This window comes from Hemitrygon akajei, unplaced genomic scaffold, assembly GCF_048418815.1.
Source record: "Hemitrygon akajei unplaced genomic scaffold, sHemAka1.3 Scf000045, whole genome shotgun sequence".
In the NCBI taxonomy this organism is placed as follows: Eukaryota; Metazoa; Chordata; class Chondrichthyes; order Myliobatiformes; family Dasyatidae; genus Hemitrygon; species Hemitrygon akajei.
The window spans coordinates 7,297,901-7,360,834 of NW_027331931.1; the positions used below are offsets into that span (position 1 = coordinate 7,297,901).

Below are 62,934 nucleotides of genomic sequence, written 5' to 3' on the forward strand. Positions count from 1 at the left end.
TGGGTGGGTGGGAAAGGGGTAAATTACGTTGTGAATGAGGGTGGATCTGGTCCACTGGATCAGACAGCTCAGCTCTCGTGTCCTTTCAGCAGGCCACAATTCCCTCTTCATCTTAATTACTGACTAATCTTCCTTTTCACAATGAGTTTGTTACAGAGACTCAGGGTCTGCAAACAGATGATTGGTAGGAAGTAGAGGGTGAGAGGCTTTTTCTTGAACTCGAGTCCCGAACTTAGTGACGTTCCCTGGGGTTACGCCCATTGCTACTCCTCAACTATGTCAATAATCTGGTTGAGAAAGTACAGGGTATGGGTAGAGAGTTTGCAGCAAGTTCAAACAATTACTCTTTTTGAAAGTCAGTCAGTATAAACACTCCCCTCTCATTCCCTCTCCCCACTCAGAACTGACCAAAAGTTACTTCAGGAGATGCAAGATCTTCAACTGCGTAACCACTGTGAGGGAATGGGAGTGATTTCAAAGGGCTGGGCTGCTGGAAGCACATTACCAGACCTGGAGTGATTGTAACTGGTCTGACAGAGGCATAACTGTTACTTCTGGGAACATTCAGTCTCACTCCCAACTATTTCCTACCTTCCTTTGTATAGGTATGTAATGTCTAAAGGACCAGTGTTTGAGTAAATGAGACTCACCAAACTTTCTCCTGACTGAATCACTGGAATCTCCGAGTCAGATGAGTCCTCTCCAGTTGATGCTCTCAATCCTCGGGCTGGTTCACTTGTTGCTGTTCCCTTGTCTTTAGTCGTGGTTTTAGTCCAGTTGGGGTTTTTCTTCAAAGAAATCTCTCACCGCAGGTCTAACTTTAACATGAAAGATAATGAAGCACATTATCAATAAAAAGGAGGACCAAACTTTTCTACTAAATGTTACTAAGAACAAAACTGACTGATATTTAAACTTTGAAGGCAGATATAATTATCTCAGTGAACAACCTTTTATTGACCCTCACACATCACAAAATGATATGGGATAAGAAGGAGCCATCATTCAGTCATGGTAAGACATAAGACGCAGGAACAGAAGTAGGTGATTTCATGCATCTGGTCTGCCCCACCACTCAAACATGGCTGAGATTTATTCCAACACCATATTCCTGTCTTCTTTCTGTAAACCTGAAGTGACTTAGCAATCATGAATATATTAATCTATTTCATGAATACACTCAATGACGGCCTGAACCTACCTCTGCGGCAACAAATACTACAGATCAGACATCTTTTGGCCATTTTGTTTCTCATCTCAGTTTTAATGGGAAGCATTTTTTTTCTGAGATTGTACTGTAAGATTACAGATGCTCCATCTAATAGAAACATCCTCTCCATGTCCACTGTATCCAGGCTTTTCAGCATTCGGTCGGTTTACTTAACCACACTTCCCCCGGCCCCCCACCACCCCCATCGTCCCTCTGAACTCCATTGAGCACACGTCCAGAACCATCAAATGCTCCTCATACATAAAGCCGATTATTCCTGAGATTATTCTTGTAAACCTTCTTAGCAATAACTGTACTGAACACATTTCCTGGAATAACAGACAAATTGGTACCAGGTTAATTCACAGGGAAACGTTGTGCTTTCTTCACTGTTGTACCAGCACAGATAAGTCATTTCCATTTCCAGGTTAAATCAGGTCCATTTCAGGAAATATAAACCAGTCCAGGGTGAATGTAATAAAAAGAAATTACATTCTGGAATTACCAGAAACTCTCAGCAGGTAAGGAACAGCTGTGGGGAGAGGAACAAACTTTACAATTCAGGTTAATAATGTTTCGTCAGAGTGACTTCAAACGTTTACAGTTTTTAGTGCAGATCTCCAGCAAGTTGAAATTCTGCTTGATTTCCACCGAGTGACAGACAGGTGACAGTAAGGCGGGGGGGGGGGGGGGGATTTCCAAACACAGATTGAACACCAAAACTCACGAGTCTATTTCTACTGTTGTGAACACGGATCAGCACATTTACTCATAGCCTCTCCCTGTGAGGATGGACTGGTAACCCATCTTCTCCTCAGTAGCAGTCTTTGCTTCTAAAGGAACTCCAGAAAAAATCAAACATCTGATCCCAGACCAGGAATACTCTCTCAACACCTCATAAGTCCAGGCAGCTCGATCACCGGGTCCTTTTTACCTGGATCAGAAACTGTGATATCCAGTTCCCAAACTCACAGGGTCAAACAGCTGAACCTGTCATTTAACAGCCCTGACTGTCTCACACATCGTCCCCCCCTCCCATCTCACAATCCCGGATTTCCCCACAACCAATGTCCAGCTGCTCGAAATTTCTGCTTCATTGCAGAAGGACGACCATCCAGCCCCAGCTGTAGAAGCAGTAACCAAAGTCAAAGCCAAAACACCAACAGTTCCATATGCCGGGAATGCCGATCAGAGGATTAGAGCCCAAGCACCAACTCTCCCAGTACTCTTTGCTGCCAGTAAAATGCTGCAGTGTGTCAGCCCGTCACTGTTCATAAACTAGCACCTCCACACCAATACACAACACAACTGGTACCTGATGTTACTCTGGCATTCCAGCTAACAAAGAATGATTCTAGAAGTGACTCAGCGAGGCCAAAGGTTCAAAAGAACACTTCACAATGAAGACAAGGGTTGGAGGAAAAATTGCTGATGTATAATATTGAGGTGTGGGATAAAGGGTGGACAGAAGTTGACCCAGATGGTTGATGTATATCACTGAGGCGGTCGGGGGGTTAGGGATAGGAGACTGGGCAGAGGTTGAACAAGATGGGCAGGGATGAGCAGATGGAACCAGGTGGGAGAAGGGATCAAGGACAATCACTGATGGTCCTCCAGCAACACACAGATACTGAATTAATAGTACATACTACTGTATAAAAGATTCTAAAATGACAAAGTTAGAGCAAACAATAAGAACGTTGCCATATATACTTTGACGCTCACCAATTTTTATATCAACACACCATAGAAAATTCCCCATCCAGATACTTCACGCGTTGCATGGTAACTCCTCTGCCCGTGACTGTGAGGAACTGCAGAGACCTTTGGATCCAGATCAGCACATCACAGAAACCATTCTTCCCCCTAGACTTCCCAGTCCCTCGGTAAAGCAGGCAGTGAAATCAAAGATCCCCACAACGTGGGACGTTCTCCTTTCTCACCCACCCCAGTTCGGGAGAAGACACAACAGCCATAAAGCTCCAGGACAAATGTGAGGAGCCTCAGGAAACGAGGCGAGTTGGGGAAAGTTAACGCGACTCAGGGGCCAAGATCAGATTTCTCCAGCACAACATGGTGGAAACATCACCACCCATCCAGGAACTTTCAACACACCACGTGATCTTGCGTCGCAAAGCCGAGGGCGGGTCAGATCTGCGGCTCACAGCCTCACGTGACCTGTTGGCGGGAGTACCACTTCAATTCTGCGGAAATAGACTGCCTGGGCTCCTGGTTTGTATCATTCAATGCAGATTAAGTGAAGTCGACACATTTTTGACGAGGCCATATAACTGGGTACTAAAGGAGTAATTGGCCCTCAGTTCGGGGCTCACGACCAACATCGGATCTCCCCGCTCGGGATCGGTCTCAATACTCACCGATGGGAAAGTGATATTTGCCGGCCCGTAGAGAGTGATCCCGACCCCGGCTCCTCCCAGTGGCCACATATGTTAATTCCATGTCCCATTCCCATTCTGATATGTCTGTCAATGGCCTCCTCTACTGTAAAGATGAATCCACACTCAGGTTGGAGGAACAACACCTTATATACCGGCTGGGTAGCCTCCAACCTGATGGCATGAACATTGATTTCTCTAACTTCCGTTAATGCCCCTCCTCCCCTTCTTACCCCATCCCCGACATACTTAGATGTTTGTTCTTTTTTTCTCTCTCTGCCCATCACCCTGCCTGTTCCCCATCTCCTTCTGGTGCTCCCCTCCCCCTTTCTTTCTCCTGAGCCCTCCCGTCCCATGATCCTTTCCCTTCTCCAGCTCTGTATCACTTTCGCCAATCACCTTTCCAGCTCTTGGCTTCATCCCATCCCCTCCGGCCTTCTATCATTTCGCATTCCCCCCTCCCCTCACTACTTTCAAATCTCTTAGTATCTCTTCTTTCAATTAGTCCTGAAGAAGGGTCTCGGCCGGAATCGTCGACAGTGCTTCTCCTTATAGATGTTGCCTGGCCTGCTGTGTTCTACCAGCATTTTGTGTGTATTGTTTGAATTTCCAACATCTGCAGATTACGTCGTGTTTGCTCTTGGAAATGTTGAATTTTGTTCCTCAGTCAAATAGTTGACTCACTTTGGGGACAAGTGTGCTCCAAGCACCGGTCCCTACAACACCCACTGGGACATCCCTCAGTGAGCAAATCTGTAACTGTCCCTCACACGTAATGAAACCTGATATGGTAAGAGTCATCGTCCAGTCATGGAAATACACAAGACAAAGGAACAGAATTAAGAAATTCGGTTCATCGAGTCTGCTCCACCACTCAACCATGGCTGATATTTATTTCAACACCATATTCCCACCTTTTCAATTTTGTAACGTTTAAGCTAAGATTGTAATGGCTGCCTTTACAATTCCTTGTGCTGCATTCAACAAATTCTCTGGTATTTCCTGGTAACAAAAAAAGATTTCAGAAATAACTCAGTAAGGCAAAATATTTCACAATGAAGACAACGGTAGGAGAAAGATAGTTGATGAATAATCATTGGTGGGATACAGGCCGGACAGAGGTTGAACAAGATGGTTGATATATATCATTGAGATGGTGGTATACAGGCCGGACAGAGGTTGAACAAGATGGTTGATATTTCACATTGAGATGGTGAGATAAAGGCTGGACAGAGGTTGACCAAGATGGTTGATATATATCATTGAGGTGGTGGGATACAGGCTGGACAGAGGATGAACAAGATGGTTGATATTTCTCATTGATGTGGTGGGATACAGGCTGGACAGAGATTGAACAAGATGGTTGATATTTCTCATTGAGGTGGTGGGATACAGGCCGGGCAGAGGTTGAACCAGATCGGCAGGGAATGAGCAAATGGAGCCAGATGGGAGAATGGGATGAAGGGCGATCTCTGATGTTCCTCCCGCAATACACAGACCCTGAAATAATAGTACGCACGAGTAGATATCAGATTCCAATATAACAAAGCCAGAACAAACAATAAGTACTTTGGTATATGTCCTTTTCTACTCTACACACTTTATCAATGCACCGCAGAAAATATCCCATCCCGATTCTTCACATATTCGTATGGCTACTGCTCTTCCTTTGACTGAATGAAATAGCGGAGAACTGTGGACACAGCTGAGCACATCATAGAAACCAACCTCCCCTCCATGGAGTCTGTCTACACTTCTCACTACCACAGTAAAGCAAACAACATAATGAAAGATCCTCACAACCTTGGACATTCTCATTTCTAATGCCCCATAGGGGCGAAGAGAAAATAAAACAGAAACATTCCACCAGGCTCAAGGACGGTGTCCATTCTGCTGTTAGAAGCGAACAGCGTGTTGAGTGGACTCCTGAACTCGCAGTCTAAATCGATGTGACCTTGCACCACATATCTACCTGCACTGCACTTTCTCTGTAACCAGAATGCTTTATTTTACCTCAATGTACTGCTGCAATGTATTGATCTGTGTGGACAATAACGGAGACACGAATTTCACTCAACCTCTGTACATGGAAAACAAAACAAAGATTCCCCATTTCAATCGTGTGGAAATATTAGACAGCCTGGGTTGCTTCTTTGGAAATTCCGGAGGGAGTGTGCACAATTCAGAGAAACTCAGACAAATGAAAAAAATACTTAATTCTCGCATTAATAGGGCCAGATATCGGGAAACACTGTCAGCATGTCGGCAAGTCGTAGTCATGGAAAGAAGATGGATGTAAACTTCCCAGCACCCCGGGAGGACGTGAGAGATCTGGATCTCACTGTCCTGTCTGAACGGGGGAAAGATGAACTTCTCATACACGTGGAGCAGTGTCCCGAGGGGCGATTACTCTGTTTAACCCTCGGGTCTGCAAGAACACAACAGGCCGAACGGCCGCTTCCAGCGAGCTGGAAATATGTAAAGCAATTATCGACCCCAGGCGTCGATCCAGGTGAAGTTTGGATCCGATACCAGGCCGGGTGATGGAGGTAAAGTTCACCAGGTACATCTTAATGGATGGGTTCAGTCTCCGCATCACCACCTCATCCCACTCCTGGGACCAGAACACCAGGGGCTGAGCGGCGGCTCATCCCAGGCGGTTCGGTGTGAAGGTCCCATAACCCGGACCGACCACGACAGGTTGTGTCCAGGAAGCGGGACGAGGCCGCCAGTTCAAGGAAGTTGACGGGACTCTCTGCCCAACATCAGGTTTCCCTCCCCCGGGATCGGCTTCAGTACTCACCGATGTGAAATTGTCAGTTGCGTTCAACCCCTAGTGACCGGCCTCAATACTCACCAATGAGAACTTGATCAATTTGTCCCGGAGACAAATCGGTCCACCCGCTCCCAGCAGACGATCCGCTTCAACAGAGAACGGAAAGAAAACCCCGCCCATCCGGAGTCTGTGAGAGCGGGGGCGGGGCCTCGGAAGCGAAAACCTCAGATACTGCAGATCTGCGTTTGGAATGGGAGCTAGAACCTGGGTCACGTGACGAGTGGAGGGTCTCCCACCTGAACCGGTGATTCAGCTCCTCGCCCCTCATACGCTGCCCGAACTACCTGCCGCATCTTACACCAGCTACATTTTTGATTTTTCCTGCTGTATCTTCCCGTCCTCATCTCTCCACCTCCCGGTTCTCAGAGTTACGGGTTCGATTCATATCCCGGTCCGATCCACAATTCTCAGCCGATTTGTGTAGGTTTCATTGAAGTCGCTTCTATATTTATAAACACTAATTTTTACTCACATTCCTCCGGAGCCTCACTGGACAGGAACACGGAAACATCAAGTGAGAAACGGCAGCACCAAAACCGTCAGCAAGATGGCGGCTGCTCTCCCATCTCAGCCACGTATTTCTATCCAATTCTTACTTCCTCGATCCCGTTCGGTCTCCACGCATCTGCTGTCCTCCGTCACTATTTCCACCTTCCCACTTCCCAGTCACCTGGATTCACTGACACCCCAGTTCCTGCCCCGTCCCCACCCCTCACCTCTTTTCTCTGACTATTTCCCGTCCATTCTGAGTCCAGAGGGAGGGTCTCGGCCCGAAATGTTGACGGTCCATTTCCCTCCACAGATGCCGCCCGACCCACTTAGTTCCTCTGGCGGTTTGTTTTTTGGTCTATATAATCCGTGTTAGTATGGGGAGAGGGATTTTACTCCAAATACTCTGCAGATGCTGGGGTCAAAGAAACACGCACAACAAGCTGGAGGAACTCAGCAGGTCGGGAGGCAGACGTGGAAACGAGCAGTCAACGTTTCGGGCCGAGACCCTTCGGCAGGATTGAGGGGGAGGAGGCAGAGGCCCTATAAAGAAGGTTGGGGAAGGGTGGGAAGGAGATGGCTGGTAGGTGCCAGTTGAAAAAATAGTAAAGGGAAAGATCAAGGGGTGGGGATGGGGAAGCAGAGAGGTGATAGGCAGGAAACGTAATGAAGGTAAAGCACTATGTGTAGTAGAAGAAGGCAGAACGATGAGAGAGGTGATAGGCAGCTAGGGGAGGAGGCAGAGTGAAACTGGGATGGAGCCACATGCAAAAATGTTATTCCCTATTCCCAGTTCCTCGGTCTCCGCTGCATCTGCTCCCAGGATGAGGTTTTCCGTTCCAGGACATCTCTAATTTCCTCTTTATTTAAGAATCGTGGTTTCCCTTCTGCCGTCATCAATGATGCCCTCACCCGCACGTCCTCCATTTTCCGCACTTCGGCCCTCACCCCATCCTCCTGTCACCACAACAGGGACCGAGTTCCCCTTGTCCTCACCTACCACCCCACCAGCCTCCGGATCCAGCACATTATCCTCAACAATTTCCGCCACCTTCATAGAAACAGAGAAACTACAGATCTCCCACCTGATACTTATCCCTGCAAGCGTAAGTGCTACACCTGTCCCTACACCTTCTCTCTTACCACCATTCAGGGTCCAAAACAGTCTTTCCAGGTGATGCAACACTTCACTGGTGAGTCTGTTGGGGTCATCGATTGCACCCGGTGCTCCCGGTGCGGCTCCTCCACATCGGCGAGACCCGACGCAGATTGGGGGATCGCTTCTTCGAGACAGGATCTCCCGGTTGCCACTCACTTCAACTTTGCTTCACATTCCCATTCGGACACGTCCATACATGGCCTCTTCTACCGCCATGATGAAGCCAAAAATCAGGCTGGAGGAGCAAAACCTCATATACCGACTGGGTAGTCTCCAGCCCCTTGGCATGAACGTTGAATCCAAAGCAACACACACAAAATGCTGGAGGATCTCAGCACAACAGGCAGTATGTATGGAAAAGAGTAAACTGTCGACATTTTGGACAACTAGCCTTTTTCATTCCCGAGGACGAGGGGAAGTGATCTGAATGAAAAGGTCGGGATGGAGAAAGAGGGGGAGGTGCAAGGTGATTGGTGAAGTCAAGTGATGGACAGGTTAAGGGCTGGAGAATAAAGAATCGGAGAGTTGTCAATAGGAGAAAGGCAAGGAGTGGACCCGGTGGGAACTAATAGGGTGGTCAGCAGAAATGGAAGTTCAGAGTGGGGAATAGAGAAATGGGTGGGGGTCGGAATTTGTTTACTGGAAGGAGAATTCAATATTCATACAGTCAGGTTGGAGGGTACCCAGATGGAATACAAAGTGTTGCTCCTCCACCCTGAGGGCGGTCTCATCTAGGCACAAGAGGAGGCCATTGATCGAGACGTCGGAATGGGAATCAGAATTAAAATGTTTGGCCACTGCGAAGTCCCCCTTGTGGCAGATGATAGAGAGATTCTCGACATAACGGTCTCCCAATTGATGGCGGGTCTCACCAATGTGAAGGAGGCTGCATCAGGAGCACCGGACACAATAGATGACCCCAGCAGATTCGCAGGTGAAGTGTTGCCTCACCTGGAAGGACTGCTTTGTGTCTGAATGGAGGTGAGGGAGGAGGTGTACGGGTAGGTGTAGCCCTTAGGCCGTATGCAGGGATAAGTATCTGGAGGAAGATTAATGAGGAGGGATGAATGAACAAGGGGATTGTGGAGGGAGTGATCCCTGTTGACCCCTGTTTGTGACATCCTAAACAGATTTGCATGAATGCAATCCCTACATTCATTAGCTATCTTTTTATTGCAACATAAACATCATATATTCCATGCAGTGAATGCTCATAGCATCCGGGCCTCCACAACAGCTCCTGAGGCCACTGAGGGGCAGTGACCAGAGAGTGATAACAATGTTCAACACTCTGCAGCTCTGCTGGGCTGTTACCCTGGTGATGGAGGAAGTGGCTGAGCAGAACTAACTAAAAATAGGAAATAAGGAACAACCTCACACGCTTTGAGTTTCATTGTGACAAAGATGAATACTGAGCTATCAGCCATTTTGTAATGTGGAAGCTCAAATTCTAATGGCAGTTTTAACCCTGTCTAGAGGTGCCTCCAGTAAATCTGTCGGTACTTTCATCTCTACAGAAATTCAAGCAGTGCAGAAGGTATTCCAAAATCAAAACACATTGTTGGATGCGGCCTGCCTGTTCCAAATGTCAACTATAGGATATTTACAAAGGACATCACACAATGCATTGTGGTGTTTATCGTTAAGTGTCCTTCTTTGTTCAATTAAGTGGTTAAAAATTACATTATATTCCTGTGTCTGCGAATAAACTATAACTACGATCAATCCCCGGCATTGATATAGGTGATATTCAGAACCTGCTCCCGGACAGAAGGATGGAAGAGAAGGTCCCCAGATACAACTGAATATATTGCGATTGTGATCTCAGATCCTGTACTCCGATCCTGTTGAAAAGATCGTGTCCATATCACTCTATCCACTCCTCTGGATTTCATTGACATTTCTAGTTCCAGAGTCACAACCCCTCTATTGAGAACAGCCTCAGAGACACCAACCTTCCCTCATACTTAAAACTTTTCATTCCAGAATCTCTCTTGTGAGATTTGTAAACAACTGTAATGAGCACATTTCTACGCATAACAGACAAGTTGGTGGCAGAATAATTTACTGCGGGAAGCTGTGTTTTCTGTGCACAGATACTGTGCAACTTAATGTGAAAAAGACTGAGGAGCTGAGGAGGGCTAAGGCACCGGTGACCCCTGTTTCCATCCAAAGGGTCTGCGTGGACATGGTGGAGGATTACCAATACCTGAGGATACGAATTGGCAATACACTGGACTGGTCAAAGAACACTGAGGCTGTCTACAAGAAGGGTCAGAGCTGTCTCTATTTCCTGAGGAGACTGAGGTCCTTTAACATCTGCCGGACGATGCTGAGGATGTTCGACGAGTCTGTGGTGGCCAGTGTTATCATGTTTGCTGTTGTGTGCTGGGGCAGCAGGCTGAGGGTAGCAGACACCAACGGAATCAACAAACTCATTCGTAAGGCCAGTGTTGTTGTTGGGGGTGGAACTGGACTCTCTGACAGTGGTGTCTGAAAAGAGGATGCTGTCCAAGTTGCATGCCATCTTGGACAATGTCTCCCATCCACTCTATAATGTACTGGTTAGGCACAGGAGTACATTCAGCCAGAGACTCATTCCACCGAGATGTAACACGGAGCGTCATAGGATGTCATTCCTACCTGTGGCCATCAAACTTTACAACTCCTCCCTCGGAGTGTCAGAAACCCTTAGCCAATAGGCTGGTCCTGGACTAATTTCCACTTGACATTATTAACATTATTATTTAATTATTTATGGCTTTATATTGCTATATTTCTAGACTACTCTTGGTTGGTGCGACTGCAACGAAACCCATTTTTCCTCGGGATCAATAAAGTATATCTGTCTGTCTGTCTGTCTGTCTGTTTCCTTACTGCCTTTTTAACAGTCACAAAATATCTCCCAATGTTCAATGTGCCTATCTATGCATGGAGTCGAAAGAGATGGGAGAGATTTGCAACAAATTCTCTGTGCCTGTGTTTCCTTGGGAGACAGGAAGAGGCAGTAGAAATGACGAAAGCCAGTCAAGCCGTGGATTGTGCAAGGATTACACAACAGGTGCTTGCTGTCTTGAGGTGAATTAGGATGGATAAATCCCCACGAATAAGGCAGAGGCTGCAGGAGCCCTGTCGGACACGGATGTTGCTGGTATTTAAGGAGTAGAGTCACAGGGTAGGATGAACAGGTTCGAAATTGTTTCCCTGAAGCAGAGGAGAATGTGGGGAGATGCTAGCAGGGGTTCCCAGTCTTTTATTTGTCATAGACACCTACCAGTGACGGGAGGGTCTGTGTACCCCCGGTTTGGAAAACCTGCTAGAGGTATACAAAACTAAGATGGTAGAAATAGGATGAATGCCGGTAGGCTTTTGTCCGCTATGTCCGGTGTGGTGATGGGTTTGGGGCAAAAAGTGAAATATTTAAGGGGAATCGGAGTAGGAATTATTTCACTCAGAGGGTGGCATGAATGCGGATGCAGGTTTCAAATGCAGTATATAGGAGAAGTTTGTATGGATGAGGGAGGTATTGGGGGATATGGTCTGGGTGCATGTGGATGGGTCCAGGCAGAGAATGGCACAGACTAGATGGGCCGAAATGCCTGTTTCTGTGCTGTAAGAGAATGGATTACATTGTGCGTTCTACGCAAGTCTATTTCCCAGGAGCCTTAAAGCATTTCAAAGCAATGTTCGAAAACGCAGCAAACACAAGAAACACTCTGGAGATAAAGGATATCTGTGGAGAGGAACAAAGTTAATGCTTCAGCTCCAGCCCCCTGTGTCGGAATGGCTTCAAGCAATTTCTGACCTGATTTCAGGTCTCTGATAACTCGAGTGTTCCTTTAATTTCCAGCTGCTCACAAACAGGCGACAGGTGAGAATACTGAACCCGAGGTAGATAACCAACGATGCAATCAGTACACAGCTCGTTCCAGGTGCTCACTAGCTCTGTGTATTGAGATTTCCTCTCTGGTCTCTCTGATCTCTCTGCTCCATTGAATCTGTGCCCTTTGGGGTTGGACTCACCAACCCTGGGGAACAATCCTTGGTATATTTGACTGGCATCAACGGCATTGCAGACTACGTTAGGGAAAATAGCTCTGACTGTAGCAGTGAAGCCCTCACAGCGCCTCCCCCCCGTGCTCTAAACAATGCTTCGAGGCAAACAACACAAACCAGCCACGAAAGCTACACCTTCCTACGTTTGAACGGATTTCAACCGGTACATTTAATGTCAGGGAATTGTATACGATATTTATCCTGAAACTATTTTCTTCCCGCAAACATCCATCAAAACAGAGGAGTGCCCTAAGGAATGAATGACAGTTAGATGTTAGCACCCCAAAGCCGCCCCCCAAGCTCCCCCTCCCATGCATGAGCAGCAGCAAAGCAGCAACGTCACCCCCCCAACAGCAAAAAAAGCATCGGCAACCCCCACCGAACACTCAAGCGTGCAGCAAAGCATCAATAAAAACACAGATTTGCAGTACCCCAAAGACAAATTTTACCTGGTAATTCGACATACCACAGGCTTCCCCCGCTCACTTCTCTCTCTCCTCTCTCTCTCTCTCTCTCTCTCTCTCTCTCTCTCACTCTCTCTCTCTCTCTCTCTCTCTCTCTCTCTCTCTCTCTCTCTCTCTCTCTCTCTCTCTCTCTCTCTCTCTCTCTCTCTCTCTCTCTCTCTCTCTCTCTCTCTCTCTCTCTCTCTCTCTCCCCCTCTCCGCCTCCCTTCCTCCCTCTCTCCCGTTCTGTCTCTCTGTCTCACTCTCTCTCCCCCACCTAATTAGGGAGAAAGAGGTGAGAGCCACTCTCTGTAACAACAATGAAAGGACCCTGCAGAGATCCAACCCCTGTGAGGCTGCCGGGCCGGTAAACATCCCAGGACGAGTGCTCCGGCCGTGTGCACACCAGCTCACTGATGGCTTCACGGCCATTGTTAACACTTCATTTATGCAGGCTTCAAATCAGCCAGCGTCATCTCTGCACCAGGAACTCTACACCTTCAGAATGAAACAACTACCACCCGGTGGAACTGCCGCCAATCATCACAAAGAGCGTGAAACGGCCGGTAATGGCACATATCAAAAACTCCAATCCTGCCACACTGGTTACTCACCCAATGTGAGTCTTACTGACAGAACCGCTCTGTAACAAACTCCAACTCTACCATCTAAATACAGCCCTGTGCAACTGGGTGTTGGACTACGGACTCAACCGGCTTCAGAAAGTCAGAATATACAACTGCTCCTCATTTTTGTACCTGCATGAGATCCACAGCAACAATTATTTCGTTCCCTTTTACAACAGTTCACTGGATTGACATTAAACAATCCTGAATCTTGAACCTTGGGGGAAATACTACGACCAACCACATTATCTATACACCCTCCTGATTTTATAAACTCCTGCAATGTTACCCCCATTCTCCTGTGGAATAAAGATCCAGATCGGCCAACCACTCCCTATAACTCGGCACTCTAGTCCAGGCATCATCGTAACCAAACTCGTCTGCGCCCTGATAATGGCTTTCCTACGATAGTATGAAAAGAAAACACGTATTTTCCGATGGCAACCCGAGTGAATCTGCAGATGCTGGAAATAAATAAAAACACAAAATGTTGGCAGAACTCAATAGGCAAGACAGCATCTATGGGAGGAGGTAGTGACGACGTTTCGGGCCGAAACCCTTCATCAACCCTACTGAAGATGAAGAGAACTCCTGATGAAGGGTTTCGGCCCGAAACGCCGTCACTACCTCCTCCCATAGATGCTGTCTGGCCTGCTGAGTTCTGCCAACATTTTGTGTTTTTACGTAATTTTCGATGTAGTCTTACCAACAATTTATATAACTATAATATAATGTCCATAATCGAGAACTCAATGCCCTAACTGATGAAGGCCGGCATGATTAAAGCCTTCTTTTTCAACCCCGGTACTGCACATCCACTTTCAGTGAACTGTACACTTGTACTCCCAGATCGCTCTGTTCCACAACACTCCATGACCTCCCATTCACTATACCAGTCCCACCCTGGTTTGACTGCCAAAAGTCACCATCTCTCACTTGTCCAAGTCGAAACCATTTGCCATTTCTCAGCCCATCTCTATAACTGACTCAAGGGCCCCTTGAAATTATTTGTAACCTGTTGCAATATGAAAAAAGACTCGCAAATTTAGTATCAAACTTGCTAACGGTGCCAGGTATTCATGCCAAATCAATGGCATGAATAATGAAATACAGAGGTCCCAATACTGACACGCACATCCCACTCGTCACAGGCCTCCATTCGCTAAATCCAATTTCAGTCATCTCCCTCTGCTTCCTGTCATTGAACCCGGCGTGAATCCACCTCGCAAGCTCCCCGCGAATCCCACGTGACCTAACCTTCCAGATGAGCTGCCACGCAGGATCGTGTTAGAGGCTTCACCAAAGTCCGCTTAGACAAAATCTCTGCCCTACGTCATCTATCTCCATCGTTACCATTTCGGACATCTCCAGAATATTTGAGAGGTATGATGCGCCACTGGGAATTGCAGTCGGTATTTACCCCATAACCACTGTCTAACCACCCGAGACCTCAGCTTCACTGCAGACTGATGAAATTCCAATCCGTGCTGTGGAATTACCATCCCGGATTGAAGTCCATATACTGTGAGTTGCATATTCATAGAGACTTCATCCCTACATTATAGCCCAGTCACAGTTGCTTTGTTGCCGGCGATTTGCCGTTGTGTTCCTCCCCTTTTCGATTCACAAATTAAGGTGAGAGGGGATCCTAAGGACCTTCTGCCTGCGCCGTTGTTCAGGCTGGTTTACCGGGCTGTAGATTGTGAGAAGATACGGATACACTTCAGCTTGTCTCAGCGGCTAAACTATCTTTGATCACTGTCTTCTTGCACTGTGGGATCTTGCCCAGCACAGTTGGCTACGATGTTCCCTCAGGGTAGCAGAAACACAATGTAAAATTATAAAATAGAAAATGCTCGGAACTCAGAGCCTTGCTTCAGAGTTTGGTAAATTGATCGGGAAGATCCTGAGAGACAGGATTCACGGACATTTAGATAGTAATAATATGATAAGGAATAGTCAGCTTGGGTTAGTCAAAGGCAGGTCGTGCCTTACGAACCTGATTAAATTTTTTGAGGATGTGACTAAACACATTGATGAAGGAAGAGCAGTAGATGTAGTGTACATGCATTTGAGCAAGGCATTTGATAAGGTACCCCATGCAAGGCTTATTAAGCAAGTAAAGAGGCATGGGATCTAATAGGAGATTGCTTTGTGGATCCAGAACTTGCTTGCCAATAGAAGGCAAAGAGTGGTTATAGATGGGTCACATTCTGCATGGAGGACGGTGACCAGTGCTGCGCTTCAAGGATCTGTTCTGGCACAACTTCTCTTCGTAGTTGTTGTAAATGACCCGGATAAGGAAGTGAAGGGATGGGTTAGTAAATTTGCTGAATACACAAAGTTTGGTGTGTTGTGGATAGTGTGGAGGGCTGTCGGAGGTTACAGCGGGACATTGATAGGATTCAAAACTGGGCTGAGTAGTGACAGATGGAGTTCAACCAAGATAATTGTGAGGTGGTTCACATTGTTAGGTCAAATATAATGGAAGAATATAGTATTAATGGCAAGAGTCTTGGCAGTGTGGTGGATCAGAGGGATCTTGGGATCCGAGTCCATAGGACACTCAAAGCTGCTGCGCAGGTTGACTCTGTGGTTCAGAAGGCGTACGGTGTATTGACCTTCATCAATCGTGGGATTGAGTTCAAGACCCAAGAGGTAATGTTACAGCTTTATAGGATCCTACTGTACTGTGCTCACTTCTGGTCGCCTATCTGCAGGAAAGATGTGGAAAACATAGAAAGGGTGCAAAAGAGATTTACAAGGATTTTTCTGGATTGAGAGCAACCCTTGTGGGAATAGGTTTGGTGAACTTGGTCTTTTCTTCTTGAAACGGAAGATGACAGGTGACCTGAGAGAGGTGTATTAGATGATGAGAGGGATTGATCGTGTGGATTGTCAGAGGCTTTTTCTCAGGGCAGAGTTTTAAAATACTTGGAAGTAGGTACAGAGGCGATGTCAGGGCTCAGTTTCTATTACGCAGACAGTGGTGAGTGCGAGGAATGGGCTGCCGGCGGCGGTGGTGGAGGCGGATACAGTACGGTCTTTTAAGAGACTTCTGGATAGTAATGTGACGCTTAGAAGAATAGAGGGCTGATGGGTAACCCTAGGAAATCTGTAAAGTAAGTTCATGTTTGGGACAGCACTGTTGCCGAAGGGTCTGTGCACTTTGCTCTAGGTTCTCTATGTTTCTATGCTTCTGTGTTCTCAGTTCATTCCATACAGTCAGTGCTCACAGCATCCATTCCTCCCACTATCACACTGTTGCATTTACTCCCAAGGCCACTCTCCCTGCCCTGAGCGGCGGTGACCACAAAGCGATAAAAATGTGGAACTCTTCTTGCAGCTCTGGTGGGCTGTTACCCTGGAAACAGAGGAAGTGGCTCACCAAAAATAACCGAAAAGGGAATTAACAAGCTCAACATCGTATGCTGTGAGTTTAGTTATGACAAAATTTAACACTGCAGCCATTTTGAAATGAAAAATCTAAAAATTGTGAAGTCTGCCTTTAACGTGCTACATTCAATTAATCGTCTAGTAGCTCTGGCTAACAAAAATGATCAATACTTAGCGATCAATAATATATTAACAACTGCCGTGAATACACCTAGTGACAGCCTCGATCACCATCTGTTGCAACAAACTCCACAGATCGACAAATAAAGGGGAACATAAATCATTGTTGCTCTGGATCTCATGCAGGAACAAAAATCACAAGGAGATAAATATCAGCATTATATAAAAACATCTCATAGCTTAAAACATTGGTGATATGTCCATAAACTGACGTTAGGGACAGGAGTATCTGTACATATGGTGAGTGCCAGGAAATGTTAAACTCGTGGTAATGAGGGTGTGGTGGGGTGAGTTTGTGGGTTGGGGTGTACCCGGCCTTGAGCCCTTCTCTCTCTATGTCATCTCATTGATATGTGATGGACCCCACAACTGTCGTGTCTTTGGCGAACTTGACAATGTGATTCCCCGGGTGTTTGGCCGTGCGGTCATGTGTGAACAGAGTGTACAGCAATGGGCTCAGCACACAGCCTGTGTTGAGGATGATTGGGAGTGAGGAGCAGTTGTACATCCTGACTTTCTAAAGCCGGTTGTTTCAACAGTCCAACACCCAGTTGCACAGGGCTGTATTTACATGGTACTGCAAATCTGTAATTTTATTGATGCATTGCTGCACGCCAAAGTGTTCGGTGGGGGTTCCAGATCTTTTTTGTTTGGTGGGGGGGTTGTTGCTTTGGTTATTCGGAGACACAAGAATTTAACGGAATTTTTAACCATTTAATTGAACAAAGAAGGGCACTTAACGATAATCACCACAATGTATTGTGTGATGTCCTTTGTAAATATCCTATAGTTGACATTTGAAACAGACAGGCCGCATCCAACAATGTGTTTTGATTTTGGACCAGCTTCTGCACTGCTGGAAGTTCTGTAGAGATGAAACTACCAACAGATTTACTGGAGGCATCTTATGACAGGGTTAAAACAGCCATTAGAATTTCAGCTCCACATTAGAAAATGGCTGAGAGCTCAGTATTCATCTTTGTCATAACGAAACTCAGAGTATGCGAGGATGTTCCTTATTTCCTATTTTTAGTTAGTTCTGCTCAGCCACTTCCTCCATCACCAGGGTAACAGCCCAGCAGAGCTACCGAGTGTTGAACATATTTATCACTTTCTGGTCACTGCCCCTCAGTGGCCTCAGGAGCTGATGTGGAGGCCCGGATGCCGTGAGCATCCACTGTATGGAATATATGATGTTTATGTTGCAATAAAAAAGATAACTAATAAATGTAGGGAATGCATTTATGCAAATCTGTTTATGATGTCACAAACAGGGGTCAACAGGGATCACTCCCTCCACAATCCCCTTGTTCATTCATCCCTCCTCACTAATCTTCCACCAGATACTTATCCCTGCATACGGCCTAAGTGATAGACCTACCCGTACACCCCCTCCCTCATCTCCATTCAGACACAAAACAGTCCTTCCAGGTGAGGCAACACTTCACCTGGGAATCGGCTGGGGTCATCTATTGCGTCCAGTGCTCCCGATGCGGCCTCCTTCACACTGGTGAGACCCGCAAAAAATTGGGAGGTCGTTTTGTCGAGCATCTCTGTATCATCTGCCACAAGGGGGACTTTGCAGTGGCCAAACATGTTAATTCTGATTCCCATTGTGCCAAGATGAGACCGGCCTCAGGGTGGAGGAACAACACTTTATATTCCATCTGGGTACCCTCCAACCTGTTTGTATGAATACTGAATTCTCCTTCCAGTAAACAGATCAGTGCACCCACTTCTCTATTCCCCACTCTGAACTTTCATTTCTGCTGACCACCCTATTAATTCCCACCGGGTCCCCTCCTCCCTTTCTCCTATTGACAATTCTCCGATTCTTTATTCTCCAGCCCTTAACCTGGCCATAACGACTTCACCAATCACCTTCCACCTCCCCTCTTTCTCCGTCCCGACCTTTTCATTCAAATCACTTCCCCTCCTCCTCAGGAATGAAAAAGGCTGGTGTTCCAAAATGTCGACTGTTTACTCTTTTCCATACACACTGCCTGTTGTGCTGAGATCCTCCAGCATTTTGTGCGTGTTGCTTTGGATTGAACGTTCATGCCAAGGGGCTGGAGACTACCCAGTCGGTATATGAGGTGTTGCTCCTCCAGCCTGAGTTTGGCCTCATCGTGGCGGTAGAGGAAGCTATGCATGAGCATGTCCGAATGGGAATGTGAAGCAGAGTTGAAGTGAGTGGGAACCGGGAGATCCTGTCTCGAAGAAGCGATCCCCCAATCTGCGTCGGGTCTCGCCGATGTGGAGGAGCCGCACCGGGAGCACCGGGTGCAATAGATGACCCCAACTGACTCACCAGTGAAGTGTTGCCTCAACTGGAAGGACTGTTTGGGGCCCTGAATGGTGGTAAGAGAGGAGGTGTAGGGACAGGTGTAGCACTTACGCTTGCAAGGATAAGTACCAGGTGGGAGATCTGTGGGGAGGAACGTGGGGACCAGGCAGTTGCGGGGGGAACGATCCCTGCGAAAAGTAGAGAGAGGTAGAGAGGGAAAGATGTGCTTAGTTGTGGGATCCTGTTGAAAGTGGTGGAAGTTGCGGAGTATAATATACTGGATCCGGAGGCTGGTGGGGTGGTATGTCAGGACAAAGGGAAATCGGTCCCTGTTGTGGTGAAGGGAGGATGGGGTGAGGGCCGAACTGCGGGAAATGGAGGAGGTGCGGGTGAGAGCATCATTGATGACGGCAGAAGGGAAACCACGATTCTTAAATAAAGAGGAAATTAGAGATGTCCTGGAATGGAAAGCCTCATCCTGGGAGCAGATGCAGCGGAGACCGAGGAACTGGGAACAGGGAAAAACATTTCTGCATGTGGCTCCATCCCAGTTTCACTCTGCCTCCTCCTCCAGCTGCCTATCACCTCTCTCATCGTTCTGCCTTCTTCTACTACACATAGTGCTTTACCTTCTTTACCTTTCCTGCCTATCACCTCTCTGCTTCCCCATCCCCACCCCTTGATCTTTCCCTTTACTACTTTTTCACCTGGCACCTACCAGCCATCTCCTTCCCACCCTTCCCCCGCCTTCTTTATAGGGCCCCTGCCTTCTTCATACGGGGTATGAATCGAACCCGTAACTCTGAGAACCGGGAGGTGGAGAGATGGGGACGGGAAGATACAGCAGGAAAAATAAAAGATGTAGCTAGTGTAAAATGCGGCAGGTAGGTCGGACAGCGTGTGAGGGGCGAGGAGCTGAATCACCGGTTCAGGTGGGAGTCCCTCCACCTGTCACGTGATCCAGATTCTCACTCCCATTTCAAACGCAGATCTGCAGTATCTCAGGTTTTCGCTTCCGAGGCCCCGCCCCCGCTCTCACAGTCTCCGGATGGGCGGGGTTTTCTTTCCGTTCTCTGTTGAAGCGGATCGTCTGCTGAGAGCGGATGGTCCGATCGCTGTCTCCGGGGCAAATTGATCACGTTCTCATCGGTGAGTATTGAGGCCGGTCACTAGGGGTGAACGCGACCGACAATTTCACATCGGTGAGTACTGAAGCCGATCCCGGGGGAGGGGAACCTGATGCTGGGCAGAGAGTCCCGTCAACTTCCCTGAACTGGCGGCCTCGTCCCGCTTCCTGGACACAACCTGTTGTGGTCGGTCCGGGTTATGGGACCTTTACACCGAACCGCCTGAGGTGAGCCGCCGCTCAGTCCCTGGTGTTCTGGTCCCAGGAGCAGGATGAGGTGGTGATGCCGAGACTGAACCCATCCATTAAGATGTACCTGGGGAACTTTACCTCCATCACCCGGCCCGGTATCGGATCCAAACTTCACCTGGATCGACGCCTGGGGTCGATAATTGTTTTACATATTTCCAGCACACTGGAAGCGGGCGTTCGGCCTGCTGTGTTCTTGCAGACACGAGGGTTAAACAGAGTAATCGCACCCTCGGGAGACTCCACCACGTGTATGAGTAGTTCCATCTTTCCCCGTTCAGACAGGACAGTGAGATCCAGATCTCTCACGTCCTCTCGGGGGACTGGGAAGTTTATTTCCACCTTCTTTCCATTGCTACGACTTATAAAAATACTGACAGCGTTTCCCGATATCTGGCCCTATTAATGCGAGAATTAACTATTTTTTTCATTTACCTGAGTTTCTCTGAATTGTGCTCATTCCCTCCGGAATTTCCAAAGTAGCAACCCAGGCTGTTTAATATTTCCACACGATTGAAATGGGGAATCTTCATTTTGTTTTCCATGTACAGAGGTTGAGTGAAGATCGTGTCTCCGGTATTCTCCACACAAATCAATAAATTTCAGCAGTACATTGAGGTGAAACAAATCATTCTGGTTACAGAGAAAGTGCAGTGCAGGTAGATATGTGGTGTAAGGTCACATCGATTTAGACTGTGAAGTCAGGAGTCCACTCGTCACGCTGTTCGCTTCTAACAGCAGAATGGACACCGGTCCTTGAGCCCGGTGGCATGTTTCTGTTTTATTTTTATTTTCGCCCCTATGGGGCATTAGATATGAGAATGTTCAGGGTTATAGGGATCTTTCATTATGTTGTTTCATTTACTGTGGTAGTGAGAAGTGTAGACAGACTCCATGGAGGGGAGGTTGGTTTCTATGATGTGCTCAGCTGAGTCCACAGTTCTCCGCTATTTCATTCAGTTATAGGAAGCGCAGTAGCCATACGAATATGTGAAGGATCGGGATGGGATACTTTCTGCGGTGCATTGATAAAGTGTGTAGAGTAGAAAAGGGCATATACTGAATTTCTTATTGTTTGTTTTGGCTTTGTTATATTGGAATCTGTTATCTACTCGTGAGTACTATTATTTCAGGGTCTGTGTATTGCGGGAGGAACATCAGAGATCGCCCTTGATCCCATTCTCCCATCTGGGTCCATTTGCTCATCCCCTGCCCATCTTGTTCAACCTCTGTTCGGCCTGAATGCCACCGCCTCAATGATATATATCAACCATCTTGTTCAACCTCTGTCCAACCTGTATCCCACTCGCTCAATGATATATATCAACCATCTTGTTCAACCTCGGTCCGGCCTGTATCCCACCACCTCAATGATATATATCAACCATCTTGTTCAACCTCGGTCCGGCCCGTATCCCACCACCTCAATGATATATATAAAACGTCTTGTTCAACCTCTGTCCAGCCTGCATCCCACCACATCAATGATATATATCAACCATCTTGTTCAACCTCGGTCCGGCCTGTATCCCACCACCTCAATGATATATATCAACCATCTTGTTCAAGCTCGGTCCGGCCTGTATCCCACCACCTCAATGATATATATCAACCATCTTGTTCAACCTCGGTCCGGCCCGTATCCCACCACCTCAATGATATATATAAACCGTCTTGTTCAACCTCTGTCCAGCCTGTATCCCACCACATCAATGATATATATCAACCATCTTGTTCAACCTCGGTCCGGCCTGTATCCCACCACCTCAATGATATATATCAACCATCTTGTTCAAGCTCGGTCCGGCCTGTATCCCACCACCTCAATGATATATATAAACCGTCTTGTTCAACCTCTGTCCAGCCTGTATCCCACCACCTCAATGATATATATAAACCATCTTGTTCAACCTTTGTCCAGTCTGTATTTCACCAATGATTATTCATCAACAATCTTTCTCCTGCCGTTGTCTTCATTGTGAAGTATTTTGCCTTCCTGAGTTATTTCTGAAATCAGCTTTTTTTTTGTTACCAGAAAATGCCAAATAATTTGTTGAATGCAGCACAAGGAAGGGTAAAGGCAGCCATTACAATTTTAGCTTAAACGTTATGAAATGGAAAAGGTGGGAATATGGTGTTGAAATAAATGCGGAATGATAGAAGACCGGAGGGGATGGGATGAAGCTAAGAGCTGGAAAGGTGATTGGCGAAAGTGATACAGAGCTGGAGAAGGGAAAAGATCATGGGATGGGAGGGCTCAGGAGAAAGAAAGGGGGAGGGAGAGCACCAGAAGGAGATGGGGAACAGGCAGGGTGATGGGCAGAGAGAGAAAAAAAGAACAAACATCTAAGTATGTCAGTGATGTGGTAAGAAGGGGAGGAGGGGCATTAACAGAAGTTAGAGAAATCAATGTTCATGCCATCAGGTTGGAGGCTACCCAGCCGGTAAAAAAGGTGTTGTTCCTCCAACCTGAGTGTGGATTCATCTTTACAGTAGAGGAGGCCATGGACAGACATATCAGAATGGGAATGGGACATGGAATTAAAATGTGTGGCCATTGGGAGGAGCCGGGGTCGGGATCACTCTCTGCGGGCCGAAGATATCACATTCCCATCGGTGAGTATTGAGACCGATCCCGAGCGGAGAGATCTGATGTTGGTCGTGAGCCCCGAACTGAGGGCCAATTACTCATTTAGTAACCAGTTATATGGCCTCGTCAAAATTGTGTCTACTTCACTTAATCTGCATTGAATGATCCAAACCAGGAGCCCAGGCCGTCTATTTCCGCAGAATTGAAATGGTACTCCCGCCAACAGGTCACGTGAGGCTGTGTGCCGCAGATCTGACCCGCCCCCGCTTTGTGACGCAAGATCACGTGGTGTGTTGAAAGTTCCCGGATGGGTGGTGACGCTTTCTCCGTGTTGTGTTCGGGAAATCTGATGCTGGCCCCTGAATGCCGTTAACTTCCCCCAACTCACCTCGCTTCCTGAGGCTACTCGCATTTGTCCTTGAGCTTTATGGCTGTTGTGTCTTCACCCGGATTGGGGTGGGTGAGAAAGGTGAACGTCCCAGTTTGTGGGCATCTTTGATTTAAATGCCTGCTTTACCGAGGGACTAGGAAGTCTAGGGGGCAGAATGGTTTCTGTGATGTGCTGATCTGTATCAAAAAGTCTCTGCAGTTTCTCACAGTCACTGGCAGAGGAGTTACCATGCAAAGTCGTGAAGTATCTGGATGGGGAATTTTCTATGGTGTGTTGATATGGTGAGCATCAAAGTATATCTGGCAAAGTTCTTATTGTTTGCTCTAACTTTGTCATTTTAGAATCTTTCATGCAGTAGTATATACTATTAATTCAGTATCAGTGTATTGCTGGAGGACCATCAGTGATTGTCCTTGATTCCTTCACCCACCTGGTTCCATCTGCTCATCCCTGCCCATCTTGTTCAACCTCTGCCCAGTCTCCTAACCTACACTGCGCCCGCTTCAGTGATATACATCAACCATCTGGGTCAACTTCTGTCCAACCTGTATCCTACACCTCAATGTAATACATTAGCAAACTTTCTTCTAACCCTTGTCTTCATTTTGAAGTGTTCTTTTGCACCTTTGGCCTCAGTGAGTCATTTCCAGAGTCGGTTATTGTTAGCTGGAATGCCGGAGGGTCATCAGGTACCAGTCCTGTTGTGCATTCGTGTGGAGGTGCTAGTTTATGAACAGTGACGGACTGACACACTGCGGCATTTTACTGGCAGCAAAGAGTACTGGGAGAGTTGATGCTTGGGCTATAATCCTGTGATCGGTATTCCAGGCATATGGAACTGTTGATGATTTAGCTTTGACATTGGATTGTGCTTCTACAGATGGGGCTGGATAGTCGTCCTTCTGCAATAAAGCAGTAATTTCGAGCAGCTGGACATTGGTTGTGTGGAAATCCAGGATTGTCAGATGGGAGGAGGGGGACGATGTGTGAGACTCTCAGGGTTGTTAAATGACAGGTTCAGCTGTTTGACATTGTGAGTTTGGGAACTGGATATCACAGTTTTTGATCCAGGTAAAAAGGACCCGGGGATCGAGCTGCTTGGGCTTATGAGGTGTTGAGAGAGTATTCCTGGTCTGGGATCAGATTTTTTTTTCTGGAGTCCCTTTGGAAGCAAAGCCTGCTGCTGAGGAGAAGGTGGGTTACCAGTCCATCCTCACAGAGAGAGGCTATGAGTGAATGTGCTGATCCGTGTTTACAACAGTAGAAATAGACTCGTGAGTTTTGGTGTTCAAACTGTGTTTGGAGATCCCCCCCCCCCCCCCCCCCCCACTGTCACTTGCCTGTCACTCGGTGGAAATCAGGCAGAATTTCACGTTGCTGGAGATCTGCAAGAAAAACTGTAAACGTTTGAAATCATTCTGATGAATCGTTATTACCCTGAATTGTAAAGTTTGTTCCTCTCCCCACAGTTGTTCCTTACCTGCTGAGCATTTCTGGTAATTCGAGATTCTTTTTATTACATTCACCGTGGAATGGTTTATATTTTCCGAAATGGACCTGATTTAACCTGGAAATGGAAATGACTCGTTCTGTGATAAGAGAACAGTAAAGAAAGCTCAACTTTTCCCTGTCAATTATCCTTGTACCAATTTGTCTGTTATTCCAGGAAATGTGTTCAGTGCAGTTATTGCTAAGAAGGTTTACAAGAATAAACTCAGGGATGATCAGCTTTATGTATGAGGAGCATTTGATGTTTCTGGACCTGTGCTCAATGGAGTTCAGAGGGTCGATGGTGGTGGTGGGGTGGGGGTGGTTACGTAAACCTACTGAATGCTGAAAAGTCTGGATACAGTGGACATAGAGAGGATGTTTCCATTAGTCGGAGTGTCTGTAATCTTACAGCACAATCTCAGAATAAAAATGCTTCCCTTTAAAACTGAGATGAGAAAAAGAATGTCCAAAAGATGTCTGATCTGTAGAATCTGTTGCCGCAGAGGTAGGTTGAGGCTGCCATTGAGTGTATTTATGACATAGATTAATATATTCATGATTGCTAAGTCAGTTCAGGGTTACAGAAGGAAGGCAGGAATATGGTGTTAAAATAAATCTCAGCCATGTTTCAGTGGTGGGGCAGACCAGATGGATCGAATCAAATAATTCTGTTCCTGTGTCTTATGTCTTAACATGACCGAATGATGGGTCCTTCTTATCCCATATCATTTTGTGACGTGTGAGGGTCAATAGAAGATTGTTCACTGAAATCATTATATCTGCCTTCAAAGTTTAAATATCAGTCAGTTTTGTTCTTAGTAACATTTAGTAGAAAAGTTTGGTCCTCCTTTTTATTGCTATTGTGCTTCATTATCTTTCATGTTAAAGTCAGACCTGAGGTGAGAGGTTGATTGGAAGAAAACCCCCAACTGGAAACAAACCACAGATGAAGACGAGGGAACAGCAACAAGTGAACCAGCCCGAGGATTAAGAGCATGAACTGGAGAGGACTCATCTGAATCGGAGATTCCAGGATTCAGTCGGGAGAAAGTTTGGTGAGTCTCATTTACTCAAACACTTCAGACACTACATACCTGTACAAAGGAAGGGAGGAAATAGTTGGAGTGAGACTGAATGTGCCCAGAAGTAACGGTTATGCCTCTGTTAGACCCAGTTCCAATCACTCCAGGTCTGGTAATATGCTCCGAGCAGCACAGCCGTTTAAAACCAGTCCCTCTCACTCACAGTATTTACTCAGTTCAAGATCTTGCATCTCCTGAAGTAGCTTTTGGTCAGTTCTGAGTGGGGAGAGGGAAAGAGAGGGGAGTGTTTATACTGACTGTCTTTCAAAAAGAGTAATTGTTTGAACTTACTGCAAACTCTCTACCCATACCCTGTACTTTCTCAGCTAAGTTATTGACATAGATGACGAGTAGCAATGGGCATAGCCCCAGGAAATGTCATTAAGCTCAGGACTCGAGCTCAAGAAACAGCCTCTTACCCTCTGCTTCCATCTGTTTGCAGACCCTGGGGCTCTGTAACAAACTCAATATTAACAGGAAGATTAGTCAGTGATTAAGATGATGAGAGAATTGTGGCCTCCTGAAAGGACACGCGAGCTGAGCTGTCCGATTCATTGGACCAGATCCACCCTCGTTGACAACGTAATTTACCCCTTGCCTATCCACCTAGGTCATGTTACTTCCGATCACCCACAGTACCCCAACAACCCTCCGTCCGACCAGTGGCCCCACACCCTTCTGACCATTCACCGCACACCGACACATAGACAGGCCCCCTTTACCCATGTCTGTAGTGAGATGCTGAAGATGTTCTATAGGTCAGTTGTGGAGAGCGCCCTCTTCTTTGTGGTGGCGTGTTGGGGACGCAGCATTACGAAGAGGGACGCCTCACGTCTTAATAAGCTGGTAAGGAAGGCGGGCTCTGTCGTGGGCAAAGTACTGGAGAGTATAACATCGGTAGCAGAGCGAAGGGCGCTGAGTAGGCTACGGTCAATTATGGAAAACCCTGAACATCCTCAACATAGCACCCTCCAGAGACAGAGAAGCAGTTTCAGCGACAGGTTGCTATCGATGCAATGCTCCTCAGACAGGATGAAGAGGTCAATACTCCCCAATGCCATTCGGCTTTACAATTCAACCGCCAGGAGTAAGATATGTTAAAGTGCCGGGGTTAGGACTCAATGTATTTAAGTAAACTACTTAAGAACTTTTTAAAAGCTATTATTAATGCTTTTTGAGAGGGTGATTTTAGATGCATATCATATTTTTACTGAGTTAAGGATTGTATGTAATTAGTTTTGCTACAATAAGTGTATGGGACATTGGAAAAAATGTTGAATTTCCCCATGGGGATGAATAAAGTATCTATCTATCTATCTATCCACCCTCCCAGCTTGGGGAATCAGAGCAAACTGATCCGGTGATCCTGACTCAGTGCATAACTAAATCCAGGGATGCAAGACTGGAGAGCCCGGAGCGTCCAGCTGTCCGGCTCGGTCCCGTCCCTTTCCCACCGCAACCCGCCCTCGATTTACACAAACCCGAGCTCAACCCCTTCCTCACATCATCTGAACAGAAAACACCCCAGCATTAGCTGCGGTTGATATCGTGCTGCGACTTGCAGTAGGTCCCCTCATACGGTCAAACTCCCCGCTGTCCGAAATGGAGACCAGAACCGTACGTGGTCAAACTCCCCGCCGTCGAAAATGGAGACCAGAACCGTACGTGGTCAAAGTCCCCGCTGTGAGAAATGGAGACTCGAACCGTACGTGGTCAAACTCCCCGCTGTCAGAAATGGAGACCGGAACCGTACGAGGTCAAACTCTCCGCTGTCGGAAATGGAGACTGGAACCGTATGTGGTCAGACTCCCCGCTATCAGAAATGGAGACTGGAACCTATGTGGTCAGACTCCCCGCTGTCAGAAATGGAGACCGGAACCGTACACGGTCAAACTCCCCGCTGTCGGAAATGGAGACCCGAATCGCACGTGGTCAAACTCCCCGCTGTCGGAAATGGAGACCAGAACCGTACACGGTCAAACTCCCCGCTGACCGATATGGTGACCCAAACCGTACGCGGTCAAACTCCCCGCTGTCAGAAATGATGACCTGAACTGTACGCGGTCAAACCCCCGGCGTGGAAACGTAATCGCACGGTGGATTTGTTCGGTGACTTGTGGACATACGTGATTAACGACCCTGCAACTAGGGACTGAATAAATATTTAGTCTAACAATTCTAATCAGAAACACTATCTCCTCGCCTTTCTCTCTCACCCCTGGCTACTTACCACTTCTCCCTCACCACTCCCTCCTCCCAGTACCTCTTCATCATCCAGCCCTCTACCCCAGCCCTTACTTCTTTCTCCCTCTCGCCCTCACCATCTCGCCTCTCCCTCACCCCTTCTTTATCATCACCCCTCTCAATCATCCTTGGTTCCTCATCGCCTTTCTCCCTCTCCCCCTTCTCTACTCCTCTGTTACACCCCTATTCGACCAGTCTCCCACTCTCTATCACCCTTTCCTCGCTTTCTACTCTCACCACTGTCTCTACTCCTCTATTAACAAATTGTACTCCTCTCTCGTCTCTCTTCATCTCTTCACTCTCTCATGCCTCTTTTAATTTCTCTCACACTCTCTCCCCTCTATCCATCTGTTTCTCTTACTCTTCCATTCTCTCTCCTATCCCACAATCCCTGTCCCTACCCCATCACCTGTCATCCCACTCCCAATCTCAGTCACCCTCTGTCTTCCCCTCTCCATCTCATCCTCTCTCATGCACCCTCTCACCTCACTCAAACTCGTCTTTCTCACTCACTCACCTCTGCCTGTCTTTAACCTTCTCCATTTTTAACCCTCTCCCTCGCTATCTCTTTCCCAATGTCCTACCCTCTCCCCCTCGCTCTCCCAAGCAATCTCCCTGTTGGCATCCGTATCCCACACGGTCTTCTCCTCTCTCTCACCCTCTAAATGCACCACCCGTCCTAAGCGATCCCCCTCTTCGCTCTCTCTCACTCTCTCTCAACACACCCCTGTTCCCCTCTCCCTTACTCCCTCTCTCTCTCTCTCTCTCCTTCCCTCTCGTCACACCCCCTGCGCTCTCCACCTCATCCCATACTGTACATACATCAACAATACTGAAATGCCAAGTGCCGTTTGTAACTGGGATCTTTCTGGGTTTCAGATCCTCATTAATGGTCTTTGTATATGAGGATCAGCAGGATCCTGGGGTCCGAGTCCATAAGGCACTCAGAGCAGCTACGCAGGTTGACTGTAGTTAAGAAGACATACAACGCATTAGCTTTCATCAGTCATGGGATTCAGTTTAAGAGCCGAGAGTTAATGTTGCAGCCATATAGGACCCTGGTCAGACCCCACTTGGAGTACTGTTTTCACTTCTGGTCGCCTCACTACAAGAAGGATGTGGAAACCCTAGAAATGGTGCAGAGGAGATTTACAACGATGTTGCCTGGATTGGAGAGCAGGCCTTATGAGAATTGGTTGAGTGAACTCCGCCTTTTCTCCTTGGAGCGACCGAGGAGGAGAGGTGACCTGATAGAGGTATACAAGATAATGAGAGGCATTGATCGAGTGGATAGTTAGAGGCTTTTTCGCAGGGCTGAAATGGCTAGCACGAGAGGGCATAGTTTTAAGGAGCTTGTAAGTAGGTACAGAGGAGATGTCGGGGTAGTTTTTTTTTACGCAAGTGGTGTGCGTGGAATGGGCTGTCGATGGCGCTGATGGAGTTGGAAACGATAGGGTCTTTTTAAGATACTCCTAAATGGCTATATCCGTAGAACCAAAGAACACTACAACACAGTAACAGGCCTTTTGTCCTTTCTTGGCTGTGCCGAATCATTTTTCTGCCTAGTCCCACTGACCTGCAACTGGACCATTTCCCTCCATACCCTTCTCATCCATGTACCTGTCCAAGTTTTTCTTAAATGTTATAAGTGAACCTGCATTCACCACTTCATCTGGCAGCTCATTCCACACACCCAGCACTCTCTTTCTGAAGAAGCCCCCCCCCCCATGTTCGCTTTAAACTTTTCCCCGTTCACCCTTTAAACATGACCTCTGTTTTTCTTTCTCCCCTGGCCTCAGTGGAAAAAGCCTGCTTGCATTCACTCTATCTATACCCACCATAATTTTATACACCTCTATCAAATCACCCCTCATTCTCCTACGCTGCAGGGAATAAAGTCCTAACCTATTCAACCTTTCTCGGTAACTCAGTTTCTCAAGTCCCAGCAACATCCTTGGAAAAGTTCTCTGCATTCTTTCAACCTTATTAATATCCTTCCTGTAACTAGGTGACCAAAACTGCACACAATACTCCAATTTTGGTCTCACCAATTTCGTATACAACCTCACCATTACATTCCAACTCTTATACTCAATACTTTGATTCATAAAGGCGTATGTACCAGAAGCTCTCTTTACAACCCTATCTACTTGTGATGCAACTTTTAGGGAATTATGAATCTGTACTTCCAGATCCCTCTGTTCTACTGCACTCCTCAGTGTCCTACCATTTACCTTGTATGTTCTACCTTGGTTTGACCTTCCGAAGTGCAATACCTCACACTTCTCCGCATTAAACTCCATCTGCCATTTTTGCAGCCCATTCCTGCAACCCTCTGCAAGCTTTCAAAACCTTCCTCACTGTTCTCTGCACCTCCAATCTTTGTATCATCAGCAAATTTACTGATCCAATTTGCCACATTATCATCCAGATCATTGATATAGATGGCAAAGAACAATGGACCCAGCACTGATCCCTGTGGCACACCACTAGTCACAGGCCTCCACTCAGAGAAGCAATCCTCCACTACCACTCTCTGGCTTCTTCCATTGAGCCAATATCTAAACCAATTTACTACCTCTCCATGTATACTTAGCGACTGAATCTTCCTAACTAACCTCCCATGTGGGACTTTGTCAAAGGCCTTACTGAAGTCCATGTAGACAACATCCACTGCCTTCCCTTCATCCACTTTCCTGGTAACTTCCTCGATAAACTCTAATAGATGGGTTAAACATGATCTACCATGCACCTAGCCATATTGACTTTTCCTAATAAGTCCCTGTCTATCCAAATACTTGTACACCCTATCTCTTAGTACTCCTTCCAATAATGTACCTACTACTGATGTCAAACTTACCGGCCTATAATTTCCCGTCTTACATTTTGACCCACTTTTAAACAACGGAACTACAAGAGCTATCCTCTGGCACCTGGCCCGTAGATATCGACATTATAAATAGTTCTGCCAGGGCCCCTGCAATTTCAACACTAGTTTCCTTCAAAGTCCGAGTGAATATCCTGTCAGGTCCAGGGGATTTATCTACTCTGATTTGCCTCAAGAAAGCAAGCACCTCCTGCTCTTCAATCTGTATGTTCCATGACCTTCCGACTTGTTTGCCTTGTTTCCATAGACTCCATTCCAGTTTCCTCAATAAATACAGATGCAAAAAAAAAAACATTTAATATCTCTCCCATTTCTTTTTGTTCCATACATAGCCGACGACTCTGATCTTCCGGGGACCAATTTTATCCCTTACTATCCCTTTGCTCTTAACATACCTTTAGAAGCTCTTAGGATTATACTTCACCCTGACTGCCAAAGCAACCTCATGTCTTATTTTAGCCCTCCTGATTTCTTTCTTAAGTATTTTCTTACTCTTTTTATACTCCTCAAGCATCTTATTTCCTCCCTGTTGCCTATACATGTTATACATCTCTCTCTTCTTCTTTATCAGAGTTCCAATATCCCTCGAGAACCAAGGTTCCTTTTTGTTATTCCTTTTGCCTTTAACCCAAACAGGAGCAAAAAGAATCTGCACTCTCAAAATTTCTGCTTTGAAGGCCACCCACTTACCAATCAGATCTGTGCCAGAGAACAACTTGTCCCAATCTACGCATTTTAGATCCTTTCTTATCTCTTCAAATTTGGCTTTATTTTCCAGTTTATAACTTCATCCCGAGGACCAGGTCTACCTTTATCAATGATCAAGTTGAAACTAATGATGTTATGATCACTGGAACCAAAGTGTTCCCCTACACACACTTCCGTCACCTGCCCTAACTCATTTCCTAATAGGAGATCTAATATTACATCCTCCCTGGTTGGTATATCTATATATTGTTTTAGAAAACATTGCTGAACACATTTCACAAACTCTAACCCATCTAGACCTTTAACAGCATGGGAGTCCCAATCAATGTGTGGGACTCTCTACTTCTTATTTGTTCTCTTGCATTTCTTATGCTCCATAAGAAACTGCCTGCCTATCCCTGTTATGCAAATCTATTCATTTTGTGCTTCGCCAGGGTCGCAATATCTCTTGAAATCCAAGTTTCCCTACAGTTTCTATCTTTACCTTTTAATCTGACAATCACATACCCGCTTTGTACTTTCAAGATTTTAATTTGAAGGTCTTCCATTTACCAAGCACACCTTTGTCATAAAGCAGCCTGTCCCAGTCCACAGTTGCAAGATCCTAGTGTCATTATTCTAGGTGTTGATCCATGCCTTGAACACATCCACCTTTCCTACGCTGCACCTTGTACTGTAATATTCAGGGTTCAGCATATTCACTGCACCATGCTCAACGTTTTCATTCCTGACTTTGTCTGAGGACTGAACAACAACTGTCTCCACAACCTCTCCACTCTCTGTTCTGTTATTCAGGCTCCCATTCCCCCCTGCAATTTAGTTTACCCCCACTTACCCCACCTCCCAGCATACAGCTCTATCACCCCTTTGGCTTTCCTCTCCCAGATCAATAAAAAGGACGTTCAGACCATGTACAGGCAGATAGGAATAAATGGGGCACTTATGAACTACATGAAATTCAAGTGAACACTTATGAAAGAAATAAAAGAAGGCATGAGGTTGTCCCAGCAGACAAGGTGAAGGAGAATCCTCAGGGATTCTGCAGATATGTTGTGAGCAAAAAGTTTGCAAGGGAAGAATTATTCCTCTGAAAAATCAGAATGGTAATCCATATGAGGAGATAAAATAGATGTGGGAGAGTTTTTCCGCATCCGGATTTACACAGGAGATGGACAAAGAGTCTGTAGAAGTGAGGCAAAGCTGCATGAACTTCATGGACCCTGTACAGATTACAGAGGTGGAGGCGTTTGCTGTCTTAAGGCAAATTAGTGTGGATCAATCCCCAGGGCCTGACAGGGTGTTCCCTGTGACCCTGCGGAAGACAAGTGCAGAAATTGTGGCGGCCCAAGCACAGATATTTAAATCATCCTTAGTGACAGGTGAGGTACTGGAGGATTGGAGGACAGCCGATGTTGTTCTGCTGTTCAAGAAAGACTCTAAAAGTAATCTATGAAATTGTACATTGGTGAGCTTGACATCAGTAGTGGGAAAGTTATAGGAAAGTATATGCAGGAACCGGATAAAAGTTTTTGGATAGATGTGGACTGATTAAAGATAGACAGCATGGCTTTGTGCATGGTAGGTCATGTCTAACCAATCTTATAGAGTCTCTCGAGGAAGTTATCAGGAAAGTAGATGAAGGCAAGGCAGTAGATGTTGTCTACATGGACGTTAGCAAGGCACTTGACAAAGTCTCATATAGGAGGTTGGTCAAGAAGGTTCAGTTACTCAGCATTCAAGATGAGATAGTAAATTGGATGAGACACTGGCTTTGGGAGAAGCCAGAGTGTGGTAGCAGATGGTTGCCTTTCTGACCAGAGGCCAGGGACTAGTGGTGAGCCATAGGGATCAGTGCTGAATCTGATGTTGCTTGTCATCTATATCAAGAATCTTGATAATGGTGTGTTTGACTGGATCAGCAGATTTGTAGATGACACCAAGATTGGTGGTGTAGTGGACAGTGAGGAAGACTATCATGGCTTGCAGTGCGAACTGGACCAACTGGGAAAATGGTCTGAGAAATGGAAAATGGAATTTAATGCAGACCAGTGTGAGTTGTTGCACTTTGGTATGACCTACCAAGGGAGCTCTCTCACAGTGACTTGTCAGGCACGGAAGAGTTTTGTAGAAGAAGGAGACCTGGGAATACAAGTTCTTAATTCACTGAAACTGGTATCATAGTTAGATAGTAATGGAAAAAAATTCCGCCCATTGGCCTTCATGAACCAAAGTACTGAAAACAATAAATGGATGTTATGTTGACTTGTAGAAGACATTGGTGAGGCCTAATTTGGAGTACTGTGTGCAGTTTTGTTCACGTACCTGCATGAAAGATGTAAAAGAGGTTGAAAGAGTTCAGAGAAAATTCACAAGGATGTTGCCAGGTCTAGAAGACTTGGGTTATTAGGAAAGATTGAACAGGTCAGGACTTTATTCCTTGGAATGTAGAAGAATTGAGAGAAGATTTGATGGAGTTGTACCAAAATTATGAGGGTTATACATGGGGTAAATGGAAGATTTTTCATTTTTCAAAAATAGCTTTTCCCACTGAGATTGGGTGGAACGAGAACCAGAGGCCATGGATTAAGGGTGAAAGGTGAAACATTAAGGTGAACATGAGGGGATACTTCTTCAAACAGACGATCATCCAGGTGTGCAATGAGCAGACAACCTAACTGGTGCATGCGTGCTCAATTTCAACATTTAAGAGGACCGTATAGGTACCTGGATGGTAGGGGTATGGGAGTAGAGAGCTTAAATAGATGCATACAAACTAGATGGAACAAAGGGCCTGTTTCTGTGTTGTACCTTTCTATGACTCTGTGACAAGAACATGAAATAATACTATTATTCATTTAATTCATTTTATCAGCTGTGCAGACCAACCATTCATCCGGGCAGGAAATCTTCAGATGGCTTTAAAACTGTTGGAACTTTAAATTGACAGCAGGTAAAAGAAAATCCCAGCTGCATGTCAAAAAAGTCTAATTACGGGAAAGTGTTTCAGTTACTGTGGCGCCAGGAACCCATGCAGCTCAGTGGGAAATTGGGATAATACCAATTGAGAGAGTCAGACTTAGCCACGTCATGAATTGGAGATGGCAGAAATGCCCCATTCTTATAGAGACAGGAAGGACATCAGACAGTCTGATGGTCATTCCAGATACCAGCACTGTGCCCAGTCAGGAGATGATTTCTCTGTCCAACTTGGGCTGATCCTCACTGTAACAGTGTGATGTCAGATCATACCTTGGCAACTAAAGTGATCTCATTTGAAATGTTGTTCTACACCCATTGATGGATTTTGTAAATCTTTTTACAGGTTAAAAACGAGAAGAATTTGTCTCCAGAAATCTCAAACACGGCACGCCAATTTTGCTGTCTCTATCTAGATATTTATAAAGTGGTGTCGACCGTCCTTCCTGCTCAGACTGTGGGGAGGGATTCATTCGGTCATCTGACCAACTGGCACGCCCGTCATTTTCCAAGGGAGAAAGACCGTTCACCTGCTCACTCAGTGGGAATGGATTCACTCGGTCACCTCAATTGAAGCTACATCAGCAAATTCACACTGGGCAAGGGCATTCACCTGCTCTGTGTGTGAGAGGGGATTTAGTGGGTCATCCCACCTGTGGACACACCAGTCAGTTTCCATTGGGCAGAGGCTGGTCATCTGCTGAATTTTTGGGGAAGGATTTACTCGGTCATCTCACCTAATGGCTCTCCAGCGAGTTCACTCTGGAGAGCAGCCGTTCACCTGCTCGGTCTGTGGGAAGGTATTCACTAAATCAACTCCCCTACTGAGACATCAGTCAACTGACGCTGGCGAGCGGCCATTCACCTGCTTAGACTGTGGGAAGGGATTGACTTTGTCATCACACCTACTGACACACCAGTCAGTTCACACTGGGGAGAAGCCGTTCATCTGCTCAGTCTGTGGGAAGGAATTCACTCAGTCATCCAAACTAGAGAGTCATCAGCGAGTTCACACTGGGGAGAAGCCGTTCACCTGCTCGGACTGTGGGAAGAGATTCACTCATTCATCCACCCTAGTGAGTCATCAGCGAGTTCACACTGGGGAGAGGCCATTCACCTGCTCGGCTTGTGGGAAGGGATTCACTCAGTCATCCAACCTACAGCGTCATCAGCGAGTTCACACTGGTGCAAGGCCGTTTATCTGCTCAGACTGTGGGAAGAGATTCACTCTTTCATACAAACTGCAGAGACATCAGCGAGTTCACACTGGGGAAAAGCCGTTCACCTGCTCAGACTGTGGGAAGAGATTCACTCAGTCATCCAACCTACAGCGTCATCACCGAGTTCACACTAGGGAGAAGCCGTTCACCTGCTCAGAATGTGGGAAGGGATTCACACAACCATCCCAACTACTGAGTCATCAGCGAGTTCACACTGGGGAGAAGCCGTTCACCTGCTCAGAATGTGGGAAGGGATTCACTCACTCATCCCATCTACAGAGACACCAGCGAGTTCACACTGGGGAGAAGCCGTTCACCTGCTCCATCTGTGGGAAGGGATTCAATCGCTCATCCACCCTAAAGATTCATCAGCGAGTACACACTGGAGAGAGGCCGTTCACCTGCTCAGAATGTGGGAAGCGATTCACTCTGTCATGCAACCTACAGACACACCAACGAGTTCACACTGGCGAGAAGCCGTTCACTTGCTCCGTCTGTGGGAAGAGATTCACTAAGTCATCCAACTTACTGGTACATCATCGAGCTCACACTGGTGAGAAGCCGTTCACCTGCTCAGACTGTGGGAAGGGATTCACTCACTCATCCCATCTACAGAGACACCAGCGAATTCACACTGGGGAGAAGCCGTTCACCTGCTCAGAATGTGGGAAGAGATACACTGAGTCATCCCACCTACAGAGTCATCAGCGAGTTCACACTGGGGAGAAGCCGTTCACCTGCTCAGTCTGTGGGAAGAGATTCACTGAGTCATCCAACCTACAGCGTCATCAGCGAGTTCACACTGGGGAGAAGCCGTTCACCTGTTCAGTCTGTCGGAAGAGATTCACTGAGTCATCCCGCCTAAAGAGTCATCTGCGAGTTCACACTAGGGAGAAGCCGTTCACCTGCTCAGTCTGTGGGAGGAGATTCACTCAGTCATCCCGCCTACAGAGACATCTGCGAGTTCACACTGGGAAGAAGCCATTCACCTGCTCAGAATGTGGGAAGGGATTCACTCAGTCATCCCACCTGCAGAGACATCAGCGAGTTCACACCGGGGAGAGGCCATTCACTTGCTCGGACTGTGGGAAGGGATTCACTCAGTCATCCACCCTACAGAGACATCAGCGAGTTCACACTGGGTTGAGGCCATTTACCTGCTCAGAATGTGGGAAGAGTTTCAGTGAGTCATCGCACCTACAGAGTCATCAGCGAGTTCACACTGGGGAGAAGCCGTTCACCTGCTCAGAATGTGGGAAGAGATTCACTCAGACATCCCACCTACAGAGACATCAGCGAGTTCACACTGGGGAGAGGCCATTCACCTGCTCAGTCTGTGGGAAGGGATTCATTCAGTCATCCAGCCTTCAGAGTCATCAGCGAGTTCACACTGGGGAGAGGCCGTTCAGCTGCTAAGAAAATGGGAACGGATTCATTCAGTCATCCCAACTACTGGCACATCAGTCTGTTCACAATGGGGAGTAGTCGTTGTTAAGTATCCCTAGGTTTCGTTTGCGGTGGACTGTTATTTTGTGTGTGTGAGAGAGAGAGAGAGAGGAGAGAGAGAGAGAGAGAGAGAGAGAGAGAGAGAGAGAGAGAGAGAGAGAGAGAGAGAGAGAGAGAGAGAGAGAGAGAGAGAGAGAGAGAGAGAGAGAGAGAGAGAGAGAGAGAGAGAGAGAGAGAGAGAGAGAGAGAGAGAGAGAGAGAGATTAAGAAGGCGAATCAGTCTGACTCGCAGCTTGTTTAAGTCACTCGCAGTTTGTTTAGTTTTAACCGAGGACACAGACACTCAGAGTCAGACAGAAACGAAGGAGGAGAAATGGAACAGCTGAAACAAAGGAACTAGTCGCCAGGGGTCACTATTTGTGACTTTCCTATGCCCACAAAGGTGGGTTAATTATCAATTCATCATAAAGAATGTATGGTGGTCACCTCGTTTGATCCATAGGAGTGGATCTGATTTGGGGTATACTGTGAAGACCACTGATGTGTTAACCCTTGCCTGGGTGTGGTGTGGTAATTCACTTGAAGACAATACCTCTTGTAACAAGTCACTTTCGGTGATAATGTTTATGTGGATTTGGAACGACGGATAAAATCTACAGCGACTGTTCTCTCGTTTTACCACCGTGGAACCTGTGGAATTCGGCATAATTGCCTTCTCTCGACATTTAGCCTGGATTACAAACATCTCTCTCATCACCTATTCCGTGAATGAACTGAACTTTCATACTTTACCATCTCAAGACTCCCAGCCTCGATTCCCCTAATCTCAATAGTTTGGGAGTTGCATTTACACACATATATACACATTACTCTGTTAACTTTTGTTTATCTTGCTCAGGTTTCTATATAATAAGTAGATACTAATAAAGAGAGTGGTTTTTACATAAAAACCAGACTCCAGTGTGAACTCTATTTCTGCTGGTTTGTTTCTAAAGCGTTATGGTTCGTAATAAAATTGGGGACTGCATCCGAAATATGAACACATTTAGGGCGTATTGATTGATTTATTATCAATTCCATTGGGGAAATCCCATTTGATTTATTTGTGTGTGGAAAATCAGCAGCAGATGCTGATAGGATTGTGGAAGCGCCAACCTCTGAGGTATTAGAGGACGCCAGAAGGATTGAGTTGTTGTGCCTTGCTAGAAGGTTAAAACTTACTTAGGTGAAATCGACAATAAGGAGGGCACAGATGCAGACTGTAATAGCTGCACATTATGTATCTGAGCGTGTGTTTAAAGTGGAGGATTTGGAGGTGTTTCCTGAAAGTAAACCTCGTGATCTTGAGCTCCCGTAGAAATTTGAAAAATTGAAGATGGAAGCTACAGTAAGACAGAGGCAATTTGAGGGTAGAGAGGCAGAAAAACAGAGCGAGGAAGCAGAAAGACAGAGGCTGCTCGAGCTGGAAAGGATAGAAAGATTGCAGGAAAGGTACTCTGGTGATAAGTTTGAGGCCAGTCGGGAAGTTAAATTGGTACCTGCGTTTGACTAGGCAGAGGTTGTTAGATACTTTTAGCGTTTTGAGAAGGTTGCTCAGAGTTTAAAGTGGCCAAAAGAAGGTGGGCCTATTCTCATTTCATTCATTTTTCAATCTTTTTATTGATTTTCCAATAAAAAATACAAATCAGATGAGGTTTTAGCAAACAGATAATACGAAAGATGTATAAACAGCAAAACAAATATATATTGTGAAAATCAGAAGTTTTTTTTTTACTGTCATGTAACCCCATGGTCCTGAAAAACGTTGTCTCATTTTCACTATGTACTGTGCCAGCAGTTATGGTCGAAATGACAATAACAGTGACTTGACTTGAAGTAGAATGTTACGCTGTTATAAATATAATCAAGAAACCTCAACTCCTCTTAACAAATCAAAAAAAAAAGATCGGCCTATTCTCTTGCAAAGTGTAATTAAGGGGAAGGCTTAGCCAGCCTATTCTGCTTTGACAGTTGATGAAACAGCTGATTATGACATCGTGAAACAGGCTGTGCTCAAAGCTTACGAGTTGGTCCCAGAATCATACAGGCAAAAGTTTAGAAGTTTGAGGAAATCTGTGAACCAGACTTATATGGAATTTGCTTAAGAGAAGTTTGTGTGTATTACCCACTGGTGCACATGTAAAAATGTGAATGATGATTTTAACAGCTTGAAAAAGTTGGTTTTAATTGAAGAATTCAAAAGGGGTGTCCCTGATGACATAAAGATGTATTTAGATGAAAACGATGCTGCCACTTTACAGGAGTCTGCTAGATTAGCAGATGAGTTTGCATTAACTCATAAGGTTAAGTTTATCCCAAATAAAAGTTTCCAAAAGAGTAGCAGGGATAACCAGGGTAAACCAGAAATTAAAGCTGGGACTAGTGACAAGAGTAAGGATGAAGGGAAACAGTTGAAGGAGAAATATTTTGGTCTTACTTGTTACTATTGTAAGAAAGCTGGTCATATGATGGCTAATTGTTTTGACCTGAAGAAGAAAAAGGAAGAGGAGGCAGTCCCAAATACCTGTGATCAGTATATTGAAGCACCTATAAACCCACAGGATGCTGAACATTCTGTTGAGTCTCAGTTAAGGACTGAGAGGTCTGACCGAGTTAAGAAGGGATTCGATCATTTTATGTCAGATGGGTTTGTATTAGTAAAGGAAGGGTCAATCCCTGGTACCAGTGAAGATTCTTCGAGCTACTGAGGCTTCTCAGTCACTTATATTAGAGAGCGTTCTAAAGTTTGGTGATGAGACTGACACTGGTGAGGTAAATCTTACTAAAGGCATTGGGGGCGGTGTGGTTTCCATGCCGTTGTGCAAGGTAACTTTACAGTCAGCGTTGGTTTTGGGACCTGTTAAAATCGGATTATGCTCCAGTTTACCGGTGGGAGATGTTACGTTGCTGTTAGGGAATGGCCTGGCAGATGGTAAAGTTGTTCCTGCAGTGCTGTTGACAACTAAGCCAACCACTGACGACCCACAGATGGATTTTAACATTTATCCTTCCTGCGCAGTAACTCAATGTATGGCTAAAAAGTCTGCCGACGCAGACGGTTCTGTGCAGCATGATTCTGATACCTATGATAGCCAAAATCGGGATTCCGGTTATGATGACCTGTCAGGGACTTTCTGCCTTCATTGTTTCATCAGGATTCAGGTAGTGAGACTGATGAGATAGACTTCTCCCTGTCCAGGAAGGAGTTTATAGCAGAACAGAACCAAGACCCCAAGCTTTAAAAGAAACAGCTCTCTCAGATGATGAGATTAAGAAAGTGCCAGTAGGGTATTATCTCGAGGATGGAGTGTTAATGAGGAAGTGGAGGCCACCTGCTATACCAGTGAGTGAGGAATGGGCAATTGTTCACCAAGTTGTAGTTCCTAAAGTTTATAGGGCTGAAATTTTAACTTTGGCCCACAGTATACCCTTACGTCGACATTTTGGAGTGAATAAAGCTGTAAACAGAATGATGAAATAATTTTATTGGCATAATTTGAGGGAAGATGTTGTGACCTTTTGAAGAGCCCTGACACATTTGCCAAGTTGTGGGTAATCCCCAGCAGGTCACCCCAGTGGCCGCACTCCGGCCTGTACCTGCATTCGGTGAACCCTTTTCAAAATTCATAGTGGATTGTGTTGGCCCATTGCCAAAGACTGAAGCTGGCCATCAGTATCTGCTAACTATTATGTGTACTGCATCCAGATTCCCAGCGGTAATAACTCTTAGAAATATTAAAGAAATATTAAACTCTGGTGAAGACTCTTACCAAGTTTTTTTTTACTTTATTTGGTTTGCCTAAAGAAATCCAGTCTGGTCAAGGAAGTAATTTTACATCTGGATTATTCCAGCTGGTAGTTTATGAACTGGGAGCTAAACAAATTGCATCGTCTGCATACCATCCGGAATCACAAGGGGCTTTAGATAAATTCTATTCTGCCCTCAGAACAATGATTAAGACATACTGTGTTGAAAAAGGAAAAGATTGGGATGAAGGAATACATTTGCTTTTTTTCGCAGTAAGTGATTCAGTACAGGAATCACTGGGCTTTAGTCCATTTAAACTTGTGTTTGGTCATAGAGCAAGGGGACTTTTGACCTTGTTAAAGGAACAGTGGATAGATGGGGATGTACATGTTAACTTGTTAGACTATGTTTAGAAGTTCAAGAATAAACTACACCGTCTGTAGTCTAGCAAAACAAAACTTAAAGATTTCTCAAAACCAAAGTTAGTGTTGGTTTGATAAGTGAGCCCGCGAAAAAGAATATCAGGTGCGGGATAAGCTGCTTGCCTTATCTCCAATGCTTATGAATCCAGCTCAGGTGAAATTCAATAGACGGTATGAAATAGTCTCTCAAATTAATGATCTGAATTATGTTATGAAAACACCCGACCGATGTAAACTAACACAGGTCGTACACAAAAATATGATAAAGCCTTATTTTGACAAGCAGGCTCCATCTGTGAGTGTTGTTGTCAAAACATATGAATCTGGCAACCCTGAGAATGAAGCAATTGACTTGTCTGAGAATTTTCAAAAGCCAAACGTGGTCCCAGTTAGGCTAATGAACTCAGTTGTTCTAGGAAACATTGATAACAAGTTGGCTCACCTGCAGCCAAAGCAACAACAACAGCTGAAGGAATTAATTCTGAAGTTTAAAGATTTATTTCTCGATGTTCCCAAGCAAACCATGGTCGTAGTACATGACGTAGATATCGGTCAAGCCAAACCAATTAAACAACACCCATATCGCATGAACGTAGAAAAGTGTAAATTGGCTGAGCAAGAAATTGAATATATGCTAGAAAGTGGTATTATTACTCCTTTGGCATCAGATTGGAGCTCACCCTGCGTTATTGTGCCCAAACGTAATGGAGTGTTAGATTTTGCACTGATTATAGGAAGGCAAATGCAGTAACAAAAACAGATGCCTATCCTATCCCTACAGTGGATGATTGCATCAATAAGGTTGGAAACACGAATTTCTTAAAAAGATCGATCCGTTGAAAGGGTATTGGTGTGTTCCATTGACAGACAGAGGTGAAAAAAAAAAAATCTGCATTTGTGACACCTTCTGGGTTGTATGAATACGATGTTTTGCTATTTGGAATGAAAAATGCTCTAGGAACATTCCAGAGAATGATTGATTCTGTAATTCGAGGGTTAGAACACAGATGCCTATATTGATGACTTAATCACAGGGAGTCACACTAGGAAAGAGCATATCTCTGCAGCAGAAAAGCTGTTTGATAGGCTTTCCCAGGCCAGCCCTACAGTTAACTTAGCTAAGAGTGAATACGGCCATGCCACTGTGACCTGTCCTGGCTATGTTGTAGGTCAAAGCAAGTTGATTCCTGTTCGGGCAAAAGTTCAGACAATTTCTCAAGTTCCTATTCTGACTGCTGAGAAGGCTCTTAGAAGGTTTCTGGGAATGGATGGATATTATCGTAAGTTCTGTAAGAACTTTGCTGGTATCGCTCTTCCTCTGAGTAATCTCCTGAAGAAGAGTGAAAAGTTTGTTTGGACCGAGCCTTGTCAGGAGATATTTGATTGAAAGTTATTATTTGAGAATAGGCCAATCAATGTAGTGCTGTCAGCAAATTTAATTAGCAGATTGGAGCTGTGGGTGGCAACACAAGTCATGGGTGCACAGAGAGTAAAGGAGGGGGCAAAAGAGACAACCCTGTGGGATATGTGTGCTGAGGGTCAGAGAGACAGAGGAGATGGAGCCCACTCTTACCACCTGCCGGCGATCTGACAGCAAGTCCAGGATCCAGCTACACAAGGCAGGGTGAAGGCCGAGGTCTCTGAGCTCCTTGTCGATACTTCACGCCTTCGTATGGTTACTGCTCTGCCCATGACTGTAAGGAACTGCAGAGAACTTTGGAGAGCAGAGAACATCAGAGAAACAAGCCTCTCCTCCATGGACTCCTCCTACCCTTCCCCTGCCTCGGAAAAGCAGGCCATGTACACAACAAACCTCATTACCTGGACATTCTTGCTGCAAACCCGCTCCCCCATCGGGGAAGAGATACAAAAGCCTTAAGGTGCGTAACACCGGGCTGAAGGACGGCTTCCTGTCTGCAGTTATAGGCCAAATGAATGATAAAATAGACTCGTTCTCACAATGTAACTCGACGTGACCCTGCACCATATGTCTATCTGCACTGCACTTTCTCTGCAGCCACAATACTTTGTTACAGTTATTGTTCTGTCGTATATCAGCTCAATGTACTGTTGCAATGTATCGATCTGTGTGGATGGTACATCAGGCAAGATTTTCACTGTGTCTCAGTACGTGATAAGAATAAAGAAATTCCCCATTTTAATTGTGTGGAAATATTAGACAGACTGAGCTTCTGCTGGAACCTCAGAAGGAAACTGAACTGTTGTCATTTCTGAGGAATGCAAAGGAATAGAAAACGCTTCAAATCTCTCATTACGATCTGCGGTAACTGGGATCAGGTGACCGGTGGTGGGTCTCCCATATCAATATCAGAATCAGGTTTAATAGCACCGGCATGTGTCATGAAATTCGTTGTCCACGCGGCAGCATCAGAACCTAATTCATAACCATAGATTTTAACAATTGTGATTTAATATAAGAATATAAATATCACATAGTTAAATTATATAAATAGTACAACATTAAAAAAGAAGTAATAAACTATTTTAATTGTGTCGACTATTTGACTGACTGGGTTGTTGCTTTGGAAGTAGTGGAGTGAAGCTTAAATGAACTATAGAGATTTATGAGAAGCGCAGATAAATACAAAAGTCTAAATTCTCACATAAATGGGTCAGACACCCAGAAACATTGACAGCACATCAGCAGATAAAAACAGTGAAATGAAACATGCTGAAAGTATTGCCGAAAAAAAAATCCATATTGTCCACCACAACGAGAGGACGTGACAGATCCGGATCTCACTGCCTTGTCTGAACGGGGAATGCTGCAGATCTGCAGAGAAACGTGAACAGGAAACGGGATCACGTGGCCGCTTTGGTCTCCCACCCCAGACAGATGTCCAGCTACCCACTACTCTGTGGAAAGAAGCAAAATTGCCGCTCACATCTCCTCTCACCTTAAATGTATTAGACATTTCATTAAAATGTATTTTTATTCCATGAAAAATATATCGTCTGTCCACTCTATCTATTCCTCTCGTAAACTGATAAACGTCCATCCAGTCTCAACCCAGCCTGCGCCGCTCTGGAGAAAACAACACAAGTTTGTCCAGCCTCTCGTTTTAGCTCATGCCCTCTAAACCAGGCAGTGTCCAGGTAAACCTCTTCTGTGCCCTCTCCAAAGCCCCGACATCCTTCCGAGAATGGGGGCGACCAGAACTGTATGAAACACTCCAGATGTGGTCGAACTAGTCTTATATAACTGTGTTACGAACTGTAACGTTTTAGAAACGAACCAGCAGCAATAGAGTTCACACTGGATGTCTGGTTTTGATCTTAAAACCACTCTCTTTATTAGTATCTATTTATAGATAGATAGATAGATAGATAGATAGATAGATAGATAGATAGATAGATAGATAGATAGATAGATAGATAGATAGATAAATAGATAGATAGATAGATAGATAAATAGATAGATAGATAGATAGATAGATAGATAGATAGATAGATAGATAGATAGATAGATAGATAGATAGATAGATAGATAGATAGATAGATAGATAGATAGATAGATACTTTATTCATCCCCATGGGGAAATTCAACTTTTTTTCCAATGTCCCATACACTTGTTGTAGCAAAACTAATTACATACAATAACTCAGTAAAAAATATGATATGCATCTAAATCACTATCTCAAAAAGCATTAATAATAGCTTTTAAAAAGTTCTTAAGTCCTGGCGGTAGAATTGTAAAGCCTAATGGCATTGGGGAGTACTGACCTCTTCATCCTGTCTGAGGAGCATTGCATCGATAGTAACCTGTCGCTGAAACTGCTTCTCTGTCTCTGGATGGTGCTATGTAGAGGATGTTCAGAGTTATCCATAATTGACCGTAGCCTACTCAGCGCCCTTCGCTCAGCTACCGATGTTAAACTCTCCAGTACTTTGCCTACGACAGAGCCCGCCTTCCTTACCAGCTTATTAAGACGTGAGGCGTCCCTCTTCTTAATGCTTCCTCCCCAACACGCCACCACAAATAAGAGGGCGCTCTCCACAACTGACCTATAGAACATCTTCAGCATCTCACTACAGACATTGAATGACGCCAACCTTCTTAGGAAGTACAGTCGACTCTGTGCCTTCCTGCACAAGGCATCTGTGTTGGCAGTCCAGTCTAGCTTCTCGTCTAACTGTACTCCCAGATACTTGTAGGTCTTAACCTGCTCCACACATTCTCCATTAATGATCACTGGCTCCATATGAGGCCTAGATCTCCTAAAGTCCACCACAATCTCCTTGGTCTTGGTGATATTGAGACGCAGGTAGTTTGAGTTGCACCATATCACAAAGTCCTGTATCAGTTTCCTATACTCCTCCTCCTGTCCATTCCTGACACACCCCACTATGGCCGTGTCATCAGCGAACTTCTGCACATGGCAGGACTCCGAGTTATATTGGAAGTCTGATATGTACAGGGTGAACAGGACCGGAGAGAGCACGGTCCCCTGCGGCGCCCCCGTGCTGCTGACCACCGTGTCAGACCTACAGTCTCCCAACCGCACATACTGAGGTCTATCTGTCAAGTAGTCCACTATCCAATCCACCATGTGAGAGTCTACTCCCATCTCCGTTAGTTTGTGCCTTAAGATCTTGGGCTGGATGGTGTTAAAGGCACTAGAGAAGTCAAGGAATGTAATCCTCACAGCACAACTGACCCCCTCTAGGTGAGAGAGTGATTTGTGCAGCAAATACGTGATAGCATCCTCCACTCCCAACTTCTCCTTATACGCAAACTGAAGAGGATCCTGGGCATGCCTGGTTTGTGGCCTCAGATTCTGTATTATCAGCCGCTCCATGGTCTTCATCATACTTTATAATATAGTAACAACGAAATAAAAGAAAGTTAACAGTGTTATGTGTATATATGTGTCAATATAATTCACAGACTATCGAGCCTGAGGGAACAAAGCTTCGAGTCTTGAGATGGTAAAGTAGGAAGTTCAGTAATCCACGGAATAAATAGCAGGAGAGATATTTGTAATCCAGGGTGAAACGTACAGAAACGGCCGTTACTTCAAAATAACCGTCGACGAAGGTCTTTTCCGTTGAATCCGTCCAGATACGAGTTATCAGCGCAAGTGACCTGTCACAGGAATACCGTCTTCCAGGGGTTACCACACAACATACCCAGGCAAGGGTTAACACAAAATATTCCACAATTATATGGATTATACGAAGTGACAGCCACACACATTCGTTGTGGTTCCGTGTCCCGATGATCAACCAACTCTTGTGGGCATAGGAGAATTCCAAGCCTCAGCTGCGACTAACTGAAGCGATCAGCTTTTCCAGTCTCTCTCTCTCTCTCTTTAGACTGGCCGACTGCCTGTCTGCAGATCGCTCTCTCTCTTATGGTTCAGTCCACAGTTACCGCTGTCAGCCTGTGACTGACGTCATAGTCCCGCCTCCTCACGCCGGCGCTCTTAAAGAAACAGTCACAGTACGACCGCCGGATCGTAACAGCCTCAACACAACTTCCCGACTTTTGAACTCAATGCTTCAACTAATAAAGACAACCATGCCATTTGCCTTCTTAACTACCCGATCAATCTGTGCAGTCTCTCTCAAGGAGCGATGAAATCGGAGTCTAAGATCCCTCTGATCATCGACACTGTTCAGGGTTTTGCATTTAACAGTGTACTGTCTCAGACATTCGACCTACCGAGCTGCCAAGGTGATCATCGCTAATCAAATCTCGCTGATATTTCTCAGGTACTGTTGAATTTATTGCCAAGTACGGGAAGGTACAGGTACAGAGAAACACTGACTTGTGGCAGCATCACAGGCAAGTACATTCAGATAACACACGGAACACAAGTTATACGATTCTCTGTCAGTAACAATCCATAAATATGTTTTATGTCATTAACAATATTTAAAGAACATTGTGTCATGATCAATATTGAAATGTGCATTTTGTATCAATAACAGACTTGTAAATGTTGAATTTGGTCCCTGTCTCCATTCCTCCTGTAATCCACAACCAGCTCCTTTGTTTTTGTCACAATGAGGGAGAGGTTGTTTTCTTGACACCACTGTGTCGGGGTGATGACTTCTTCTCTGTAGGCTGCCTCGTTATTATTTGGGATCCGGCGGATCAATGTAGTGCCGTCAGCAAATGTAATTAGCAGATTGGAACCCGCCACTGCAGCCCCACAGTGCACGATGTACTGATTGCAAAGCTACGGAATTGCATGTGAATAGCCTCCCCTCCCCCAACTCCACTCTTTCTGCGTCACCAGCAGATTGGGACATCTCACAGCTCGCTGCCTCCGCCAGGACATTAAACTGTGAACAACTGTGGTCAGGGACTGATCTCTGGGTACTCCAAACGCTACCTCCTTCCAGTCTGAAAACGACCCACTCATCCAGACACACACTACCGGCAGTTTATCGATCTCCAACGAAAAAGCCTAATCATCTACTCCTGAGGATCAATACCATTGCTGACTCTGAGTTTACCACCGTCAAATGCCGGGAGGGACATAATAATCAGAAAGTCTCTAGTCACAGCCGTGTAAATAAAATGTGATCTCAGTGTGTGTGTGTGTGTGTGTGTGTGTGGCGCATGCTCAGAATGCGAAGGAGACAGACAAACTGAGCCAAGTCACAGACTGATGAAGGGGAGAAATTATCCATTTTGATTCAGAGAGGGAAGCAGAGGGTTTGATACTCTGCCTGATACCGGAACTGTAGCCAGTTAGAAGATGAAGTTTTGTTCCTCCAAATTGTTTTGAGCTGTGACCCTGTTTTTATCAGTAGGCACCATGGCGACTAAAATAATTTCAGTTGAAATGTTGTCCTTCACCCACTGACGTGCTTTATAAACCTTTAACACTGTACAAAATTCAAAGGATTTGTGTATGGGAATCACAAACACAACAGCACGTTTGATCCGCTGTATCTCTCAGTTCACCAGAGCTTGAACACAAAGTACACTGCAGATGCTGTGGGCAAAGCAACACGTACAAAATGCTGGAGGAACTCAGCAGGCTGGGCAGCATCGGTGAAAACGAACAGTGAACATTTCGGGCCGAGACCGAAGACCGTGACCTACAGCTTTGCACTGGGAAACGGCCGTTCACTTGCTCCGTGTGTGCGAAGAGACTCATTCAGTTAACCCACCTTGTGATGCTCCGGTGAGTTCACAATAAATAGAGGCCACATTTCTGTCCGGAGTGAGCAAAGAGTTTTACTCAATCACCCCAGCTGCTGCAACACCAGCAACTTCACATCAGGGAGGAAGTTCAAATCAGCTCCGAGTTAAATGTTTAACCATCACGGTGACTGAAGGCAGCTGCAGGTTCATGAGGGACTGTTACTGTCAGATTCTGCAGTTCTTGCGGCTGCTCATCGCACCCAGGACTGAACCCTGGTCACTGAGCATTGGAGGAGTCTGTTCTGCTGATGTTAGCCTTAAACTGGACTGGTGTTTAATATTGTGGATCTGTGAACGATAAATCAGTTTGTATCAAATCCCATGTCGCAGCTACTTACTGTCACTGCCAAACTCACAATGTACACTAGAGAGGCCACTCGGTCCATCTGCTCCCTGCTCATGTTTGTGTTCCATATCAGTATTTTAAAATTTATCTCTCACTCTCCCTGTTACAACTTGTCACGGCTCCGTGGGAGAAGAGATATCCCTTGAATTTCTTAGAATCAGAGAAATCTGCAGAAATTACAGGCCCTTCGGCCCACAACGTTGTTCATTCCATGTAAGCTACTCTAGAAAATGCCTGGAATTACCCTACCACAGAAACCTCTATTTTCCTAAGCTCCATGTACCTCTCTAAGATTATCTTAAAAGACTCTATTGTACCCGTCTGTACCACCGTCGCTGGCAGGGCAGTCCACACACCCATCACTATCTGTGACCCCTCCCTTGAACTGCTTCCAAGCACCTTAACGATGCCCTCACCCCTTTTCATGCTTATCCCCTCCCCCTTTATCTTTTCTCTGATTGGTTTTCCACCAGGCACCTCTTTACTGGCCTTCGGCCCTCTCTTTCCCCCCATTCCTGATGAAGGGTCTCGGCCTGAAACTTTGGCTACTCCTTTCTCACGGATGCTGCCTGACCTGCTGAGTTCTTCCAGCGTTGTGTATGTAACTATGCCCTCCACGTGTTAGCCAGCTCAGCCCTGGGGGGAAAAAAAGCCTCTGACTATCCACACGACCAATGCCTCTCATCATCTTATACCCCTGCATGAATTTCCTGCATGATTTTCCCCAGGCTAATTAACACGATGAGCTCGCTGAGTATTTGATCTTCCCCATGGCTCCGGACTAAGGTGGTTAAACTCCTTTTTCACTGCTCTTTTCAAATTTTGTGTCATTTTCACCAATTTCAAAGGACTGTGCCTCAGACACCTAGGCTGTTGCAATGCACCTCTAAAGTCTGACAGCAGACTAGCGAGTGAATCTTCGATGGAGCAGAGTCAGAAATCAAAGTGTTGCCAGCCTGAGTCAGGGCTTTGGGGCTCCGGAAAGAGATGGGGTCTGGAGGTTACGAGCAGGAGGAGGAAGAGGAACCAGACCAGCAGGATGTGGCTATGAATGAAAGATGAGAAACATTTGGAAACTGGTTAATTGAAAAACAAAATGGTTAATTTCTACAAAACATTGCAGGTAATCAGCAGATCAGTCAGCAAATGTGGAGAGGAATAAATGGGCAGCATTTAATCCGAGTCCCTTCAGCATGTCTAGACTGTGTACTCCTCTGCTTAGTTGCAGCCTGAACTGCAGAGCTCCTTCAGTATTGTGTGTGTATGCGTCTTTGTATTTCCAGCAAAAGCAGAATCTCTTTTGTTTCACATCTGCATTTGTAAGAGGATTGTACTTTGGCATTAGATACACGAAATGCCTGTTGATATTGAGCGTATCGATTATGGGAGCCGCTTTCTGCGTTAAAAAAGCTGCTGAGTTTTCTACACACAAAAAAAAAACTGAGATCTGGAAATGGAACAGGTGCTTGCAGAAAATTTTAATGGCACCATGATTACCCATAAAGCCGCGCGTGAAAAATTTCGCTGTCGTTATAAGCACCGATCAAATGCGCAGGCGCAGTGTTGCTGCCGTCTCCGATAACTACGCATGCGCGCAGTATACAAAATGTCGGGAGGAGCGGAAAGGTAAGGACTTTTTCGACTCGAATTGAGTGACCATTGCTGTGAGAACCGGAGACTGTGGCCCGCAAACTCGGTACAGACCAGGTCTTTATCCTATCTCTCAGCCCCAAGATCCGTATACGGGCCCCGGGGAGCTTCCGGCTAATCAGGGAACCGGAGCAGATAGATCTCACAGACAGAGCTGAGCTCCAGCTATCTGAATGCAAGGATTAGGTGCTCGGAAAAAGAGAACAAAATCTTTCTATCAGCTGTTGAGAAAATCACCTTTGTTCTGCATCCAACCGCCGCAAAAGAAAATCTGCAGCTGCTGGAAATCCAAGCAACACACACAAAATGCCGGAGGAACTCTGCATTAGTACACTTTCCCATAGATGCTGCCCGGCCTGCTGAGTTCCTCCGGCATTTTGTGTGTGTTGCTTGTTCTGCCTGCTCTTGTTCTGGAGTTTTCTACACGTGAGGACATGTTTTGGCCCATTCTCTCTAGGTACATAATGATATCAAACAACTTTGCCCTGGGCAGCAAGTAGCTTTCAGATCACAAATGTGCCAGACTCCAGTGAGACAAACTACTGCCCTTCCCTTCATATTCATTGCCATCACTGAGTTCACCACCGTCAGTCACCTGGGGGAGGGTTCAGAGGAAATATTTATGTACAATAGAGAAACTGGTACCTGTGTGTATTATGGTGATGCAAAATTTGCTGGGTAATTTGCAAGTGGGAAGAAGGGGAGTGATATTTAGAAGTTCGATTTTTTAAAGCATCATTCAACAAGAAAATTGCATACAGTGACATGCAAAAGTTTGGGCACCCCTGGTCAACATTTCTGTTCCTGTGAATAGCTAAGCGAGTGAAACAATGACCTGATTTCCAAAAGGCAAATGTTAAAGATGTCACACTCTTTAATATTTTAAGCAAGATTACTCTTTTATATCCATCTTTTACAGTTTCAAAATAACAAAAAAGGGAAAGCAAACAAAGCGAAAGTTTGGGCACCCTGCATGGTCATTACTTAATAACAACCCCTTTGGCAAGTATCACAGCTTCTAAGTGCTTTCTGTAGCCAGCTAAAAGTCTTTCAATTCTTGTTTGGGGATTTTTGCCCATTCTTCCTTGCAAAAGGCTTCTAGTTCTGTGAGATTCTTGGGCCGTCTTGCATGCACTGCTCTTTTGAGGTCTATCCACAGATTTTCGATGATGTTTAGGTCAGGGGGACTGTGAGGACCATGGCAAAACCTTCAGCATGTGCCCCATGAGGTAGTCCATTGTGGATTTTGAGACCGTCTACTGCCCTTCCCTTCATATTCATTGGGATTGTCATCACCGAGTTCATCATTGTCAGTCACCTGAGGGAGGGTTCAGGGGAAATATTTATGTAAAATACAGAAACTGGTGTTACCTGTATGCATTGTGGTGATGCAAAAGTTGCTGGATAATTTGCAAGTGGGAAGAAGGGGAGTGATATTTGGAAGTCCGACTTTTTAAAGCATCATTTAACAAGAAAATTGCATACAGTGACATGCAAAAATTTGGGCACCTTTCTGTTCCTGTGAATAGCTAAGCGAGTAAAACAAAGACCTGATTTCCAAAAGGCAAAAGTTAAAGATGATGCATTCTTTAATATTTTAAGCAAGATTACTCTTTTATTTCCATCTTTTACAGTTTCAAAATAACAAAATAGGAAAAGGGCCCAAAGCAAAAGTTTGGGCACCCTGCATGGTCAGTACTTAGTAGCAACCCGTTTGGCAAGTATCCTAGCTTCTAAATGCTTTCTGTAGCCAGCTAAAAGTCTTTCAATTCTTGTTTGGGGATTTTTGCCCATTCTTCCGTGCAAAAGGCTTCTAGTTCTGTGAGATTCTTGGGCTGTCTTGCATGCACTGCTCTTTTGAGGTCTATCCACAGATTTTTGTTGATGTTTAGGTCGGGGGACTGTGAGGGCCATGGCAAGACCTTCAGCTTCCACTTCCTGAGGGAGTCCATTGTGGATTTTGAGGTCTGTTTACAATCATTATCCTGTTGTAGAAGCCATCCTCTTTTCATCTTCAGCTTTTTTACAGACGGTGTGATGTTTGCTTCCAGAACTTGCTGGTATTGAATTTAATTCATTTTTCCCTCTAACTGTGAAATGTTCCCCGTGCCACTGGCTGCAACACAAGCCCAAAGCATGATCGATCCATCCCCATGGTTAACAGTTGGAGAGGTGTTCTTTTCATGAAATTCTGAACCTTTTTTCCTCCAAACATACCTTTGCTCATTGCGGCCAAGAAGTACTTTTTTTAACTTTATCAGTCCACAGGACTTGTTTCCAAAATGCATAAGGCTTGTTTGGATGTTCCTTTGCAAACTTCTGATGCTGAGTTTTGTGGTGATGCTGTTTTGTGGTGAGGATGCAGGAAAGGTTTTCTTCTGATGACTCTTTCATGAAGGTCATATTTGTGCAGGTGTCACCACCACTTCAGAGTCTGCTAAATATTCCTGAAGGCCTTTTGCAGTCAAATGGGGGTTTTGATTTCCCTTTCTAGCAATCCTACGAGCAGTTCTCTCGGAAGGATTTCTTGCTCTTCTAGACCTCAACTTGACCTCCACCATTCCAGTTAACTGCCATTTCTTAATTACATTACGAACTGAGGAAACGGCTGCCTGAAAACACTTTGCTGTGTTCTTATAGCCTTCTCCTGCTTTGTGGGCATCATGTATTTTAACTTTCAGAGAGTTAGGCAGGGGCTTAGAGGAGCCCATGGCTGCTGATTGTTGAGACAAGGTTTGTGAAGTCAGGGTATTTATAAAGCTTTGAAATTTGCAACACCTGGCTTTTCCTAATGAAGTTTGTGAACAAGCCATAGCCCTAACAAGGTAATTAAAAAGGTCATTGGTAAAAGTTATCTGACAGCTCAAATCTCTTGGGGTTCCCATACTTTTGCATGGTGCTCCTTTCCGTTTTTCTCACTCTAAAATTGTAAAAACAAAAATAATATACTAATCTTGCTTAAAATGTTGAAAAGAATGTTTCATCTTTAACTTTATGACTTTTGGAGATCAGTTCATCTTCCACTCAGTTAACTATTCAGAATAACAGAAATTTTGACCGGGGTGCCCAAACTTTTGCCTACCAATGTATATATGGTGTGCAAAAGCACTGGCGAGAAAATCCCTCAGTACTGCTGCAGGCCTGTTACATAGGCTGTGTTAGAGTGCGGATGAAGTCGGTGACACCCAGAGGAGATCAAAGTGCTTATTAACAGTGATTTTCTAGCTGTAGAAATAAATACCTCTCTATATAAAATTCAGTGTGTACATATTGTTGTCACTGGGCGAAAATTTGCACAGCACAAGGATTTTGTGCACACTGGTGATTACAAATTGGAGGGAACATTGGTGGGAAGGTGGGGAGACCTTCAGTGTCCCTGATACCCTCACCTACAAGATGTGCATCCAGCTGCAGCTTTCAACCCTGCACTTTGAGGAGCTGGAACATGAAATGGATGAATTCCAGTTCAGCTGGGAGTCGGAAGGGGTGATAGATACAACATGAAGAGAGGTGAGTTACACCCAAGGTGCAGGACACAGGAAACTGGTTGAGAGTCAGGAAGGGGAATGAGGTTAAATATCCATCGCAGAGTACTCTTGTGGCCACCCACACAACAACAGGTGGGCCACTTTAGAAACTGTTGGGGGAGGAATTATCTGGCAGAGGTAAGTCAAAGGTGTGATAGGGGATTCGATAGTTAGGGGAACATAACTAAAAGAGGATTAATATCCTAGTGGTAAGGCTTGCAAGTGCTAGTGGGGGAGTTAAACTAAAGTTGCAGGCAGGGAGGGAGCCAGAATGACAGAACAAATAATGGAGGGGGTGAATGGAATTGAATTGAATTGAATTGACTTTATTACTTATATCCTTCATATACATGAGGAGTAGAAATATTTGCATTACGTCTCTGACTAAATGTGCAATGTGCAATTTATGGTAATTTATAATAAACAGTATGTACAACAGGACAGTCAACATAACATAGAAATACAGTTGTATCAGCATGAATTAATCAGTCTGATGACTTAGTGGAAGAAGCTGTCCCGGAGCCTGCTGGTCCTGGCTTTGGGATGTCCGCACCACTCTCTGCAGAGTCCTGCGACTGAGGGAAGTACAGTTCCCATACCAGGCAGTGACACAGCCAGTCACAATACTCTCAATTGTAACCCTGTTGAAAGTTCTTAGGATTTAGATCCTCATTTCAAACTTTTCAATGCTCTGACGTGAAAGAGGCACTGTTGTGTTTTTTTTCACCACACAACCAGTATGTATGGACCATATATTGTGACATTGTAGCCATGACCGGAACTTGGTTCCAGCCGACAGTCTGAGGAATTTAGAGGGACAATTTTTTCTCTAGTGATCGCAGACTATGCCAAGAAACAAAGGTTGATATATTAAGTGATTTTAATTTTCCATATATTGACTGAGAGTCCCATACTGTAAAAGGACTCGTTGGGGTAGAGTTTGTCAAATGTGCCCTTAATCGGGATGTAGAATTCCCAATGTAGAAGTGTGCAATAACTGTTAAGAAATGATCCAGGGCTGGTGACACAAAATAGTGATCATAATGCCATGAGATTCCAAGTAAATATGGAAAAAGAGAGGTCTGGACCACAGGTTGAGATTCTAAATTGGACAGAGGTCAATTTTGATGGCGTCAGAAAGGATCTGACAAATGTGGATTGGGACAGGCTGTTTTCTGGCAAATGTGTACTTGGTGAGTGGGAGTTCTTCAGAAGTGAAATTTTGCGGGTGTAGAGTTTGTACGTGCCTGCAAAACTAAAAGTTAAAAGGTAACTGGTGCAGGGAACCTTGGTTTTCAAGAGATATTGAGGCCCTGGATATTTTGTTCCTCTAAATGCCTCAGACTGTTGGGTGCTACCAAGACTCATTAATGACTACAATATCATAATTCCACACTGTGAGCTCATCGGACAATTTTTTCAGTTGTCTTCTCTTGGTTTTTAAAAGCTTCCCAATAGTTTCTGCTCTTTTGTTTGCCCTCTCTTTGGCTTTTATGTTGGCTTTGGCTTCTCATTTCAGCCACAGTTGTGTCCTCCTGCCTTTCCAATGCTTCCACTTCTTTGGGATGTGTCTATCACTCACCTCCTGACTTGCTCCCAGAAACTCCAGCCATTGCTGCTCTCTCGTCACTCCTACCAGATTCCCCTTCCAGTCAGGTTTGGCCAGCTTCTCTGTCACAGAAACATGGAGAAGGTCAGAACACAAACATGCCCACTCTGGACGATCAGAATGGTAATCTATACAGGAGACAAAATAGATGGGGGAGGTTTTAAATAGTAGTATTGCATCCGTATTGACTCAGGAGATGGACACAGAGTCTATAGAAGTGAGGCAAAGCAGCATCAACTTCATGGACCCTGTACAGATTACAGAGGTGGAGGTGTTTGCTGTCTTAAGGCAAATTAGTGTGGATAAATCCCCAGGGCCTGACAAGTTGTTCCCTAGGACCCTGTGGAAGACAAGTGCAGAAATTGTTGGGGTCCAAGCAGAGATATTTAAATAATCCTTAGTGACAGGTGAGGTACTGAAGGATTGGAGGACAGCCGATGTTGTTCCACTGTTCGAGAAGGGCTCTAAGGATAAACGAGAAAATGTTACGTTAGTGAGCTTGACATCAGTAGTGGGAAAGTTATTAGAACATATGTGCAGGAACCGGATTTATAAGTATTTGGATCGATGTGGACTGATTAAGGATAGACAGCATGGCTTTGTGCATGGTAGGTCATGTCTAACCAATCTCATGGAGCTACTTGAGGAAGTTATCAAGAAAGTGGATGAAGACAAGGCAATGGATGTTGTTTACATCGACTTGAGGAAGGCACTTGACAAAGTCTCATTGGGAGTTTGGTCAAGAAGGTTCAGTCACTCAGCATTCAAGATGAGATAGTAAAGTGGATGAGACACAGTCTTTGGGAGAAGCCAGAGTGTGGTAGCAGATGGTTGCCTCTCTGACTGGAGGCCTGTGTCTAGTGGTTGCCACAGGGATCAGTGCTTTATCTGCTGTTGTCTGTCATCTATATCAGTAATCTGGATGATAGTGTGGTTAACTGGATCAGCAAATTTGTGGATGACACCAAGATTGGTGGTGTAGTGGACAGTGAGGAAGACTATCATGGCTCGCAGTGCGATCTGGACCAGCTGGGAAAATGGTTTGAGAAATGGAAAATGGAATTTAATGCAGACAAGTGTGAGGTGTTGCACTTTGGTATGACCTACCAAGGGAGGTCTTTCAGAGTGACTGGTCGGGCATGGAGGAGTGTTGTAGAAGAAAGAGACCTGGGAATACAAGTCCTTAATTCACTGAAAGTGGTGTCACAGTTAGATAGTGATTGAAAGCAAGATTTCAGCCCAATGGGATTCATGAACGAAGGTACTGGCAACAATAAGTGGATGTTATGTTGACTTGTAGCAGACATTGGTGAGGCCTAATTTGGAGTATTGTGTGCAGTTTTGGTCACCAACCTACAGGAAAGATGTAAAAGAGGTTGAAAGAGTTCAGAGAAAATTCACAAAGATGTTGCCAGGTCTGGAGGACTTGGGTTATAAGCAGAGATTGAACAGGTCAGGACTTTATTCCTTGGAAAATTAGAGATTTGGGGGAGACTTGATTTTGATGGAGGTAACTGCAAGCTGGCTTTCTCCACTGAGATGGTGTGTGACTACAACCAGAAGCCATGGGTTAAGGGTGAAAGGTGAAACGTTAAGGGGAACATGAGGGGAAACTTCTTCACACAGACGGTCATCCGGGTGTGGAATGAACAGCCATCACGAGTGGTGCATGCAAACTCAATTTCAACATTTAAGAGGTTCGTGTAGGTGCCTGGATGGTAGGGGTATGGGAGTGGGCAGATTAAATAGTTCAGCACAAACCAGATGGCCCAAAGAGCCTGTTTCAGTGTTGGACTGTGACAAGAACCTAAAATAATACAAAAATTCACTCTATAAGTCCTTTTAACAGCTGTGCGAACCAACCATTCATCTCAGCAGGAATTTTTTATATGGCATTAAAACTGTGGCACTTTAAGTTAATAGTACATAAAAGGAAATCCCAGCTGCACGTCAAGAGACTATTTGTGTGAGACTGTTTCAGTTACTGTGGGGCCAGGCACCCATGCAGCTCAGCAGGAACAGGGAATAATACCAATGGAGAGAGTAAAACTGAGCCAAGGCACAGATTGGAGATGGCAGAAATGCCCCATTCTTATAGAGACAGGAAGAGCATCAGGGAATTGATGGTCATTCCAGATACCAGCACACTGCACAGTCAGGAGATGATTTCTCTGTCCAACTTGGGTTGAACCTCACTGTAACAGTGTGATACCAGATCAGACCTTGTCAACTCATGTAATCTCATCTGAAATGTTGTCCTAAACCCATTGATGGATTTTGAAAATGTTTTTACAGGTTCAAAACGAGAAGGAATTTGTCTCCAGAAAGCTCACTCATGGCATGCAAGTTTTGCTGTCTCTGTCTGGATATTTAAGAAGCAGAGCAAGGGATTCAATCAAATATCCTTCCTGCTCAGACAGTGGGAATGGATTCACTCGGTCATCTCAACTGAAGGTACATCAGCGAGTTCACACTGGGCAAGGCCATTCATCTGTTCTGTGTGTGGGAAGGGATTCAATTGGTCTTCCCACCTCTGGACATATCAGTCAATTAACACCGGGCAGAGGCTAGTCATCTGCTGAAGTTCTGGGAAAGGATTCACTCCATCATCTGACCTCATGGCACACCAGCGAGTTCACACCAGAGAGAGGCAGTTCACCTGCTCGGACTGTGGGAAGGGATTCACTTGGTCGTCTGAACTACTGAGACACCAACGAGTTCACACTGGGGAGAAGCCGTTCACCTGCTCCGTCTGTGGGATGAGATTCACTGATTCATACACACTACAAAGTCACCAGCGAGTTCACACTGGGGAGAGGCCGTTCACCTGCTCAGACTGTGGGAAGGGATTCACTCAGTCATCTGACCTAATGGCTCACCAGCGAGTACACACCGGGGAGCGGCCGTTCACCTGCTCGGACTGTGGGAAGGGATTCTCTTTATCTTCTCGCTTACTGACACATCAGCGAGTTCACACTGGGGTGAAGCCGTTCACCTGCTCAGTCTGTGAGAAGAGATTCACTCACTTTTCCACGCTACAGAGACACAAGCTTGTTCACACTGGGGAGAAGCCATTCACCTGCTCAGTCTGTAGGAAGGGATTCACTCAGTCATCCAGTCTGCAGAATCATCAGCGAGTTCACACTGGGGAGAAGCCATTCACCTGCTCAGAATGTGGGAAGGGATTCACTGAGTCATCACACCTACAGAGACACCAGCGAGTTCACACTGGGGAGAAGCCATTCAACTGCTCAGTCTGTGAGAAGAGGTTCACTAACTCTTCCACCCTACAGAGTCATCAGCGAGTTCACACTGGGGAGAAGCCATTCACCTGCTCAGTCTGTGAGAAGGGGTTCACTCATTCTTCCACCCTACGGAGACACCATCGAGTTCACACTAGGGAGAAGCCGTTTACCTGCTCAGTCTGTGGGATGAGATTCACTGATTCATCCTACCTACAGAGTCACCAGCGAGTTCACACTGGGGAGAAGCCGTTCATCTGCTCAGTCTGTGGGAAAGGATTCACTCTGTTATCCAACCTGCAGTGTCATCAGCGAGTTCACACTGGGGAGAAGCCATTCACCTGCTCAGATTGTGGGAAGGGATTCACTGTTTCAGCTAGCTTAATGGCACACCAGCGAGTTCACACCGGGGAGCGGCCGTTCACCTGCTCAGACTGTGGGAAGGGATTCACTTTGTCATCTAAACTACTGAAACACCAGCGAGTTCACACTGGGGAGAAGCCATTCACCTGCTCAGTCTGTGAGAAGAGATTCACTGACTCTTCCGCCCTACAGAGACACCAGCGAGTTCACACTGGGGAGAGGCCATTCACCTGCTCAGTCTGTGGGAAGGGATTCACTCAGTCATCCCACCTACAGAGTCATCAGCGAGTTCACACCAGGGAGAAGCCGTTCACCTGCTGAGAATGTGGGAAAGGATTCGCTCAGTCATCCCAGCTACTGGCACACCTGTCAGCTCACAATGGGGAGTGGCCGTTGTTAGGATTCCCTAGGTTTCATTTACTGTGGACTGTCATTTTGAGAGAAAGAGAGAGATTAAGAAGGTGAATCAGTCAGACTTGCAGCTTATTTACATTGCTCGCAGCTTGTTTAGTTTTAACCAAAGACACAGACACTCAGAGTGAGACGGAGACAAAGGAGGAAAAATGGAAGGTTCAAAACAAGGGAAATATGGCCAAAGCTCATGGTTTAGAACTTCCCTATGCCCACAGGTGTGGGTTAATTATCGATTCAGCATACATCGAATGTGTGGTTGTCACCTCTTTTGATCCATGGGAGTATATCGGATTTGGGGTATCCTGTGAACACCACTTATGTGTTAACCCTTGCCTAGGTGTGGTGTGGTAATTCACTTGAAGACAATACCACTTTTGACAAGTCACTTTAGGTGGCAATTCATATGTGGATTTGGAACAAAGACCAATAAAATCTACAATGACTGTTCTCTGGTTTTACCACCATGGAACCTGTGGAATTCGACATATTTGCCTTCTCTCAACATTGACCCTGGATTACAAATATCTCCCTCTCATCACCTATTCTGTTGTTGAATTGAACTTTCGTACTTTACCATCTCAAGACTCCAAGCCTTGTTTCCCCCGAGCTCAATAGTTTTGGAGTTATATTTACTCACATATATACACATAAGCAAGATTAATAAAATTTAACATTGTTAAGTTACTATATTATAAGTAGATTCTAATAAAGATAGTTTTAACATCAAAAACAGACTCCACGTATATCTATTGCTGCTAGTTCATTTCTAAATCGTTACGGTTTGTAACAAAATTGGGGCCGGCGTCCAGGATATGAACAGATTAGTGGCGTATTGATTAATTATCGATTTCATTGGAGAAATCCCTTTTGATTTATTTCTGTGTGGAAAATCAGCAGCAATGGATGCTGATAGATGTCAGGAAGCGCCAGCCTCTGAGGCATCGGAGGACGCCAAAAGGATTGAGTTGTTGAGCCTTGCTAAAAGGTTAAAACTTGCTAAGGGGAAATTGACAATGAGGAGGGCACAGATGCAGAGGATAATAGCTGAACATTATGTATCTGAGGGTGTGCTTAAAGTGGAGGAGTTGGAGGTGTTTCCTGAAAGTAAACCTAGTGTGCTTGAACTCCCGTACAAGTGAGAAAAATTAAAGAAGGAGGCTGCGGAAAGGCAGAGGCAGTTTGAGGCTGGAGAGGCAGAAAAACAGAGAGAAGAGGCAGAAAAACAGAAGGAGGAAGCAGAAAGACAGAGGCTGTTCGAACTGGAAAAGATAGAGAGATTGCAGCAAAGGGGTCGAGTGTTAGACTCTGGTGATAATTTTGAGGCCAGTCGTGAAGTTAAATTGGTACCTCCATTTGACATGGCGGTGGTTGATAAATACTTCCAGCATTCTGAGTAGGTTGCTCAGAGTTTAAAGTGCCCAATAGAGGGTTTGTTCTCTTACAAATTGTAATTAAGGGCAAGGCTCAGCAAGCCTATTATGCTTTGACAATTGATGAAGCAGCTGATTATGACACAGTGAAACAGGCTGTGTTCAAAGCTTACGAGTTGGTCCCAGAATCCTACAGGCAGAAGTTTAGAAATTTGTGGAAATCTGTGAACCATACTTATATGGAATTTGCTTATGAGAAGTTTGTGTGTTTTAATGGCTGGTTCATATATAAAAATATAAGTGATGATTTTAACAGCTTGAAAGTGTTGCTTTTAATTGAAGAATTCAAAAGGTGCGCCCCTGATAACATAAAGACGTATTTAGATGAAAAGGATGCCTCCAGTTTGCAGGGTTCTGCTAGATTAGCAGATGTTTGCTTTAACTCATAAGGTTAAGTTTACCCAGAGTAAGAACTTCCAAAACAGTACCAGGGATAACCAGGTTAAACCAGTAATTAAAGCTGGGACTAGTGACAAGAGTAAGGGTGAAGGGAAGCAGTTGAAGGAGAAATATTCTGGTCTTACTTGTTACTATTGTAAGAAAGCTGGTCATATGATTGCTAATTGTTCCATCCTGAAGAAGAAAAAGGAAATGGAGGCAGTCCCAATTGCCTGTGTTCAGTATGTTGAAGCACCTGTAAATCCACAGGATTCTGAACATTCTGTTGAGGCTCAGTTAAGGACTGAGAGGTCTGACCGAGTTGAGAAGGGATTCGATCATTTTATGTCAAATGTGTTTGTATTAGTAAAGGAAGAGTCAACCCCGGTACCAGTGAAGATTCTTCGAGTTACTGGGGATTCTCAGTCACTTATATTCGACCGCGTTCTAAAGTTTGGTGATGAGTCTAACACTGGTGAGGTAAATCTTATTAAAGGCATTGGGGGCGACATGGTTTCCGTGCTATTGCACAAGGTAACTTTACTGTCAGGGTTGGTTTCGGGACCTGTTAAGATCGGAGTATGCTCCAGTTTACCAGAGGAAGATGTTATTTTGCTGTTAGTGAATGACCTGGCAGATGGTAAAGTTGTTCCTGCAGTGCAGTTAACAATTAACCCAACCACTGATGACCCACAGATGGATTTTAACATTTATCCTTCATGCGCAGGAACTCGAAGTATGGCTAAAATGTCTGCTGACGCAGACGAGTTTATCACAGAACAGAACCAAGACCCTGAGTTTGAAACTTTAAAAGAAAGAGCTTTCTCAGATGATGAAATTAAGAAAGTGCCAGTAGGGTATTATCTCAAGGATGGAGTGATAATGAGGAAATGGAGGCCACCTGCTATACCAGCGAGTGAGGAATGGGCAATTGTTCACCAAGCTGTAGTTCCTGAAGTTTATAGGACTGAAATTTTAACTTTGGCCCACAGTCTGCCCTCAGGTGGCCATTTTGGAGTAAATAAAACTCTAAACAGGATTATGAAATAATTCTACTGGCCTAATCTGAGGAAAGATGTTGTGACCTTTTGCAG

At 45.3% G+C, this 62,934-nt stretch overlaps 1 protein-coding gene across 1 annotated transcript; it reads left to right on the top strand.

Annotated features, from left to right (window-relative positions):
- The first annotated feature begins 35,453 nt into the window (after positions 1-35,453).
- On the top strand, positions 35,454-60,744 carry LOC140720663 (uncharacterized). Its single transcript, XM_073035515.1, has 2 exons — positions 35,454-37,295; positions 58,601-60,744. Exons 1-2 carry the CDS (start codon positions 35,563-35,565, stop codon positions 59,937-59,939), a joined length of 3,072 nt encoding a protein of 1,023 aa, XP_072891616.1. The 5' UTR covers positions 35,454-35,562; the 3' UTR covers positions 59,940-60,744.
- Positions 60,745-62,934: the final 2,190 nt, after the last annotated feature.

What these genes read in the sequence shown, in the direction of transcription:
- LOC140720663 (XM_073035515.1), top strand. Translation starts at nt 35,563, where the DNA reads ATGGCTCTCCAGCGAGTTCACTCTGGAGAGCAGCCGTTCACCTGCTCG. An exon ending in CCGTTCACCTGCTCAGAATG is followed by an intron (nt 37,296 to 58,600) that starts TGGGAAGAGATT and finishes CTGCTGAAGTTC; the next exon opens with TGGGAAAGGATTCACTCCAT.